The 69,199-nt window shown below is 49.1% G+C and overlaps 4 protein-coding genes across 8 annotated transcripts in view; 1 reads left to right on the plus strand and 3 right to left on the minus strand.

Annotated features, from left to right (window-relative positions):
• The window catches only part of LRWD1 (leucine rich repeats and WD repeat domain containing 1), a 12,056-nt gene extending 8,858 nt beyond the window's left edge, over nt 1-3,198 (minus strand). The window contains exons 1-3 of one of the 2 annotated variants that reach the window (XM_074264144.1): nt 3,092-3,198; nt 1,038-1,272; nt 116-232 (exon numbers count right to left, since the gene is read on the minus strand). In XM_074264144.1, coding sequence (XP_074120245.1) covers nt 116-232; nt 1,038-1,217 — 297 coding nt within the window. In that variant the 5' untranslated portion in view covers nt 1,218-1,272; nt 3,092-3,198. Of the gene's footprint in view, nt 1-115; nt 233-1,037; nt 1,273-2,228; nt 2,360-3,091 lie in introns of those variants that run through there. The other variant, XM_074264145.1, reaches the window with a different exon arrangement.
• On the plus strand, nt 2,209-5,116 carry ALKBH4 (alkB homolog 4, lysine demethylase). The gene is made up of 3 exons (XM_074264146.1): nt 2,209-2,759; nt 3,463-3,660; nt 4,013-5,116. Exons 1-3 carry the CDS (start codon nt 2,619-2,621, stop codon nt 4,622-4,624), a joined length of 951 nt encoding a protein of 316 aa, XP_074120247.1. The 5' UTR covers nt 2,209-2,618; the 3' UTR covers nt 4,625-5,116.
• A 5,792-nt stretch (nt 5,117-10,908) lies between these two features.
• On the minus strand, nt 10,909-18,924 carry ORAI2 (ORAI calcium release-activated calcium modulator 2). Of its 3 annotated transcripts, none has more exons than XM_074264149.1 (3): nt 18,855-18,924; nt 14,855-15,092; nt 10,909-11,537 (listed from the first exon to the last, which is right to left on the minus strand). In XM_074264149.1, the coding sequence occupies exons 2-3, from the start codon at nt 15,080-15,082 to the stop codon at nt 10,992-10,994; spliced, it is 774 nt and encodes a 257-aa protein (XP_074120250.1). In that variant the 5' UTR covers nt 15,083-15,092; nt 18,855-18,924; the 3' UTR covers nt 10,909-10,991. The 3 variants fall into 3 exon arrangements, with proteins under 3 accessions (XP_074120250.1, XP_074120248.1, XP_074120249.1); XM_074264147.1 differs by lacking the exon at nt 18,855-18,924 and adding an exon at nt 17,992-18,476; XM_074264148.1 differs by lacking the exon at nt 18,855-18,924 and adding an exon at nt 17,825-18,164.
• A 9,829-nt stretch (nt 18,925-28,753) lies between these two features.
• Nucleotides 28,754-55,491, minus strand: PRKRIP1 (PRKR interacting protein 1). Of its 2 annotated transcripts, none has more exons than XM_074264139.1 (6): nt 55,281-55,491; nt 54,325-54,403; nt 53,111-53,211; nt 50,349-50,434; nt 48,730-48,797; nt 28,754-29,260 (listed from the first exon to the last, which is right to left on the minus strand). In XM_074264139.1, the coding sequence occupies exons 1-6, from the start codon at nt 55,404-55,406 to the stop codon at nt 29,172-29,174; spliced, it is 549 nt and encodes a 182-aa protein (XP_074120240.1). In that variant the 5' UTR covers nt 55,407-55,491; the 3' UTR covers nt 28,754-29,171. The 2 variants fall into 2 exon arrangements, with proteins under 2 accessions (XP_074120240.1, XP_074120241.1); XM_074264140.1 differs by lacking the exon at nt 28,754-29,260 and adding an exon at nt 29,272-29,320 and having other exon boundaries at nt 55,281-55,483.
• Nucleotides 55,492-69,199: the final 13,708 nt, after the last annotated feature.

The raw sequence follows: 69,199 nt of genomic DNA on the forward strand, positions 1-69,199 counted from the left end.
AGTGTCTGTCAGAAATCATGTGGGCGAGGGGAGGCACTTGTGGACTCCCCCTTGAGTAGGGAATGCTATGAAGGACCCAGCAAGGCTCCCCACCCCCACCTCTTGCCATCCTTACTCGACTGGTCAGCTCCCGGTTCAGAATCTTCACATGATTCATCAGTGAGGAGGTTTCCTTCCCATTGATTTTTCGGATGTTGGGGAGCAGGGAGGAGATCTTGTAATTGTCATTGACCTGGGGGTGAATATGGACAAGCTCAGGACCCAGCGGTCTCTGCACCAGTGCAAACCCCAAGGTACCAAGTCCCAGTAGCAGAGGGCATGGGACCCATTCTCCCCCCTCCCGAGCCCCGTCCGATTCACGCTGGAGCAAACTGAGGCCTGGTGTCTTAAAGAGCTCCCCCAGGCCCCGCAGCCACTGCTCGGTTCTCCTTTCTACCAGACCGTGCCGCTCTGCTACGGGCACGGGCTGTGAGGGTAGAGATGAGGGTCTCCTCCTGGGAGCTCTCCTCCAGGGCTTGGCACAGGGGGCCACCTCTCGTGCCAGACCCTGCTTCTGAAAGATCAGCTGTGCCCATTTCTGGAACGTCTCCCTCTCTTCCTTGCCTGACCCCCATCCCAACCCCCAGCGCCCTCCTTCCGAGTCGCTGTACTTATTTATCCGGAATATTCCTTTTTCCACAGTGCCCCTTCTATAAACCGTAAGCTCCTTGAGGGCAGGGGCTGTTTGGTTCTCTGTGTGGCTCACAGTTCACAGGGCTGAGTAACCCAGAGCTAAAAGGGTCTCAAAGCAAACACGCATTAAGCCCCTTCTCCATGTCGGGTGTCACGCTAAGTGCTGGGGGTAGAAACAAAGGCAAAAGAGGCTTTTTGTCAAGTGTCGTGGGGGCGGCCCCGCTCAACTACACGCAACCCGCCTTGGCCCCCACACCCTGGATGAGTCCGATTAGGAGAGGGGAGTTTCCATATTTGTAAAATGAGCCAATCGGATCATTAAGAGCCAGAGGGGGGATCTGAATCCGGGTCCTCCTCCGGCTCACCGTCAGGTATAAGTTGTCCTCGAAGTCCACCTCCTCCAGCGCCGAGAACTGCTGCAGCGGCGTCACGTCCTCCAGCTGGTTGTTGGAGCACTTGAGCACCTGCAGGCAGGGCAGGTCCAGGCCCTCGGGCACCCTCTCCAGCAGGTTGTCCGACAGGTCCAGCTCCTTCAGCTGCTTCATGCGATTGAGGAGTTTGAGGTCCAGGTCTTTTGTCCGGAGCTGGAGGTTTGACAAACTGGAAGGGAAAGGGGGGCTCGAGGGAGGCGGGCTCCCGGATCCAGCACTTTCTGCCGCACGGCCAATGCGCTTCCCGCGGAGGGAGCCCCTTGCTAGGACGCCTCGTCCCGTCCTTGGGGCCCCGACTGCTCGCGTGGGGATGATGGGGAATGAGGGGGACAAATGTCAGGAGCACCTTGGAACGCTTCATGGGGGGGGGGGGGGGGCAGGGACAGGGAGGAGTGTGCCCTGGCCCTTCCCTGCAGCGGAGGCTCGAAGCCCGGGGACCCCTCTTCTGGCTCCCCGTGACCCGACGGGCAGCTGACCCCCGCTGAGGCAGCGGGCAGACGGAGCACGGGGCACAGCAAGGAGGGATGCGGGGCTCTGGGAGGCGGCACCAAAGGCCCAGAGAGGAGAGGAGGAGCAGCGGGCGGACCCGGCGCCAGTGGCAATAGCAGCACCCCTAGTGCCCAGGCTAAGGGCAGCGGGCAGCGGGCTCCAGCACCTCTAGTACCCATGTTAACAGCAGCAGGCAGAGGGCACCTTCCCAACCTTCCTGGCACCTGTGCCCAGAGCAGCCCCGGGGTCAGCGGCTTGAGCTGCGCAGGCGCAGGAGCAGGGCAGAGCTAGGGACAGCACAGCAGAGAGAGGAGTAGTAGCGTGAAGGGAAACCGGGGCAGGTGAGGGGGCGGGGCACAGACGCGCTGTCGCCGGGACAACGGAAGCAGCTGGAAGAGAGCAGGCACACAACACCTGGCAAAAGGCCGCGGGCACGCACGCGCACGCCGGCGCCACACTGACGCAAGCACAACGTGCACATTAAGGCACCAGGCAGACGAATGGGAGCACGCACGCGCACAAACTCCACACTAACACTCGTTAATGCGCACGCACACGCGCGCCCACCCCACCCCCGCACGCTCGCGTACACGCGTGTACACAGGGGCGCGCACGCGCGCCCTCGCCCCGTCTTACTCGAGCTTCTTGATCCTGCCGAGCCGGTCGGACTTGGGGTGCCCCCTCTGCAGCAGCAGCGGGGTTTTGAGTCTGCCCATGGCCGCCGGCCCGCGCGGGCGCACGCTGCTCCCCTGCCGCGAGGCCCGCTTTGCCCACGCCGGTTGCTGCCTGGGGCTGGCCGCGCGAGGTCCCCCGGAGCGGGGGCGACGCTGGGACTCGGAACAACGGCCTCGGTCTGGTGGTTCGCGCCGGAAAGGTTCGCGCGGCGTCGGCCGGAAGAGGGCCCGGCCGAGCAGGATCCCACGTGTCCTGACCCCGCGGGACTACCTCTCCCAGCGGCCTCCGCGGCCCGCGCCTGCGCACCCGCCCCGCTGAGGCTGCCCTCCCGGCGGCGCTCAGGACGTCTGCATGGCGGCGGCGGCGGCAGGTGAAGAGAGCCGAGGCGACCGCGGCGCGCGGCCCCGAGATTGCGGCTGCAAAGGGGTCCGGAGCTGCCTGCTGTGCGAGCGCGAGCGGGGCGGAGGCGTGTCTGGAGCTCTGCCCCCGCAGGTGGGAGCCGGGTCCGAGGGCGGCACAGGGCGGGCACCCCCTCGCCTTCGCGTGGCGCGGGCAGGACCTTCATGTTTAGGGCTCCTTCCGTCACACGGGAGCACTGACCGCGCCTTGGCCCGGGAAGTGCCTGCCTTCACGTCCATTTCTCAGACGGGCAAGGCGAGGCCGAGTCACGTGGCTCCCGGGAGGGCCTCCCCTAGCGGCCCCGGCTCCCGGGGTCCCTGCCCTTCCTCTCTCCGCCCCCCAGACTTCTCCCGGACACTGTGATCTGGTGTCCCCCCCCCCCCCGGGAAGTGGGACCATTGGGGGGTCCGGGTCCTGGCCCTTACCCTGCCTCGGTGTGCCGCTCTCCTGGTTCCTTGGGCCTCCTCCAGGAAGCCCCCGGGCCCGAGGAGGAGTCACTGGAGGTGGGGTCGGGATCTCCGATTGTGGAGCATCTCTCACCTGGTGGGGGCGGGGAGGCTTTAATTGGCTAGAATCCAGGAAGGGGAGAGAGGGAAATAGAGGAAACGGACCCTCGGAGCTTCCTGGGAAAGTGGGCGGGGTTGGGCGGGGCAGGTGCTCCTGGGGATGAGCCCCCTCCTCCCTGGGCTGGAGTGAGGATCGGTGAGGTAACTGAAGCCCTGAGCTCAGGCCTGGCGCACAGTAGGTGGTTCACGGAGGCCTCTCTCACCGCGGGCCCTTGTCTTTTCCCTTGCAGAAGCCGGCCCACTTCATCTACTGCCTGGACTCGGGGTTGGCCGTGGGGAAGGGGGAGTCGGAATTTGCGGGCTGGGCCTTTCCCTTCCCGGGAGTGACCCTGATAAAGGACTTCGTCAGCGCCCAGGAGGAGGCCGAGCTGGTGCGCCTCATGGACCAGGATGCCTGGAAACTCTCCCAGTCTGGAAGAAGGAAACAGGTACGGATGCGGGGCGTCTCTGTGAGGAGCGGAAGCGGCCACAGCTCCCGGGGCAGTCGCTCCCCCTTCCTTCTTTAGGGTCCGCTGGCTGGGATGGAGGCCTTGCCGGGTGTGCGGAGAGCGGCGCCCTCTCCTGAGGCGCCTTCAGGGGGATCCTCCCCGTCAGAAAGATTTCCAGCCTGAAACCCCCGATCTCATCTGCAGAGGCTCGTCCCCAACAAGCCAGGGCCGCGATGGCCGCAGTGACCGTCTCCTGAGCGGGCAGAGAACCCAAGCGCGGGGTTAAACATCCCTCTAATTAGGAAACGGCTGCCTGCTCAAGTGACCGTCCCCGTTCCTCTCCTCTCTACAGGACTACGGCCCCAGAGTCAATTTCAGGAAACAGAAGCTGAGGCCCGGCAGCTTCGATGGGCTGCCCAGCTTCAGCCGGGAGATCGTGCGGAGGATGGGGACCTACCCCGTGCTGGAGCGGTTCCTGCCGGTGGAACAGTGTAACCTGGACTACCACCCCGAACGGGGCTCCGCCATCGACCCCCACTTGGATGACTCGTGGCTCTGGGGAGAACGGCTAGTCAGCCTCAATCTGCTCTCCGCGACCGTGCTGTCCATGTCTCAGGACTCGGGGGAGACACTTCAGTTACTTTCTGTGGCCCAGCCGACAACAAGGAGCCCTGGGCCAGATGACCTCAAGGTGGGAGACCCCACGGATTCCCCGAGCACCAGATCTGTTCCCTGTGACCAGGTGGAAGTGGCCATTCACCTACCTGCCAGGTCCCTGCTCGTGTTGTCCGGAGCTGCCCGCTACCAGTGGAAACACGCCATCCACCGCCAGCACATCGAGAGCCACCGAATCTGCGCCACCTTTCGGGAGCTGTCAGCTGAGTTCTGTCCTGGAGGAAAGCAGGGAGAGCTGGGGCAGGAGCTCCTGGAAATAGCTCTCTCGTTCCAGGGAAAACCCGTGTGAGCAGCCCAGAGGAAGGGAGCCGGCCCGGAACTGTCAGGAAACGAATCCAGGACCTGTCGGTGCTGCTCTGCCTGGACGGGTGGGATTCCTAACAGGAGAACTCATCCAAATTGGGCTGCGAAATTTTAAGAAAAGTGCACCCGGAGCCCTGCTGTCAAAGGGGGCGTGGTCCGGCCTGCCCGGTTGTCCCGGCTCTTTGGGAATTCTCATCTTCCAAGGCCTGAGGGTCCTGAATGGTGGAGCTGGGGAGGGCAGCAAGGATGGTGATGAGGCAGCCTGGCTTCTGCAGGTCTACAGCCCACTCCCGACCTGGCTCAACTGAGAAGATTTGACCCTCAAATCTTTGCCTGTGAAAGTTTCCATGGGTGAAAAAGGCCCCATCTAATTATATCTACTTCACCCAAATCAACGTAAGACTAGTGGGGTCATTCTAAATATATGCAGCATTCCATGGGAAAATGATCTGTGTCATTAAACGTATATTTTCTTAAACTCTGAGGTGGTGATGGAAGGGAGGACTGTCTGGCCTCCGTTCTTTGAGTGGCAGACTTGCTGCTGGCGCAGGCACCCCGTTCTGAAACAGGGCAGGGTGGCCCACCTTGTACCACGATGCTTTTGTAAGAGGGTAGACCCAGCAGCCTGAGCTAGAGGCCCCCATTCCTGGCAGAGTAGGACGTCAATAATGATGTTCCCATGTGCTGGGCGGTACCACACACGCCCCTCTGCACACAGGACAGTGAGGGTGCCCATCCAGCAGAGAAAGTCTCGTAGAGACTTAAAAGATTCAGAACCGGCTGCTTCTGGGGACAAGCAGCTCCAAGGCCTGCTGAGCTCTTTCGTGCAGCCCAGTGTCCTGCAGAACACTGGGCTCTGGAAACCCCAAAGAGCCGAGGCGGCTGGGACGTCCCCATGCTGTCCACTTGGGTTTTACCTTAATTTGTGCCCCTGGGAATCTAGCCCACATTGCTATCAGCATGCTCTCATACCAAAAGGCTATTGTGTTTAATCCCATATCACGTTCCTACAGATCTATTTTAACATTTTAGAATTCCCATTTTCTAAGGTGGAAATTCTAATATTTTTTTATGAACTCAAAAGTATAATAAATCAGCAATACAAAATTCTGTATTAAGAATTGAGAGGCCGTAAAGGTCATTCACCCCAGTCCTCTCATTTGCCAGATTAGGGGGTAAATCTGAGGGCCCCCAGCTAGTCCTCAGTAGAGTTAGAATTAGGACCCCAAATTTGTAAAGTGCTCTCATTCACTTATCTTCACCACTTCCTCTTGGCCTTCTACAGAATGCCATTCTATTCTGACGTAAGGACATGATAATTCATTTTGTCCTGTGCCTTCTATTCCAGAAAACTAAAGAAAATAGTTTTGTTTATTTGCTTTGAATTCCAAATTTGGGCACAGGCTAACCAATGAGAATTGTTCAAAGTAAGTTGGGATTCTTTGGATCCCCTGCCGCAAGGGTACTTCTGTGCCTTTGCCCGGCGCTGTGAGGGTATTTCGGTTCCCATACAAGAACCCCCTAGGGGTTCTTCCAGACTGAAATAGTCACAGGAAATTAGCCCAATCCCGGCCTTCAAGACCCCAGGGGAACCAAAGTAGTTCTAGAGACAAACCTAAAGGTCATCATGTCAGCATTGGGTTTTAAGTGACTTGGGGGGATCCAGATTGAACTATGGAGTGTAATTTAAAATTGGGGTTCTTAATATAGGGCCTGGATTTGTTTAAAACTTTTTTTGGCTACTTTGTGTAGTCAACAAAGTTGGTTTCCTTTGTAACGTTCAATAGTTTATCTTAAGCATTTGTAAATGTAGTTCTAAGAAGGGGGCCGTGCCATTAACAAAATCAAGACCCCCTGTTCTCGAGCATCTGGGACCAACAGTTTGGCCCTACAGCCAATTCCCTGGGTCTCATTCTAATCCTGGCTAGATGGACATCATCCCAGACTCTAGTCTAGCCTAACCTATGCTAGAGTAACCTCAGGAGTTGCACTACTAAATGCAATATGCCCGTGTCCCCCTCTTCCTCATACTTGAGGTCCCCCTTCTATTCAGGTTGGGCTATTTTGGGGGTAGCATAACAAAACAAATAATTATCTGCCTCATAGCTTTCCCCTCTTCTCCCAAGGAGAAAAAGGCTAATTCAGCTCTTGTACAAAACACTAACCCTTTTCTCAAATGAGTTTATAAATGATATTGCCCACTATTTTCCTACATGCTAAATTTCCCCCAGTACAGGTTAGAATGTTAAAGAGAAGCCTTGGACTACCCACCCCACCCCAGAGATGGAACTGAGAGGGGAGGAGGAAGGACAATGATTTGCCCAGTGTCTTGGGGGTCCGAACTTGAGTCCGTGGCTCCTGACATCCTGTTCTAGCTGTCAGTGTCCCAAAAAGTAAAGCTTCAAACAACCTTCCCTATTATTAAAATTCTATCCATCACTGAGTTGATTATATGGTTCCCACTCAACTGGGTTAGAAGTGAGAGAAGCCCCCATCCCACACCACCCGGTTAGAGGTCGTGGTGCACCCATTCCATACCCACCAATGGTTGCCCACAGTCTCGGGAGCTGGAGTTTCCTTCCATAGGCTCTTCAGCTTTGCCTTTTGTTGAATGTCAATCCCTTCTGCAGTCCCGGATAATGGGGTGGAGACAGCCCGGGTTTAGGTCAATCACAGTCAGCATCACTTTGGTTTGGGGAAAGATGTCCCTCTTTGTACAATAGGAATGGAGCCATCTCTGAGGCGTGGAATTAAGAGTGTAAGACTTTTTAAGGCAGTCAGGCAAAAGATTTCCATTGAGGAGGATCCAGGGGTCCTTAAGAGACGGGTTAATAAACATGTTCTTGGGATGAATAGGCAGTCCTTGGCCCCAGGGGACGGGCCTCCAAAGGTCACAACCATCCCCACAATTCTGAGTCCGATTCTGAGTCCGGATCCTTAAAACTACACAAAAGGGGACAAGCTTTTTATAGCTTCAGTTATTTATTTGGCCCACATGGGAGAGGGATTGTGTACAATATATAAGCTTTACACGATTTCCATGCACTGAATAAGACTAAAGCCACCCAAAGGAGGTATAAGGATCTGTCCAAGTGCCAGCTTTAGGCCTCTGAGGCCGAACCATTATGGTATAAAAGAAGAATTCAAGAGATAATGTAATTATTGTTGGGATGCTTAAAAACATTTGGTCTTCTTGGGGCCTAAAATAGGAATGGGTGAATTTTGAAACTCTGAGGTGCTCAGATTCGGGGTCATCTCGAAATACTGGAGCATTAATGTTTGACAGGCACTGGGAAGGCCAGGACAGAGGAGGAGCTCTGGTGCCAGGATTTAATTAGAAAATAGTAGGCCAGGCTGCTCTCTGAGCCTCAGGGGAGCTGAGCCTGGATTTGAGTTTAGTACAAACAAGTACAGGGAGACACCTCCCCTCCCATGCTCCTCAGGGAGGAACCCAGCAGCAGCCCCGAGCCTCCAGAGCAGTCCAAGGACTGAAGGAGTAGGCACAATGCAAAGGGTCAATCAACTGATAAGCATTTATGAAGCCCCCTACTGTGCCCACAGTAATTCTTGTGACCTTCCTTAAACAACACCCAGCTTCTGAGAACTCAGAATTTCTCCCCCATTTTTTGTCAAGATTTTTTTTTTTTCCACTTTATTTAGAGATAGTCATAGCTGGTTCTCTAATCTCTTAAGACTTTTTCCACTCCTGATCCCTTTTTGCCTGAGAAATTTTATGCAACTCTGGGTACACAGGTGTATAAATCACACATTTACTTGTAATTTTGCAACCCCCACATTCAGTTGCAAGACCCCACATAGAGCAACCCAAGTTAAAGCAGCAGGACTAACCCCCATGTTGAGTTACAAGACCCCACATGGGGTCTCCAACCAGAGCTGAAGAAGTTGGGCTCCAGCCAGTGCGGTAGTCAGTTCTGTGCACATATCAGCTCTTCATCTCTTCTGCATAAAACCCTGAGAACCTTCAGGAGCAATATGAAGCACTTCTGAAGCTGGAAGGGGAGCCCTGTGGTGCCCCAACTCCTGGGCCCTCCATGGCGGAGGAGATGGCACCTCTTCAGGGGCATTGCTGCTACTCCATATTTATTACTAGCTGGATCCAAGTCAAAAATCTAGATGACAATAAATTTTAGAAGGGTCTTAAGGTCAACTTTGGCCAGAAAATGGACTTTTTTTTTTTTTTAAAGCCTGCAGCAGCTCAGAGCTGTCCAGCTTATGGTCCACTTGGTGCCTGTGGCCAGGCCACGGGCCATGGGTTTGGCCTTCCCTTTGGCTCCCAATGATCAGATCCCTTGTGGAGAGGAGCCAGAACTCTTCCCTCTCGATTCTCTTCAGGCATCGTTGTACAAAATGCAAAGCTGTCTTCGTGCATGGATCTCAGGTTACAGAGTCTTAGAAAGCTTACGAGAGTAAATCAAGCACGTTCGAGATGAAAGAGCACAGATTCAACTGAAACACAGAGAAAGTCTAAAGAGCATGCAGAGCAGTGTCCCCATCTCACGATCTGTCTTCAGCTCAATGGGATCGCTCAGGCCCTCGAGGACAGCCAGATGGTGACCAACGCTGGGCACCTTGGCTAGGCAGGCGGGCTGGGCCTGCCCTCGGACCTCAGCATGCCTGTTGCAGCCTTCAGAAAGGCCCAGGGCTCTGCCCGATGAGCCCTGACCTTCCATGGCCGCCACTGCTCCTCTTAGGAATTCCCCACTCACCTCACAGGAAAGCTCTCACGTTTACATGATTAGTGCTGTTGGCGAGAGGCCTCAAAGGACTTTATAAGCTCTGAAACCTTATCTGGCAAGTGGACATTAGAGATGAGAAAAGAGTCTGCTCTTGTCAGTGAGAACAAGCAGAAGGCTTTCCTGTGAGGTTAGGGCCTCTGTTGTGGAAATACGGCAAAGGCCAGAGCCAACCTGAGCATGTGAAGCTGGCAAATCCCGGGTCCAGGACCCAGATTAGATTTAATGCAGCCCACCCAGGGAGTGAGAACATGAGAGTGAGAAACTGTAAGCACAAGTCTGGGTGACCTCTGAGGGAGGCCCCTGGAGAGTGGTACGGGGACCCCGCCCCCTCAGGGCTGCCATCCTTCAACCTCAAATCCCCAGCTTCAGGACTGCCATGAACATGGCACCACCCATTTCTCCCACTGTGGGTACTAGAGTTTTCTTGTCAAACAAGATGCCCTCCCAGTGCTGGGGAAGAAGGCTTCGGGTGCAAGTCTGGGCAAGAGCAGGGAACACGGGGCAGGAGGAAAGACTCTTTGGCGCCTTTGATGAGTCCCGGGGAATGAGCCTCCCATCCCTCACCACCCCGATGGGTCAGCGGCACATGGGCAAGGGAGCAGAAGGCAGATGCTGCTCTTTAGGCAGCTCATGTGATTCACTCTTAGGGCATGTCTGTACGGCTCCTCCATGGGGCTCAGAACAAACAGAACCGCCAGACTCACATCCTCACTGCCTTCCCTGTAGTGTGGAGGCTACAAGAGGCAAGGAAGGAAGGCCCGGCTTCAGGATAGGGCCTGAATCGTTCCTTGTTAGCAATTCGCAGGAAAGGCGTCATCGTCCAGCCACTCAACAATGAGATGTTAGAAATAGGGCACCCCATGAAGGAAAGATCCCAACCTCCATGCTTCCCTGCCCAGGAGGCTCCACCACCCTGGCCTCCATGCTTCCCCTGCCCAAGGAGACCGCCACCACCCTGGCCTCCATGCTTCCCCTGCCCAAGGAGGCTGCCCCAACCCCAGCCTCCATGCTTCCTCTGCCCAAGGAGGCCGCCACCACCCCGACCTCTGTGCTTCCCTGCCCAAGGAGGCTGCCCCAACCCGGCATCCATGCTTCCCTGCTCAAGGAGGCCGCCACCACCCCGACCTCCATGCTTCCCTGCCCAAGAAGCTGCTCCAACCCTGGCCTTCATGCTTCCCCTACCCAAGGAGGCTGCCCCAACCCAGCATCCATGCTTCCCTGGCCTCCATGCTTCCCCTGCCCAAGGAAGCTGCCCAACGAGGCTGGTCTTTTAAGTTCCCAAAATTGTTTACTTTTGTTAGATGGAAAGGGAGGGGGAAACTTACTTTTGGCAACAGTATCTTATTTTAAAATACTTCCATAATCTCCAGGAAAATTTCTCACAGATTTATAGGCTTGAGACCGAATACAATTTTGGTCTTGAACTCTCTGGAAGTGTCTCAGCAGCCTCACAGAAACAGGAATTACCAATTTGGCTTTTTAATATTCCAAAAAACTCAAGCAACTATCGTGCTCCTGTGACCAAAATACTTGTTTTATTTCCAGCTTCTTTGCCTTTGACAAAGACACCCCCCGCCCCCTTGTGTGTCCAGCTACTCACACGACCTGCAAGCTCCTCTCGTGACCGTCCAACTGGACTTTGAGTTTGTGGAGCTCCTCTATCTCCCGATTGTGGCGCTCCGTTTTGTGACGGACCAGGGAACGGTAAAAGTGAATGGTGAACACGACAAAGATGAGACCCACGGGCACCATGATGATGGTGGACACGAGGGCAGCTTGCCAACCCGTGTGGCTGCTCGGGCCCGGCTTGGAACTGGGCCCGTCTTTCACGCTCGAGTCCACAGGAAGGAATTTGATCCAGCACAGGAGCACCACCTCTGCCAGGAAGAGAAGGATCCCCAGGACAGTGGAGAAGCCCCAAGCCAACTCGATGTAGGGGTGCATGCGCTCGTGAGGGGACTCACTGATGGAGTTCAAGTTGTGAATGTTGCTCACAGCTTCCACATTGGGCAGGATACAGGTGCTGATGAGGAGGGCAAAGAGGTGGACTGCCACCAGCACCGTGGTGCAGGCACTGAAGGCTATCAGGAGCATCTGGGGGTACTGGTACTGCATCTCCAACTGCACCTCCACCATGGCGACCTGCAAAACAAAGGGGGCGCCTTGGAGGGGGCCTACGCCGGCCAACGGGCGTGGAGGGGAAAGGGGGCAGCCACCGCACTCCCGTCTAGCTGGTTTATACCAAAGCTTCTCAAACTGTGGCCGAGACCCCATTTGGAGCTGAATGTGGCAAGGGCGGGGTCACAAAGATTGCAATCTATTATCAGTAAATGTTTGATTTGTATCCCTAGTTTACACATACCTGTGTATGGGGGTTGTATAAAGATTTCTTGGGCAGAAAGGGGTCACAAGTGCAAAAAGTTTAAGTCCTGGTTTAGACAATTTTTTTGGTTTGTTTTTGCAGAGGCAATTAGGGTTAAGTGACTCGTCCAGGGTCACACAACCTGGAAGAGTTAAGTGTCTGAGGATGGATTTGAACTCCTGACTTCAGGGCTTTAACCACTGTACCACCCAGCTGCCTCTGGCTTAGACAATCTTAGACAAGTGGTGAGCAGTATTGCTTTCGACTAGCACTCCTGAGTAATGATTTTAATCCTTCACTAATGGTCTTAGTCACCACTACAAACTTCCCCAGGCCGCTGGTGATGTTTCTTCGAGACCGCGCTGGCTGCTCACACAGACGGGCTCAGAGCACCATCTGGGCTGCTGGGTGCTTGGCAGAAATTTGAGGATGCCGAGTTTCCGCCATCGGGCGAGCTCCGAATCACTCGCATTAAGCCAGGGCTCTTACTTCACCGGGCTGCTGGCATGCAAATGAGCAGCTCAGGGAGTTCCGTGCCCTGGACGGTCCATCTGAGGAAGGCTGGGAAAGGAGAGTGGGCATCCCAAGGAGGTACCCCCTCTTCCCAGACAGGTTAAAGGTGACTTGGGGACAGTCAGTAGGGCCAAATGGCCCAGCACAGACCTGGGATCCATGGCTCCCAGCGTAGATGTCTGTTTGTGTTTATCCTCCTAACAACCGCCCTCCCCACGTGGTACAGAAGAGGCAGACAGTGCACAGTGCTGATTGCAGCTCTGGTCAGGGGCTTGCGCTCTGCTAACAAAACTTCTCCCAGCCCTCCTGGGGTGCACGGACCCCAGAAGCCTGATTACCTTAAAGCAAAGGGATCCAAGTAGTTCCCAGAGGAGGGGGAGGGAGAGGGGAAGCGCCCCACCTCCCCAACCACAGAGGGATGGACTCCGCCAAGGCTTGCACAAGACAGGAAGCGCCCAAAGCTGCCCTGAATGATTTCAGACAGAGGAACGACAGAAGATGCCGCTATCTCCCTGTACATCTAACTACTCAGACTGAAGGTGAAGCTGCTTCCCTTTTCCATCCTCCACAGACCAAGAAAATCCCGGGGTCACAGTGGCCAACAAGCTGAAGACCAGCAGCAGAACTCCCCAAATTGCTTAGGAGATGGGCTTCCAAGCAGCAAGGCCTTAAGTCATCCCTTCTCTATCACCTTCATGACTCAATCACTCTTATTACAAGTTATGCTTGGGTAAAAGGACGTGGAGCTGTGGGAAAGATGCAGGGACTATTAACAGTGGTTAACAGAAAATAAGAGAGATGGACAATGGGGCCTGGAAGGAAAGGGCAGCCGGAGGAGGGCTGCTCAGCCTTGGAAAGAGAAGATCAAGGGCTGTCTTTAAAGAAATGTTGGGGTTACCACAGGACCACAGGCGTTTGTCTTCTGCAGCAGCAGAAGCCCAAAGGGGGAGAAAGCGCCTTCAGAGATCTTAGGGGGGATGAGAGATGTCTCGGCCTTTGGGAAGAATAACGGCCGAAGAGTCAGGCCGGGGAGTCTTGATCCCCAAATCTTCGAAACAAACATCAGCCACCTTTGGGATTATCAACGATCAACTAAAGGGAACTGGTCGTTTTCTGGGCCTTCGTCATTTCTACAGAGATCAATCAACAAGCATTTACTGAGCACCTACTATGCGCCAAGCGTTGTGCTAGGTTAGGGATGCAGGCACAACGATGAGACGATCTCTATCCACAGTGAGCTCATCTTCTAGTCAGGGCGCCCAGTATGTAGCAAATACAGGCAGAGAATATAGAGCGTATGTGTACACACTCACACGTAATCTCTCTGCGGAGAGAGCCCGTCTGTAACATCTACGTAGACATAACTGTGGTATATCCATGGACATTGACAAGTTGTTTGGGAGGGCTGGGGATCAGGAGTTGTAGGGATGATGGTGTGGGACAAGGGAGGGGAGAGCAAGGGAGGAGGCAGGGAGGATCAGGAAAGGCTCAGAGCAACAGAAGGGCTTGAGCCTCCTTCAAAGACGTGGATGTTGGGAGGCCAGACCTTCCAGCCTTGAGGGAAGCCCAGTCCAGGGACACAAAGATGGGAGGTGGGATGTCATGTGTGAGGCAGAGAAGGAAGGCTGGCTTGGCAGCTTGAGTGGTGCAGGAGGAACAGAGTCCACTGAGGTCAGAAAGATGGGGTTGGGGCCAGGTTGTAATTGATCCTGGAGGTAATAGGGAGCCATGGGAGCCTCTGAGTAGGAAAAGCACAGCCCTGACATTTCCATCCATCGTGGGTCAAGTCACATCCGGGGAGTCAGGCCTCTTCCAAACCAGCAGCAAAGCTGACCCCGGGTCCTATTTTGGTCTTTCACACAACAAAGCCAAGTACAGGAGGTCACTCACATGGCCCCGGACCAAGGCTGGCCTTGCAGGAGCAAGCAGTCTGGGAGAGCTACCTTCTGTGAACATGCTTATGGAGCCCCATGTCTCCTCTCCCGGGAAGTACAGATAGAGACTGGTTCTTAGGGCTGGGAGGATGAGAACAAGGGCCCTTGGGAGTGAGGTGCAAACCTGAGCGGGGAAAACAAAGGCTGCTATGGCTCCAACTTCCTGCCTGGGTGACCTTAACCTGATCCTCAGTTTCTCCCTCTGTAAAATAGGGATAACTCTCGACTCACTACCTCATTGGATTGCTATGAGAAGGGAGTATGTGAAGCTACTTAGTAAGACATCAAATCACCAGAACCGTGTTGTTCTCTTAGCGCAAAGTATTAAACTCATGTCTGCGAAGTCTCATGACCTGGTGTTCCTGAATCCTTACCAACTAACTTGCGTGTGTGGTCCAGAAAGACCGATTTCTTTAAAAACAGTTCCTGTAAACTGCTGGCGGCCACAGAGTGACTTCAACCCCTCCCTCCCCTCCCCGCCCTAGAACTCTGATGCTGGCAAAAAAATCTCCTAATCTCAAAAATCTCCCTTGGTTGCCAGAGCAGGCCTAGGGGCAGCCACTTACTTTGGGAAGCCCCAAAGAACCCCAGTAAATGCCACATCTTGCTGACAGCATCTCCCCATCCCAAGGGATCCTTGAAAAACTCACCATGGCAAATCCAGACAACAGGGCAGAAGTCCGGCTGGAAGCTTTGAGCTTGGCCCTGCTCAGGTAGAGCTTTCTCCAAGAAAGGGCTTGAACTGAATGATGATTAGAAGTGACCAATTCCAGGTAGCTTCGACGAACCCAGTCCCGATAATCCATCCCTTTATTACCTGGTTCAGAGCAAGTAGGTGGGGAAGGGTCCACGGGGACATTGAGCTCTGCACTCATCATGGAAGCAAAGCTTGGGAGAAAGAAAAAAAAAAAAAAGAGAAAACCTATGTTCTGAATGGAGCCGAGGACACTGGACGAGATGATGAGATCATTTTGTAAGACATAGCAACTCATTCTGTAATTCTATGGTTCCCATCCCTAAGTGACCCGATGAGCAAACAGCCACCCCAAAAAGCAAAGAACCAACTCTTTCCTAATAGCAACTCACATTTACAGAGTTCACTGAGAGACTGGAAGACAACTAGGATTATTCCCATTTTAGAGATGAAGAAACTGAGATGCAAATTAAGCGATTTCTCTCAAGATTATCCACAATCTGGATTTGAATCCTGAGGACCCTCTCTCCTGTGCCCTTTCTGTCACATCAAAGTGCCCTGTTGCTACCAGGTTTCATGTTAAGATATGGGAGATCTGCCCAAACTTAGATCACTGAGCACTAGATGAAGTTGGAGTCTACACGGTAGGGACTGTCCCAGGGAATTAAACCTCTTGGCAGAATCCTGACTTCCTGAACCTGCCAGATTAGAATACCTGTAGAGCTTCCAGACAGAGGTATGAATACATAGATGGAACAGAAAGATTAGCTACAAATTCCTAGAACTCTCCCAACACCCGCCATTTTGCACCTGTCTACATGAGAATTTCAAGTAGAAATTACACCACCTGATGCTTCCTAGTTAACATTTGAAAAGATTTCTCCAAGTATTTCTCAGAGCTGAAGAATCTAGACTACTCATCTTTAATCTTTTAAAAATATCTGGACCAAAAAAATAACAATAAATAAATAAATAAATGAAATATCTTGATCAACCATCTTAAGGAAGACACTCAAAGCAGAAAACAGTATTTCCAAGAAGTGGTTTGTTCCTCAATAGGACAGGGGTTCTCAAACTAGGGCCCATGGGCCAGACTCGGCCCACTGAGGACGTTTATGTGGCCCACCGGGTAATGGCAAATGGGCTGAGGGGCAGAGACAGAGTGTGAGCTTTTGTTTTTACTATAGTCCGGCCTCCCACAGTCTGGGGGACAGTGAACTGGCCCCTATTTAAAAAGTTTGGGGACCACTGCTCAATAGACTTTAAAATTCCTCCCATAATATGTTATAATGAAATTTTCAGTATATTTTACACATTAAAAAATTAACTAGAAACTATTAGGAGTCTTAACAGAAACAATTAAAAACATTTTTTTTTTTTTTTGGTGAAAAATCTAATTGAAGACTGGGTGGGGAGATTGCTGTTATTCTGGGGGGATTGGTCAGTTATATGACCCTATTTGGGGTTTTCTCAGCAAAGATACTGGAGTAGTTGGCTATTTCCTTCTTCAGCTCATTTGACAGATGAAGAAACTGAGGCAGAGAGGAATAAGTGATTTGTTCAGGGTCACATCTACCAAATCCAGATCTGAATTCATGAGGACATCTTTCTGATTTCAAGCCCAGCCCTCTACCCACTGCACCACCTACACGGAAGGGTACTCATTTCAAATTTGGTTTGGAAGGTTGGAACTAAATGGAAGAGGGACTGATCTGTGGGAGTCTTGTCAAGTACAGCCTTAATTTTTTGCGGACTTCTGGAATTCTAAGGATCAGACTATGTTCTCATTGTTATTCTTTAGTCTAAATCATGTCTGGCTCCTCGTGACCCCATCTGGGGTTTTCTTGGCAAAGCTACTGATTAGAATGATTTGCCATTTCCTTTTCCAGTATATTTTACAGATGGGGAAACTGAGGCACATAGGGTTAATGACTTGCCCAGAATCATCAGCTAATGAGTGCTGAGGATGAGTTTGAACTCAGGTTTTCCTAACTCCAGGTAAGTGCCCTATTTACTGCCTGCCCTAGGATGTATATCAATATACCAAAAGAGACCAAGTCTACACAGACAACTATACATGATCAGTGCCAATTCATCATGGAATCAGCCTCAAGGTCAGAGGCACCTTGTGGTTAGTTCACTTGGCACAGGATCCTAACCCATCAAGTCTGCGGGAACAGGCTGCTTAGGCTTTTACAAACAAATCAGTGTTTCTGGACCCTGGTGCACTGAGCAGGGGAAGGGGAATCTTATAGGTGCCAGCAGCAGGAGCAAACCAGAGGCTTGTGGGGTTTTGCCCCCCTTTTTTGGCCTATAACTTGAAAAGTACACTCACCCCCCCCCCTTTTAATCCACACTTGTATTTTAAAATTGCTTCTCAGGAGAGACTCAGTAGTTTCAGGAAGAATTCTTTTTGAGGGAGAAAGGAGCAATCTTAACAGAATTTAATGGCTTATATAATTCTCAGTGGGAAACCGTGAGCTCTTTTCAGCCAGGTTTGAGCTACTCTCTCTTTACCGCCCCCCCCCTCCCCAAGTTTCATCAATTACAGGTAACTGACACTCCTGAGAGAGCCCTGGAGAAGAGCATTCTCGACTTTCTTAGGGAGGGTTCAGGGAAACTAATTCCCACTAACCACCGGTTCGCTCTAAATGATCTAGACTCTTCCTAATTAGGAAGTTCTCTTCTTTGAGTAGCTCTCCTACCTAAATGTTGCCACTCTAGCCTCGTTTTATCCTATGGACGTTAAAAGTGGGAGGAAAGCGCTAGGGAGCCCCTTCCCCCATCCGGCTGCAGATTCAGAACGGGGAGAGCTTCAGGGAGGCGGCGGGCGGCCAGATTCAACTTCGTGAGGGCCAATTTTGGCGGGTTCCGAAGGTCCAGAGACAGCAAACAGGATTAACTACAGAGCCCATCCCCCACCTACCTTTCCCTCTTCCACACTGAGTAACAGGGAGCACGCAATCATGCTCCCTCCTCCCCGGCTCCTGTTCCTGCCAAGGGCCCCCTTCTCGAGCCCACCACCGCAGGGACGCGCCCCCCTTCGCCACGACCGACCGCGAATCCTCTCCGGGGAGCGATCCAAGGGATTACCTTTGGCCAGCGCGCATTCCCAGCGGGGAAGCCCGCCGTACTGCAGCGCCGTAAAGCTGGCAGCATTACCACAGCCGCAGTGGCAGATGCCCCGGAGCCGCCCTCAGCGCCCGTGGGTGGGCAGCAGCAGCAAGGGTGTCCGGGAAAATCGTGAGCTGGCCCCCTCCCCCACAGAGAGCCGCAGGGGTCCTCCGGGGCGCGCACCCACGAGATGATGATGTGACCGCACACACACACACTTAGATACACACACACACAGCCCTTTGTGCGCGGGAACGGACACCCACGCCCCCCCCAGACGCACACACAGACCCACGCCGAGACACACGTCTTTCTCCACGCCAAGTGTGAAGTAGACCACAAACACGGTGTTTCTCCACGAGAACGTGCATACATGGACAGCTGGCGGCGAGCGCGCGCGGACACCACACACACACACACACACACACACACACACACACACACACACACACACAGCCCACTCCTCGATGCAGACCTCCACGTGGACTCCTTGCGGGGCCCCGGCCCCCCCGCCCAAGGCTCCCAGAGCAGCTCTGCGCACCGAACGCTCCGCGGCTGCCCGTCCAGGTGACGGGTTCTGGCGGCCGCCCCCAGGATCCCACGATTCTCGCAATGTGGACCGTCCCCCGCCCGCCCAGGTCCCCCTCCTCCCGCCGGCCCTCTGGGGCTGCTCCTCATCCTTCGTGCCCCCCCATCCCAGCGGGGTCCGTCCTAGTCTAGGGGAGGTTTCCACCGGTGGCCGGGGTGACGCGCCGTGTCTCCGCGGGGTTCCCCAGCCCCTCCTCCTCCCCACCCTGCGTGGGGCACGTGACAGCCCCCAGCCCCGCGCCCCCCGTACTCACCGAGCGGCCGCCCCGCCCTCGGCTCCGGCTCGCTGCAGGCGGCGGCGGCGGCGGCAGCGGCCGGGGCGCGGCTCTGCTCTCCCCCCTCCCGCTCCCTGCCTCCTCTCCTCCTCCTCCTCCTCCTCCTCCTCCTCCTCCTCCTCCTCCTCCTCCCCTCTCCCTCTCTCTCTCTCTCTCTCCCTCCCGCTCCCGCCGCCTCCGCCGCCTCCCCCGCCCCCGACGCAGCCGCTACCAGGACAACGACGGCCGCGGTCACGTGGGGTGGTAGGCGGGGGGGGGGCGCCCCGGGAGTGAAAAGTGGTCACGTGGGGCCCGGGGCGGGGGCGGAGCCGCAGCCTGCAGGGGTAGCGCTGGAAGGGACTCGAAGCGCTCTGGGCGGACATCTGCGTGCGTGGGTGTGCTCGCGTGGGGTAATAAAGCCCTGGCTGCATTTGGGAGCTTTCTACGACCCCAGTTTGTCCCGTCCCTACTGTGTGCCAGGCCCTGCCTGGGGCAAGCGCTTCGCAGAGCTCCCCCTTGGTCCTGGCCTCTGCCCCAGAGACCCGAGCAGGAGGCCGGGTTCGAATACCCCTAGTTATGGGAATTACAGCGGGACCCACGTGCCTCGGTTTCCTCGCCTGTAAAATAAGAGTTCTGAGCTGCGGTCGATCTTCGGTGTCTGATCTCCCCACCCCCGCCCACTGATCGTGCCCCTCCCCCCCTTGCCCGGGATAAGCAATCGACGAACGACTTTTGCTGCCCAAGTCTTCTCCCACCCGGGCACCGCCCCCACCCCCCAAGCCCAAGCGGCCAGCCCGCAGAACGGACCCCACGCCGCGGGGACCGACCTGGGCCCTCCGAGCGGGCTCGCTTCCCGAAGCCCCGCGACCTGGCCCTGAACGCCGCCCCAGGCTCCGCCCCCGGCTCCCCGGGGACACGACCCCAAGGATTTCCGCCGAGGGCAGATAGCCGAGATACAAAGTAGCCCTCGGGACCTAGTTTGGTAACGAGCTGCTCAACTGGTTACTGTCTCCGCTTCCTTCCCGGGCTCTGGGCTCCGGAGCTGATGGGCAGATAAGGCGGCGCGAATCGCGTGTCCGGCCAGGGCTCCCCAAGGAAAAAAAAACCCTCTCCATAGCCTGACAGTCCCCCTCCCCCTAAATCTCCCCTCCCCCGGCCTGGCTGTAAAACGCTTCAAAACCCGTCACTACAAACACGGGGTGCAAGAAGGAAGCCCGATTTCTCCGATGGCCACAGAGCCGGGCCCACAGTCAGAAACCCCCCGGCTCAAAAACGGCCCCACCCCTGGACGAGTCGTCGCCGAGGATTCCTCCTCCGTAAAATGGGTTAATAATACCACATTCCTGAAAGGGCCGTGGGCGGGACCAAAGGAGGGAATATTCGCACCGAACCCAGCACATTTAAGTGCTTTTCCTCCTCCTCCCCCATTTCATATATTTAGTTTTTTAAATGATCAATAAAAACCATATTGACCGTACATCTGCTGCTGAAATGCACTTCTCAACCTGCAAAACCACGTGTCTCCACAATGCAGATCCAATAAAAGCCGCGTGCCTGATATTCTCTTCCCCCCTCCTTCCTCTTCCTCTCTTAATGTCTACACTGCAGACACCAGCTTATTATTAGCTTTCCCAAACCAAGAAGAAAGTCGCTATTCCTGTGTATTTTAAAATTTCTTAGTATACAATTTCCATTTAACAAGCAATTAATTAAGCGATCACAGTACGGGTCAAGTTTTGTGCTAGTGTTGGGGAGATTAAACTAATCCTGCTCTCCACGAGCTCCTATTTCGTAGGAAAGTAACGATAAAAAAAAAGGTAGCTAGGTGTCGCTGTAGCGGACAGACCGGAGCTCGGAGGACGAGTTCCGATTCAGTCTCAGACTCTAACGGTGTGACTCTGGTCGAGTCATTTCACCCGGTCTGCCCATTTCCTCACCTGTCAAATGAGCTGGAGAAGGAAATGGCTAACTATTCCGGTATCGTTGCCAAGAAAACTCCCAATGGAGGTCACCCAGTCAAGACCCAACTAAAATGATTCCACGCCAAAATTGGAGAAAAGCAACAAGAAGAAATCATTTATCTGGGTTTGGATTTTCAGACATGCACACCCCACCTTTCTCAATGCAAGTTGCTTCGGCTCCTCTTGCTTCCTTCTTTTAATAAATATTCTTCAATTTTACACTGTGGTGTAAAATTCTTTTCAGGAAGGACGTGTGAATAATTCACTATTATTCACAGTGATGAATGTACAAGACCAGTCGACTAAAAAAAATGTATTTCTCCACCACCGACAGGGCTGGGCTGCCTGCCCTACATAAGTTGTCTTCCCTCCTTGCAAGAGCACTGCAATGTGACACATTTGTGGGAATTAAAGGAAATTTCCATTGGAGTGGATATCCGGCTGCACCACAGTTGGTTGGGGAGATGGCTCGATTTCATTTCCACGGCCATCAGCACTCCTCCGGGAGCCTGACGGGGGTCACCCAAGCAGCACCAGGTCCTGCCTTCAAAAGCTGCGCCACTGGTTTCTCACCCAGCCTGAATGGCTTTGCTGTCTCCTCGGACAAAGGATCTGAGCCTACTAAAGGCAGAATTCCCTTCTCCCCTAACTGAAGGTGGGGTGTGGAAGCCAGAGAAAAGGGGGGCACCTAGAGTTCACATTGATGCTTTCATTTCAGGTCCTTTTCATATAGAAAAAGGAAAATAATATGAGCTCACTGAAGGCAATTCCCCTCTTCCCTAACTGAAGGTGGGGTATGGAAGCCAGAGAAAGGAGGAAAAAAAACCCAGAATTCACATTGATGCTTTAACTTCAGGTCCTTTTCACATATAAAAAGGAAAATAATATGAGCTCACTGAAGGCAATTCCCCTCTTCCCTAACTGAAGGTGGGGTATGGAAGCCAGAGAAAGGAGGAAAAGAAACCCAGAATTCACATTGATGCTTTAACTTCAGGTCCTTTTCATATATAAAAAGGAAAATAATATTTATGAGCTCACTGAAGGCAATTCCCTTCTCCTCTAACTGAAGGAGTATGGAAGCCAGAGAAAGGGGGGAAAAAAAAACCCAGAATTCACATTGATGCTTTAACTTCAGGTCCTTTTCACATATAAAAAGGAAAATAATATGAGCTCACTGAAGGCAATTCCCCTCTTCCCTAACTGAAGGTGGGGTATGGAAGCCAGAGAAAGGGAAAAAAAAAACCCCAGAATTCACATTGATGCTTTCACTTCAGGTCCTTTTCATATAGAAAAAGGAAAATAATATGAGCTCACTGAAGGCAATTCCCCTCTTCCCTAACTGAAGGTGGGGTATGGAAGCCAGAGAAAGGAGGAAAAAAAACCCAGAATTCACATTGATGCTTTAACTTCAGGTCCTTTTCATATATAAAAAGGAAAATAATATTTATGAGCTCACTGAAGGCAATTCCCTTCTCCTCTAACTGAAGGAGTATGGAAGCCAGAGAAAGGGGGGAAAAAAAAACCCAGAATTCACATTGATGCTTTAACTTCAGGTCCTTTTCACATATAAAAAGGAAAATAATATGAGCTCACTGAAGGCAATTCCCCTCTTCCCTAACTGAAGGTGGGGTATGGAAGCCAGAGAAAGGCAAAAAAAAAAAAAAAAAACCCAGAGTTCACATTGATGCTTTCACTTCAGGTCCTTTTCATATAGAAAAAGGAAAATATTTATGAGCTCACTGAAGGCAATTCCCCTCTCCTCTAACTGAAGGTGGGGCATAGAAGCCAGAGAAAGGAGGAAAAGAAACCCAGAATTCACATTGATGCTTTAACTTCAGGTCCTTTTCATATATAAAAAGGAAAATAATATTTATGAGCTCACTGAAGGCAATTCCCTTCTCCTCTAACTGAAGGAGTATGGAAGCCAGAGAAAGGGGGGAAAAAAAAACCCAGAATTCACATTGATGCTTTAACTTCAGGTCCTTTTCACATATAAAAAGGAAAATAATATGAGCTCACTGAAGGCAATTCCCCTCTTCCCTAACTGAAGGTGGGGTATGGAAGCCAGAGAAAGGGAAAAAAAAAACCCCAGAATTCACATTGATGCTTTCACTTCAGGTCCTTTTCATATAGAAAAAGGAAAATATTTATGAGCTCACTGAAGGCAATTCCCCTCTCCTCTAACTGAAGGTGGGGCATAGAAGCCAGAGAAAGGAGGAAAAGAAACCCAGAATTCACATTGATGCTTTAACTTCAGGTCCTTTTCATATATAAAAAGGAAAATAATATTTATGAGCTCACTGAAGGCAATTCCCCTCTTCCCTAACTGAAGGTGGGGTATGGAAGCCAGAGAAAGGGGGAAAAAAAACCCAGAATTCACATTGATGCTTTAACTTCAGGTCCTTTTCACATATAAAAAGGAAAATAATATGAGCTCACTGAAGGCAATTCCCCTCTTCCCTAACTGAAGGTGGGGTATGGAAGCCAGAGAAAGGGAAAAAAAAAAACCCCAGAATTCACATTGATGCTTTCACTTCAGGTCCTTTTCATATAGAAAAAGGAAAATATTTATGAGCTCACTGAAGGCAATTCCCCTCTCCTCTAACTGAAGGTGGGGCATAGAAGCCAGAGAAAGGGGGAAAAAAAACCCAGAATTCACATTGATGCTTTAACTTCAGGTCCTCTTCATATATAAAAAGGAAAATAATATTTATGAGCTCACTGAAGGCAATTCCCCTCTTCCCTAACTGAAGGTGGGGTATGGAAGCCAGAGAAAGGGGGAAAAAAAAACCCAGAGTTCACATTGATGCTTTAACTTCAGGTCCTCTTCATATATAATAAGGAAAATAATATTTATGAGCTCACTGAAGGCAATTCCCCTCTTCCCTAACTGAAGGTGGGGTATGGAAGCCAGAGAAAGGGGGAAAAAAAACCCAGAATTCACATTGATGCTTTAACTTTAGCTCCTTTTCATATATAAAAAGGAAAATAATATTTATGAGCTCACTGAAGGCAATTCCCCTCTCCTCTAACTGAAGGTGGGGCATAGAAGCCAGAGAAAGGGGAAAAAAACCCCAGGGTTCACATTGATGCATTAGCTTCAGGTCCTCTTCATATATAAAAAGGAAAAAGTAATATTTATATAGTAAGTAGTCCTATAAAGTCACTGAATAGCAGGAAAACACTCGAATCACTGCCCTAGATTCATCTTGGCCTTAAAGTCACTTTAGCAAACATACACAATTTCATTTAAATGAAAACAGTCAGGGGAAATTAAAGCTGTATGATTAAGATGACTAATCTTGGCCTTAGAGGAACTTGGAGAAATTGATCTCCTTTATTTCTTTTAGAGGTAGAAGACTACAGATATGGCACGTTACGTACATTGTCAGACTTGGGGCTGTTCTGAGATTGGAAGGAGGGCATATCTGTAAATCACTGACGTAAAAACAAAAGGTATCCTTAAGAATAAAAAACTATGGGGTACTCGGATTCCTACTGCTGAAAATCTGAACTACTTCTGCCATTTAAACCTCTTTTCCCAGTGCAATCGAAAAGCTTTTTCATACTGTGCTCCCCTTATTTGATTTGCTTGAGGAAAATGAACTCCCAGATTAGTAGAGTCCAACTGCCTCCGTTGACATTTAAAACATTCATAACCTTTCTAGACAATTAAACTTTATTCCTCCCCCGTGAACGCTTCCTGCCAACCTGGCCAGCTGGTTGTCCTCCCACAGGCCCAGCTCTCTACTTTTAAGGGCCCCTAGTTCCCTCCATCCCCCAAGCCTTTGCAGATGCTGTTGGTGACTCTTCCCCACCCCCACCAAATTTTCTGACATTTATCTCTATTTTTGCCTGGGAACTCCCAGTACTTATAAATATTTGTAGATTTAGATAAAGTTAAAAGTATGAATTGGAGACAATAATGGGGAGAAGACTGGGTGGCCAAGGTGGGGGTCCATCCCAACCCTAAGATTCTGGGATTTTGTGAGTGTGGGCAGTCCCTCCACTTATTCAGATTGCACTCCTCCTAACAAGAGTTGTTTTGGCTGAAAAATTAATCACTTTGCAGATAAACTTATGAGCCTCTTAGAATGGAGCTAGGCTGGCCCTCAGATGACAGACAGTCTATTAATGGGCCTAACCCCAGCATTTCCAGCTTTCCTGGACCTGAAGGCGTAGCTTTCGAGAACCTGGAGTCTTTAGGGTCATCCTCCCCTAAAAATCTGCCCTGCCAGGTGCCCAGTGTTGATGTTTCCACTCGATATGTGTAAAGGGCTAGAACTGAGCAATGCACTTGGATAATGGAGCACGTGAGACTAATTGCCAATTGGATGGTTCCCTATTAACTTGTTTGAAGGTTGACCCTCCCCAGCTGTTCTGGGCTGACTTGACTGGTGGGACAAAGAGGGGGAAGTGACTTGTGTGGGAGGAGTAAGAGAAACTTGGGTGGTGGAACTCACGCTCACTCGCACTCGTGACCTGGCATTGGAGGCGACGGTAAAGATCTAGAATAAAGACATTTAGTGATCCTGACTCCTGCTGATTTCTGGGAAGATAGAGTTCCAGCAGATATGACTGGTGAGGTCTCCAGTTTCTGGGAAGCACAATAGCTGAGGGGGATGGGGACAGGGTGGTATTAGAACTTCTGATTTAAAGCTATGGGGAAAGTTCAGAAATTGGACCCGGGGAAGCAGGCAATTTCTGGGCCCTGTATCTTGTCACCTCCTCCACTGGAGGTCCACAAGGAAGAGAGATGATTCTTTGGCAGAAAGAAAGAGGCCATGAAACAGGGGCTATATTAAAACTGTGGCTGAGCTCAAGGCAGCACCCTAACGTCCTGATCCCTAGTCAAGAACACTCCCCTCTGGACAGCCTTTTAACTCATTTCTGAGCCGTCAGACTTTTGGGGCAGCTGGGGGAGGGGAGAGGGCAAGATTTCAGCCCCTCCCGATCTAAGCTGTGTGGGAAGAGGAGGAGTTGATAGTGGTTTCCTCGAGTTAATAGTTAAGTAACATCGGAACAGATGGAGCCAATCTAAACGCCGCCTGGCCACATGTACACACTTTTCTAAACATCCATATTGAGCAAGGGATGGAAAAACAAATAGGGACTTCCTGTCCTAATGTAAAAAGGAACAATTGCTGTGCAAGTAAATGAGAAGTGGCGATCAGAGCATCGCAGAAGGCGGCGAGCACGTGAAGTCAGCTCCACTTCCTTCTATCAAGTTTCTCTGAACACATTTAACCATATACGGGTACAAAGCAGCAGATCCCAGAGCCCCTCAATAAACTTCAAAATTGAGGACTCCAATGAGCTCTAGTTTATGCCAGTCTGAGCATTAGAACTTAATATTTTAGAGTAATTAGAACGACAGCGTTGGGGGGCAGCTAGGCGTGCAGTAGAGCACCTGAAGTCAGGAGGACCTGAGTTCAAATCTGACCACAGACCATTGCCTCAGCCAAAAAAAAAAAAAAAAAAAAGAAGGAAAGAAAAGAAAGACAGTGTTGACCTCATGGATCCCCCAGAAGTCTCAAGCATCTTGGATATCCGCTGAGAATGGTCTGAAGGAAATGGCCCAATGAGGGGCATGAAAGAAATGGCCGTTGGCTCTGGATAGGTGGTTTCAGACTGGTCCTCCAGGCCTGGAGCAGAGGCCTTGTGGAAACTGAGCACAGTCGCCTTAGTGGGAAGAGACAGGATAGCTGCCCCCTTCTCCCCCTGACCTCCCCCCCCCCCCAAGCCAGAACACAATGTCAGAATCCTTAACCTCAGAACCAGGAAAGCAGCTGGGCCAAAGTAAAGCATAAAGAAACTCAAGCCTGGATGTTGTTTCTTCTTTTCTTTTTTTTTTTTTTGAGGCTGGGGTTAAGTGACTTGCCCAGGGTCACACAGCTAGGAAGTGTTAAGTGTCTGAGATCAGATTTGAACTCGGGTCCTCCTGAATTCAAGGCTGGTGCTCTATCCACTGCACCACCTAGCATGCCCTTGTTTCTTATTTTCAGTCTTAATTGTTTTAAATATCCGCTAAACTGCCAGTCGGCCAGTAGCAGCACACTGGGGTGCCAGCCTGGACCAAAAGAACCTTTGATGCTGGGGAAAAGCAGCAATAAATGGGGGGGGGCGATCTTTGCCCAGTGATCCCTTCTGCAAAAAGATCAGACTTTTGTGAACTGTTTTAGTTTAGAGGCAATTGTTTTAGTTTAGATGTTTAGTTTAGAATCACAAACAGGACTGGAGAGGGATGGGCCTGGCCCCGGGCCAGGTCCTTTCTGGGTGCAGACAGGCCATAACCCAGACCTAATCACACCCAGAGTCTCCCAGCTGACACTATTCTAACTATTCTGGGGCAGAACTTCCTGATTAGGGCTCCTCCCTAGAGAGCAGGACCTCATTCGACAGCAATTCCCTTCAAGAGGCTGCGGACTTGAGCTTCCTTCAAAGGCAGAGTCCTTGGGTAACATTTTCCTGTCTGGCAAGGTCCTCTTTGGACAGGGAGCTTGTATTTGCATGACAGGTTCTTAAAGCAAAGTACTCAGGGCAACTGGAGTCCCACGACCAACTTCTTCTATGTAAAGCAGGTCTAAGATGATAATTTCTTGTTATTAGGCTAAGCAACAGAGCCCTGAATGTCATTCCAATACATACAGGTGATGCTTACTAAATGTTTGTTGACTGAGTGATGCTGGTTGGAAGAGTCTCTCAGAGGAGCACATAATGACCTTAGGTCAGTAAGGTCTGCAGCAGATGCACGAAAAACACTTTTTCATTCATTTTAAAGGGGAAAAACTCATGGAGAAGCAGAAGAAAGGAAACCGATCCCAAAATAGTCATGATAAGAGAAAGAGGAGTTTTAAAACTCGGGCCAGGGCATTTTGTAAAGTCCCAGAGTCAGCTGTTTTGGTTTCTTGGAAAAAGAACCAAAGCCAGGGATGCAAAAATAGGGGCAACATGGCGGGCATTGGTGGGGCCTGCCCACAAGTCCGCCCTTTTCTCCCACAGGCTGCTCCCTGGCCCAGCAGTTTCCAAATGGACTCTCTGGTTGCTCCCCTGGGCTGCTCTCTCCCTCTAGTCCTACTCTCTGGGTCCTTTACTCTTTGGGCTCCAGTCTCAAAAAAAAAAAAAAAAAAAAAAAAAAAAAAGATTCCCCTTGGGCCCAGCCAAAACTGTTGGGACTTGGTCCTTGCCTGCTAAGACAGGTGACCATCACACTGATCCAGATCTTTGTATGAATCCATTCTTTTCCTTCTACTCTCTTCTTTTTCCACTGGAAATCATTTTCTAAAAAGTTACCACAGCCCAACAGCCCTGGGATCTCCCATCCCCCAAGTTAGTCCTCCTGGATCTCTCTCTCTCTCTTTCTCTGTAAGTCCATCTCTCTCTCTCTCTCTTTCTCTCTGTCCCTCTACTCCTCCGTCCTTCCCCCATTTTTTCCTCTTCTCTTCCTCCCTCTCTCTCTCTCTCTCCCCCTTTCTCTTTCTCTCTCTGTCTCTCTCTGTCTCTCTCTCTCTCTCCTCCTCCCACCCCCACGAAGCATTTAGCTGTGCCCTATTTTCATATCCTCAATTAGGGATCCACAATTCACACTTGAATTATTAAAGGCTATCCTATCTGGGCTTATTGCCAATTAAAAGGCAAAATATTTGAGATGAAAGAAAAAAACATTTTAGCCCCAAACCTTCTATCCAGCATGGTCACCACGCCCTAATAACAAATATCGTGATTACACGCCAGTCCTCAATAACCTGGGTGAACAGTGGAGGACACAGAGGGTGTGAAAAAAAAAAAAAGGATTCTTTGCTAAAAACTCATCTGCCCCATGTCTCGCCCGGCTAAAAGAGCCCTGGACATCAGCTGGCTTCAATCACAGAGCTCAGAAAGCTCATTTCCTGGCCTTTCCTAGGCACGGTCCAGAAGCACATCACCCAAGGCACAGACTACTTTTGTCTTCATCTGTTTATTATGTCCAAACAAAACCCCTGGCCTTTCTGCCCTTTACCAAATGAAAGCTTCTCCGGAGAAGAGAAAGTGACCTCCACCGTTGTTAAGAAGCCTGGAAACCTGCCCCCCAGTGGGGAGCCAGTTAACACTGTTCCATGTAGCCGCCCTGGGGGAGGCCCCACGTTTGTAAGCAATCCTCTTAGTTGAGTAAGAAACACTAGTCCAGTGTGTGCTTGGTCAGACTGTGTGGCCACGCCAGGCCCATTTTGGAATGAGGTCCCATGAGATGTGTTTCTTCCAAGCCCCGGGACCTCAGGACACGACGCTCGGCCCTTTGTACCCAAGGCTGCTCCAGATTTCCTGGGCTCTGGATCATGGCACGCACATCTGGCCACCGTTAGCAGCTCCACCATCGCTATCTCCCCACCACAAAGCTGGGCTGCTCCTCTTCTTCCTCCTCTTCTTCGCTGTCACTGGACAGATGCTCCTGAGAATGGTCAGAGCCTGCCAACAGGAAAGAAGGATGCTGTAAGAACGCCAGTGCTAGGGTGACATCTCAAGCACCTTGGGAAAAAAGGGAAAGAGCACAAGTTCAAATTCAAAAATGTCCATGACCGGCAAAACGAGGAAGCTGAAGAAAGCCAGAGCAATGTGACCTTGATGAAATGTCCGTTACATGCAAAACACTGTGGCCGGTGCTTGAGACACAGTTGGGGAAAGAACAGCCCCTGCTTAAAGTGTACACAATACATGGTGAAAGAAGCCTCAGAGGGCATGGGGGGGCACAGGGCCTGGCAGAGCAAGACCCCAGTCAATATCTGCTGATGGACGGACAGACTGACTGAAAGAAGAGGTCCAGGTCCCATCTGAGGAGTGGACAGTAGATACCCTGCAAGGACTCAGGAAGGAAATGGCCAACCTGAGCTGGGCCTTCACTCTAAGAAGGGGGGGGAAGGGGGGTGGGTGGGAGGGGGGACAGTATAAATCCACTGAGGGTACAAGATAAGGAACGTAAAATACTCTGCCGCTCAATGTTGCAAGAACATAACGGAGAAGGGCATAACAAAGAGCCTCTGGAGCTGCTCCTTAGAACTGGCATCCTCCAGTTGGGCCTCCTCTGGATGCTTCCATTAAATAGAACACTAGCTGTCTACCATGACTTTATCACTGAAGAGTCTGGAGGAAATAAACGCTTTACAAAGCGGAAAGGACAAAATCTGAAGGAAAAAGCAATGAAGAAAACTGGGTGCCCAAAGCTCAGGATACTGAGTGACAAAAGCACGTACGACAGAGCCTGTGGTCTCCCCCCTCACTGCTCAAATACGCCCCTTCCCCCCCAAGGTCCTAGAATACAGAATCCAGCACGATTCTGGTTAGAATGCACATTTCAAACTGCATTAATCGAGTCACAGAATTAGAAGGGACTGAAAGAGCCTCTCCTCCAGGCCATCCTGAAGCAGACACCATTTCTGGAGGCTGCCAACAAAGGGTTCTTTGGCCTCAGCTCACTAGGGAGTGTGCCCCGCAGCCCCCACGGCAGCCTCGAATGGGAAGCATCTCCTCATCTCAAACCCTCTTTGTTCTCGTCCATCCACGGTTTCTAACTCTACTTCGGGGTCTGGGGAATCTTCCAGGTGAAGGCCTTTTGCCTCCTCTCTGGAATCCGGCCCTCCCGCTTCTTGGAGCCTTCTCTGCTCTACCCCGGTGTGTGTCTGTACAGTGTCATTTCAGCTGGCTGCCCTTTTCTGGAACTGACAGTTCTGGGCAGTGGAGCCTGCGTGGTGCAATGGAAAGAGCACCAGGATTCCGGGGTCCGGGTCCCACCTGACTGAACGCCGGCCCTGCCGGCTGAGGGGCCAGGGATGAGCCTGTGAGGCAAAAAGGAAAATGGGCAGGGACCAACAAAGGAATCTGTTCTGCTTGACTGCACATGGCTACAATAAGGCATTTGTTTTTCTTTTTTTCCCAAAAGGGGAATGGAGGGGAGAGCTGGGAGGGAGACTTGATGTTTGTAAACGCAAACAGTCACTAGAGGATTGAAGAATTTGACACTGTGGTGTTCTAATCCAAGACTTCAGGTCTTTCGGAGTTTCCCAGTTTCCAGAGGGGCATGAAGCAATTTTCAGAAGGACTGACATCTTTCAAATCAGGACACGCTGCCTTTAGAAATGGGGCTCCCCACCTGCACAGGGCGCCACGCTGATTTTCAGTAATCTTGGGAAGCATAATTTAAAACCAGCCCGGGGTCATTTGTGATTGGCTTGATAATGCTGAAGATTAAGCATAACTGATGCATGAAATGCCAGCTATTCCAACTTCCCTTATCAGCTGCCAAACTGAACTGGCAATGCCCAACAAAGCTGGTAGGGGCCTTCTTCTTCCCAATCTTGGAACCTTGGGCAGGGGCAACATATGGAGAGGGAGGGAGGGAGGGAGAGAGAAGCACCAGCAGACAAAGACGCAGCACTAAAATTTCTAACTCTTTACCGTCTTCACTCTGAGCAAGAGGTCAGTGAACCAAAAGAACTGAACAAAGAGATAACTTGTACCCTCCTCCTCTATCTTCAAAGGAAATGGTTCCGTTAATGGCCTCAGAGAAAGAAGTAAACCTTCCAGTGTGCAACTCTGCTCCAGGGGAAGCAAATTTTCTCTAGATAACCAATCTGTACCTCGGAACCTCACTAGATAAGGACGAGGAAGTGGACGGGCTCAGGGGGACACAGCCTGCCGAGCCAGGGCTCCAGGGGGCATGGCCAGCAGCCATAGCGATTAACTGAAGAATTTCAAAATGAAGGAAGAAGAGTATTTGCGGCACAATACAGATTGAAATGTACCTTCAAGAAGTACTAGCTTTGGGGCAGCTAGGTAGCAGTGGAGAGCACCAGCCCTGAATTCAGGAGGACCCAAGTTCAAATCTGGTCTCAGACACTTAAACTTCCTAGCTGTGTGACCCTGGCCAAGTCACTTAACCCCAGCCTAAAAAAAAAAAAAAAAAAAAAGTACTAGCTTCAAGAAATCAGCAGATTAAGGATAGCAGTGGAAGATTACTTACAGAGCCTTGGAAAATGGAGGCATTTTCCTTTGACTGAGTCTTCCCACTTAAGCGAACGCCTGGGTTACAAACCACACTGAACATCCCACAACTCGGACAGCAGGCGAGCAAGAGAAGTTGTCCCTGAGATTCCTTTTTCTATCCTAAGCATACTGGAGTGGAGCAAGCTTGGGGAACCGGGCTCAACTTTGGCTTTGGCTGATGGTGGAAATCAGGAAATCTCCTCAAGTCCCTCAATTCCTGTTGCTGAACACGGATACCTCTGAGGCAGTGTTCTAGAAGGAGGGATCACTGGGAGGCTTTGAGAAAGCCATTGGCTTTAAGTTGTGCTGGAGGTAAGAGGAAGATAAAGGGAGAGATGGAACCACTGCACAGGCAGGGGACCAGAGGCAACAGCATTCCCCTGTTGTTTCTGCTCAAGAAAATTTCTGGAAGGACAGAACAGGGTAAACAAGGAGGTAAAACTCAGGAAAAGTGAGGCACTGAGAGGAGAGGACCCTGGGTCCTGTGCTTCAGGGAGAGCTGACTCTCAGCAAATTCCCAGAAAGACTGTGGGAAACCAAAGACGCTGCACCGGGCCAGAACATGCGAAACAGATAGGATTTCTAAGGTCACTATGCTTACAGCTCTAGATCTCACTGTGAAGAGGCTGGCTGGTGGTGAACATGAGAAGTAGAAAGTCTCAGCTAAATGTCAGTGGTCACATCCACAAGCGGCCGCGCTATTCTGGCTTCAGCTCCAGGAGGAACGGACCAGGGGGCCACGGCAGCCCAAGAAACAGGGAGTCCCTCCAAGCTCTCAACGAGATCTCTCACGCCGCCCTTGGGCACTGCTGGGGACAGTGTGATTGAAGGACCAGAACCAACAAGTCAGTGTCAATTTGAAAGGAAGCTTTTGAATCGATGAGTAGAATTACAAAACATGAAAGATGAAAATCCCTTCTGAACCCAGCCAGCCTCTGCACAAAGGCTTCAGAGAAGCCCCTGCTACTTCCTCCCTTTTGGACGGTCCTAATGTCTGGCCATTCAGTTGTTAAAATATTTCCATAATCATAACTTCCATCTAGAACAGTTCTAGTCCTTGGTGCACTTGTCAGCCCCACAAACGCCTGCGGCCTCCATCATGCTCCTGTTGAGGCTTCTCTTCACCTGGCAATGTGGGCCTCGTTCATTCAACCAATCCTGCCAGCAAATGAATTCAAACGTCCTTCTGCGTCCTCACTGTCCTCCTCCGCACGCGCCCCAAACTGAAAACAATGGTTCCGCTAAAGTTTGGGATCGCTGTTTCTCTGGTGCTACGCTAGGAATCATCGATAACCTGCACAAATGGCATTTAGTCAAGGAATTTTTGAGTTGGAAGCAGCCTCAGCAGCCTGCTAGTCCAAGTCATACCCAAAAGTAAGGCCCACCATCACGTGCCCGATTCCCCTAAGAAGGCCCGTTCCATCACTGGACCAATGGAATCGTCTCGAGTTTCTCACTTTCACCCACTGCCGGTCTTCCCCGGATCCCCAACACAAACTGAATGGCCCCTCACATGACAGGAGCCACGGCCTTTCTGGGTCAAGGTCTCTCAGAGCCTTTGATCTCACTTGTGAACTCAGCATGCTTCACCCTCCTGTATGTCGGCCTCGAATATTCTTCAATAAGCCAAGTTACAGCCCAAAAGGAACTGAGCAGTTACCAGGGGGCAATTGGGTCCTGACCCACCAGCTCCTGAAAGGCTAAAACAACAAGTATGTCCTCTCCTCTGTCTCATGATGCAAATCATAAGCCACGAGGGCTTGTGCATTCCACAGAGGGCCCCCTACAGGCTTGGGCACTTTACATTTTCCCTTCTCCATAGCCCAAGGACTCCCAACGTGTCCCCAGGACCCAGTCCAGCTTCTTTTCTGATCAAGCAGTCTGCTGTATAATCTCCTGAATGAGTAAGCATTGATTAAGCACCTACTATGTTCCAGGCACTGCCCTGCTATATTGGTGTGAGAGCCAAAAAAGAAAACATATGTCAAGGGCAAGCAATCAGAATGACAACGCACCAGATAATGTACAGGGTGGGCAGAGCTGGCTGCCAGGGGTGCCAGTCCCGTCCCTGATACCTTGCAAAGTCACTCAGTGCCCGGCACAAGAACTGCACGGCAGGGGAGGTTCCTCACTGGGCATTCTCTGACTACAAAATCTCAAGTCCAGTTAAAAACAATGTACAATGATGTATAATAATACATTATTAGCCTTTATACATAGCTTTTATAAGTAAACTTCAATGAACAGAACTGAAATTTTCTGTTGATCAAAGCTCTGAAGAGATCTCAAGGTCTGTAGCAAATCAGTCTTTATCAATCTCCACAGAGAGGACACAGAAATTCAACAGGATGGACACTGACTCCCAGGCACTCAGCTACATCCAACAGCTACTGAGCTTCCATGGCGGCTCCCTTCTTTCTCCCACTGCTGATGTGGTTTTGCTTTCTTGAGTTTTATCATTCTTTTGATTTAAAGCAGAGAATAGAATTCCAGGATTCGAACCCTGATCCACAGCTCAGGGCACCCACAGAGAAACACTCCCCACGGCTGAGGGCGCCCACAGAGGCACGCTCCCTCCCTGGTGGAGAATACAAACCATCCAGGCCTCCTTATCCTGTGCTATTCACAACAAGGCCCTTTCATAAAGCCTCCAAAAAAGGTCTCCTGAAAATGTTGGAGGCATTCATTCCTCTGTGTTTGTTTTTCTTTGTGTTTTGAAAAGATTTCATGTATATGCTGGCCTTTATTAAGTCCTCTTTTATTGCCTCCACAGGGGAGTAAAAATCAGATAGATGGAACAAATACAAATAAATAGAAAACCAGAACCCCATTCTCCAATGGCTGAGTGGCCAAAGCACATGAAGAAATGCCTCTAAAGAACAACTTGACATTTTAATAATGTGAAAAACTGCTCCAGATCAGTAAGAAAAGAAATGAAAATCGAAATAAGGCTGAGGTTTCACCTACTACCCAACTGGCAAAGACAACAAAAGGTGATGATGATTAACGCTGGAGGAGCTGTAGAAAGATGGGCATGTTAATAAACTGCTGGTAGAGTTGCTAACTGGTCCGATCATTCCGGAGAGCAATTTGGAATTATGCTAAGAAAAGACAAAAAGCCCCTACTCTAGCGATCCCACTGCTAGGCGTATGTCCCAAGGAGGTCAAAGACTGAAAGATCTCAAGCACTTGCAAATATTTACAGCAATAATTCTAGCAACAGGGGGCAGCTAGGTGGTGCAGTGGATGGAGCACCAGCCTTGAATTCAGGAGGACCTGAGTTCAAATTTGGTCTCAGACACTTAACACTTCCTAGCTGTGTGACCCTGGGCAAGTCACATAACCCTAGCCTCAAAAAGAAAAAAAAGAAAAAAATAATAATTCTAGCAACAGCAAATAACTGGAAGTAAAGTCAACGTCCATCTAGTGGGCTTGGATGAAGTGATTCAAATCAAAGAAAACAATATATACAATGACCAAAACAATGAAGGTGGAAAGAACAATAGTAACCAAAAATCAAAATTGGACATTGTGAAATACTAATGTTTGCTGTGGTGGTTTATTTTCCTGAACTCTGGTTTTGATTGTTTGCTACAAGGCTCTCTGAATGGAGAGAATAATTATATTAGATATTATAAAGAATATATTTTTGTAAAGGTATTTATAAGGAATATTAGATAATAACAAAACTATCAAAACAATTTTCAAAAAATATTTTTTTTTTTGAGGCTGGGGTTAAGTGACTTGCTCAGGGTCACACAGCTAGGAAGTATTAAGTGTCTGAGACCAGATTTGAACTCGGGTCCTCCTGAATTCAAGACTGGTGCTCTATCCACTGCGCCACCTAGCTGCCCCCAAAAAAGATTTTTAAAAGGACAAAAGGAGAGTGAAAAGAGAAGGGATTAAGCATTTCATATTAGAACATACTATTTGGGTTTTTTTTATGATCTTAAGATATTTTATTGCTGAGAATAGCTAAGTCAGTCACAGCCGATCATCTTACAATATTTTGTTACTGTGTACAAGTTCTGGTTCTGCTCATTAGTTCATGTAAACCTTTTCAAATTTAGAACATACAATTTGTGCCAGAAACTGTGCTAAGCACTTTAAGTTTACTGTCTCATTTGATCCTCAGAAAAAAAAAAAAAAAACTTTGGGAGGGAGATGCTATTATTTCCATTTTAAAGATGGGAAAACTGAGGCAAATAGAATGAAGTGACCTGCACAAAGTCACATAGCTAGGGAGTGTCTGAGACCAGATTTGAACTCGATTTTATAAGCCCATCCATATAAAGTCATTTGAGAATCATTTCCACATAAACTAGGAGCATCCTTGAGTGTAACTTGACGACAAACCACATGCTGACCATCACTGGTATGAAGTCCTGAATGATGGGGTGTTGGACAGAGAGAAAAGAACTGCTCCCTGAGACAGGGAGAAGGGTCTGATAGAGATCAGTTAGTTCTAAGGTCCGATCCTCTAGCAAGGTCATCCAGCCTGAAATCCAAATTATGTCAAACCCCTGAGAACTACCCTCTCTAGAAGTCTCCAGCAGTCTCACCTTGCCATGCCCTGTCTGAAATCCCAATCATGTCCCTGAGGTTAGATTTTTCTTATAAAGCCTACTTATGGGCCATCTCATGGCTGCTGCCCTCCTTTGAGTCAGTCCGCCATGGCGCTCAAAAGCGTCTTTCTCCTTCCCTTTCCTCCTCCCCCATGCCATGTGGTATCTCTCCTAACTCCACTATGCTTCCCAATCCCCTTCTCCTCCTTACAGCTACCTAACTCTTTTAGGGTGCTAAGTCCCTTTTAGGATTTAGCCTGCCAGCTAAACACAATGGGACATGCCCCATTGTGAGTTTTGCTGAGGAACTTGTCTTTCATCTGCTCTCCCAACTCTATTTTACCATTCCAGGTCTATTGTATCCCTTCCTTTTGTCTGAAAGGTCTTCCCTAAATAATTCTACCTTTTTTGCCAAAGAGATTGGCCACTGGGAATTTTTCACATGACCAAACCCCAACTTTTGGGGCCTGCCATCATCTGGTGTCTACATCACGCACATCATTTTGGTGCAAAAACCCTCCATCAGTATGAAAAGTATAGAGAGCTCACAAAAAAGTATTTGGTTTGGTAGAACCCAGCACTTCCTCAACATGACACTCTCCAAATACATGAAAAAATTAGCCAGTTCCTTGAAGTCTGCAGCAAACATCACATTGTTGCAACGACAGAGATCCTTTGTGGACAGTGAGGACCTCCAAATGTCCTGCTGCTGGAGGGGGAAATTGGTCAAGCCATTCTAAAAAATTAGTTTGGAACTGGGCCCTTTCAAGTTAGTCAGCTGTGTCCACTTTTTGACCCAGGGGTATTATATGAATACCAACCAACTCAAGGCTTATCTTCCAGAGAGAACAAAGAGGAAAATAATCCACCAAAACACATATATTTATAGCAGCTTTTTTTTTGTGGTGGCAAAGAACTGCAAACCAAAGGGACGGTGTGTCTCTCAATTGGCATTTATGCATACGAATGTGATGAAATAGCATGTGGCTGAAAGAAATGATGAAGAAAATGTTTTTTAAAGAAGCTGAGAAGACTAGAAAGAATTGCTGCAGAATGAAGTGAGCAGAAGCACAACTTATGGGATAACAATTGTCATAAAGACTTAAGAATTCTCTAACCAACAACTGATGAAAGATGCTACTCCCTTCCTATCAAGGAGATGAATGGACTCAAGGTGCTAGTTGAGACAATCTCTTTGGACAGATTTTTGTTTGACTTTACATACTAGTTAAAAGATTTTGGTTTTCCTGGAACCTGAGTGGATGCCCATCAATTGGAGAATGGCTGAATAAATTGTGGTATATGAATATTATAGAATATTATTGTTCTGTAAGAAATGACCAACAGGATGATTTCAGAAAGGCCTGGAGAGACTTACATCAACTGATGCTGAGTGAAATGAGCAGGACCAAGAGATCATCATATACTTCAACAACAATATTATATGATGATCAATTCTGATGGATGAGGCCCTTTTTCAACAATGAGATGAACCAAATCAGCTCCAATAGAGCAGTAATGAACTGAAGCAGCTACACCCAGCGAAAGAACTCTGGGAGATGACGATGAGCCACTACATAGAATTCCCAATCCCTCGATTTTTGTCCACCTGCATTTTGGATTTCCTTCACAGGCTAATTGTACGCTATTTCAAAGTCCGATTCTTTTTGTGCAGCAAAATAACTGTTTGGACATGTATACATATATTGTATTTAATTTATACTCTAACATATCTAACATGTATTGGTCAACCTGCCAACTGGGGGAAGGGGTCGGGGGAAGGAGGGGAAAAATTGGAACAAAAGGTTTACCAATTGTCAATGCTGTAAAATTACCCATGCATATATCTGGTAAATAACAAAATATAATAAAAAAAATTTAAATTAAAAAATAAAAATTAAAAAAAAAAAATTTTGGCTTTCTTTTCTTTCCCCTCCTCCCCCAGTTTTGCAGGGGAAGAAGGGGAGGATTTGGGTGAGAATACATTGTTGTTCATTGGAAATACAATGTAAAACAATGTAAAAAGATGTTTCTGTTTCAGGATGATATGATATTTATTGATTGCACGAAGCTCTGAAACACCACAATGCCTCCACAATGAGCTCCATAATTACTCAAAAGTTTGGCCTAAATATCCCCAAAGGAAAAAAAACCAAGAGGATGATGAACGCCTGTAGTTCAGGCTCTAATCTGAAGCCGGACAGTGCTGACCCTGCAGAGCTGGCCTCCCAAGAGTAGGAACTCGATCGAGATACTGCCCATAGACATGGAACTAAGCCCAGAATTATACAGAAGAGGGTGGATTACTTTGAGGAAAATCAATGTTTCTAACCTCACTCACATGAGCAAATCAAATATTTAAAGCTGGAAGAGCCCCACAAACTGTCGAGTCCAATCATTTTACAGATGAGGAACTGAGGCCTTGAGAGGAATGCCCACAGTCCCACAGGGAGTCCAGGGTAGAAATGACCCCAAAGTCACTAAGAGACCAAGGGTTAGTATGCTCATGTCAACATTCTTACAGCGAGATTATCTGGCCAAATTATGGAATACTAGTCTCGAAAGAATTATCAGATTAACACGGAAAAATGTTTTACGTTATGGTACGCACATAATCCAATTTAGAGAGGGGGTGCTGAGGGATGAAGAAAGGTAATTTGGAACTCAAAAAATTTAAGAATGTTATATATTTTAACATGCTTGCCCATCTAGGGGAGGGAGTGGGAGGTAAGGAAGAGAAAATCTGAAACACCAGGCTATGCAAGGGTCAATGTTGTCAAATTATCCGTGCATATCTTTGGAAAATAAAAAGCTTTATTAATTTAAAAAAACCAAAAAAACAACAACCTGTAAATCAAGTCTGACATTGTAACAGCTGCTTATTTCTAAAGTGTAAATGCTTACACGGACAATTGGCTCTTGTGAAATAGCAGGAAGTGCCTCCAGCATACCACTGTCTATAGCTATAGCACACTGAATCATAAAGTTGATCGCAAAAGTCAAAATAAGGCACTGGCTAACGAATAACCTCCATCCAGTATATATCACTTTTTATCATGACCTATGTCTCCTCCTCCGTTTGGAGTTGGTTTTCCTGACTCCAGATAACTGAGAGTTTATTTATTTCTATTAATAATTCTCTACAAGTCCCTTTCTAGTAGAGTTGTTTAATTCTTTGCATCCATATTGCCAGCACTTGAAAAATGTCTGGCACCTAAAAGATCCTTAATAATTATTTTATTTGTTGAACGATTGTTTCTGTCTCCAGGGTTAGGCAACTCCTACATGTCAAAATCCTGCATTCATCTTTGTGTATTACCTATATTTCAATTATAATATTTCATATTTAAAAAAAAAAAAAAGAATGCTGGGGGCAGCTAGGTGGTACAGTGGATAGAGCCCCAGCCCTGAATTTGGGAGGACCTGAGTTCAAATTTGACCTCAGACACTTAACACTTCCTAGCTGTGTGCCCCTGGGCAAGTCACTTAACCCCAATTGCCTCAGCAAAAAAAAAAAAAAAAAGCTAAAAACTGTCTTTTCATGTGAAAAAAAAAATACCATTAAAAGAAGATGAAAAGAATAATCAGAGAGGCTCATAATGGGCAGGAACAGCCTGTAACATGTGACCTCTACGGCACCATGCAGAGCAAACAGGAGGGACGTCCTCAGTAGAGGACCAGAAAAGGTGGTTCACAAAAGTTCGGTGTGCAAGGTCACATGAGTGCTGATCCTTTTATGCGCTACAAATAATCTAAATGCAGTTACTGAACAACTTTAGTTGTTTAGGCTGATGTTCAGGGTTAAGCTGCTAATACCATATTTACTTTCAGAAGCGTTCAGAGGACCCTCAGCAGGCGCAGCCCCTCTAAGATGGGCAGGAGCCCACAGGCTGAGGAAGGGGCAGGGCACAGTCCGCACTAACATGGCAAACACCAGTACTGATGAGTTTACAGATGGCCCGAGAATCATCTCTCACATTCACTATATGAACACCACGGTCTTTCTGGTCACACATATTCTCCCTGATCACATTTATCAAAATCTGTACCACTCTCCCGATGATTGCCTCTGTCCCCATGCCCCCACCGGAGCTTCTCTGGTAATAAACAAATACAGCAAAGCAAAACAGGCCAACCCACTGGCCACGGCTGACAGGGCAGCTGGGCTATTTCTCCGGTAGTGCTTGGAGAGGTTGAGCCAAGTTTGCTTCACGCTATGCTCCCCACAGACTGGAACGGCTGAGAAGCTTGCATCGGAGAGGAACTTCTCTTCTAGGGGTCCTTTTTACAAAATACCACCCAGTACAAGCACTGAAGACATTTCCCCCCATTTCATGCCTTTCTTAACACTAATAATCAAATATTTGCTGCACAAAGATCTCAGTACCTGCAGATACACACAGATCATCGCTCTAAGATTTCACGGAAATGAAGAAGCAGAGCAATTGTTGGTAGTTATGGACGTCTTCCCAGTTGCCTTTTAAAAAGTAATCCTCACACTGTTCAAACATTCATTTGGAATCTTTCCCTGTTTTGTGATAGCCTGAAAACAGATCCCCACAGAGCCTTCCAAAACACATCACTCCCGCCCAGGTTTCCTCTCAACGTGGTGTTCTCCCCAACTTGCGTGGCTTCATTTCTATGCATCATATGCTGAGGTGCTGGAGCCCAAATGGGCCTGCTTCTAGGGCAATGGGTTACGAAAACAGATCCCCAGAGAAAGCCTAGCAGATCTGGTCTTTGTGAGCATCTCTTGGGGGTCTCCTATTTCACCTATCGATGCGCCCGGGATGATCCATTTTACCTGGCTCACCTGCCCAGCTTCCTACAGGCTCAATCCTCTCCAGGGCTGCCTGCCCTTTTGTGAGACAACAGGACTCATATTTTTCCATTGTCCTTCTTTGGGATGCTTGGAAATGAACTTGGATTCTGAATAGCGTCCCCAGAGGCCTTGATTTTTCTTGGCAAGGAAGTGAGTGTTTTTTGGCTAGTTGTTTCTGGCTTTCTTGGCCTCCTCCTTGTGGCAATTATTTTATGTCCATTATATTTCTCTAACAAACAATGATTCATCAGTCAGCAGTTTGCCTAGCACATAGTCTGGCATGTAATAGGCGCTTAATAAGTACTAAAAACATAGATTAAAAAAGAAATGGATGAGATTAGCGCTCCTGTAATTATAGACATACATTTTCTTATCTTGATCCTTCTGGAAATGAGTCCCATGTGTGCACGCCTTTGGGTGTATGTGCTTGCATGTACGGGCGAGATGTCTCTGAGCTCCCCAGCCCCTACCTCCCAATGCCCTGCTCAAAGAATGTGGCCTTGGCATAAAGGCACAAGGTTTCTGACTCATCTCCAATCCCTCAGCCTCTCCCATTGCTTAATCCAGACTCAGTTTTCCTGACACGTGTTTTATGATTTATTTCTTGCTCTAATGAGTACTGAAGTCTACGCTGCCTTTGATGGAAGGACCACGTCAAGTTCCCCACTGAATCTCGCCATATCCAAGGCCAGGCCCAAATAACAATGCATCTAACTGCTATCACGTCACACGAGATGTGCCCGGGAGGCAATAAAACTCAGGTCAGACTCAAAACCGCTGACGCCATATTCTGAAAGGTAAAATTGCCCTTCTTGTTAACAGTAATGTATCCTGGTAGGGAATAAGGCACTCTGCCCTGTGCTAAGTCATTTGGCTTTGTCGTTTCTAAGAAATACAGTACATAGGGAGGAATAGAAGGTGCTCATTCAGAAGAGTGTCATAAAAACTTAAAACTACATGGGAAAAACATTTCTACTTCTAAAAAAGCTGGCAATGAGTCACAATTATTTTCTAGGACACAGAATTAGAGCTGGAAAGGACCCCAGGCAGCCAAGTTTATTCCCTTTCACTTCACAGATGAGGGAACAGTTAGGGCTAGGGTTTTGTCCTCGTTCACTCTTGAAGGATAGGGGCAAGCCCTACTTACTCCTCCAGGTGAGGGCTAAGACGAGGGACAAATGTATTTTCTGATTTTATTTACAGGAAGACGGCTGTTCAGTGCCTCCAATAGCACATCAATTTCCGGGCCAGTGCCAAGGACTCCTTGTTGGGTTAGTGCATTAAAGACCAGCTTATAACTCCCTAGCACCCCCTGCCTTTGAAAAAAGAGAAGTGGCCTCCTAGGCCAGGGAGCCAACTACAGTGTTTGTATCTGGATGGGCCCGAACAGCTGAGCACCGGCAGCCACTCTGCTGGGCCTGAGCTTGGCAGAAGCTCCCAGAGCTGGTGATTCAACCCACTGAGAACTGGAATTACCGTTGAGCCACGATGAAGGATTTAAGTTACACACTGAGGGAGGGGAATCTAGGGGGGAAAGGAGCAAGAAGAAAATGTATCAAAGGCCAGTGAGAAGACATAAAGTTGCCAAGAGGTGACTTTTTCTGTTGAACTAAAAGCTGGCTTTTACCTACCTCAATGCAAGAGAATCAAGTACGTGAAAGAACTTTCAGAGATGGCAGGGATGGCGGGGAGCAGAATGGCCACTTTTTAATCCTGATGTGCCTAGCAACAAACACTTGTCCGGCTTCAATGGGAGCTGAGGGGTGTTAGTCAGAGAAGGCTGAGAAAATGGTGTTTTGGAGCCGGTCACCCCAAAAGGGAACCGGCTGCCCTGCTCATGCAGCCAAATGAAGGAAGGCCTCGGAAATTCAGAGAGAAGAGAACAGAGAGGAGAAATCACCTCCTAGCAGTTCAGTTCATTCCAGCTTTTAGGTCCTTGATTCATTTCTACTAAATGGAATAGACCAGTATGAGCCAACTGTGGGAGGGCCTGGGGGGAAAGGCCCTAGGTGCCGGCTCTCTGTCCTCTTTTCCTGTCTGGAGAGAAAAACTAGGTTATGCCGCCAAGTGCTGCCTGGGTCTACCCAGGCCTCTGCTGGCACACCATGGTGCAGCTTCAGGGCCTGGCAGGGGAGAAATCACTGCAGGGAAGCACACGGGGGCCCCCAAGTGGTCACAGCGTGGGCTCCTGAGCTAACCACAAGTCCAGGGAGGCAGCCCTTCAAGACAACAGAAATACTGCCATTATTTCAGCAGCAGGACCTGAAATCAAGGTTTCTAGAAGACAAGAAGAGGCCAAAGCCACAGTCCTTACTGCCACCAAAAAAGCAACTGAGAATTCATCAATAATTGTCCACCAATCTGTCTGTATTCTCACCCACTTAGTATCTGTAGGAGAATAACTGATTTTCATGAATAACATTACCCAGCTGATCATATTTTTGGTTACATAACTAACTGGAAGGCACAAGAACACAAGATCTCACTGTGCTCATTATCTGTCAACTCTAGAAATGCATTTCATTAGATAAACATCACCCCAGAGGCTCTCCACCATTGTGCAATCCCTGGCTCTGAAGCCACATAAAACTCCCTGAAAGGTGCAACAAGAAAGCGAACCCTTGGATTATTACTAACACAAGGAGAGGCACAAAATGGAGACCTAAGTTCTCCGGCGGGGTGTGTCATTCGCAGGGAAGAGTGAAGCCCTAGGAATGGTGACATCAGTCGGATGCTCTTGCTGACGCTACACTAATAGCATTAGGCTCCGAAATATCATAGGATTTCCTAAATAAGGCCCACAATCACTCAAAAGAACGTGTCTTAACTATTGCTATTGGAAGTAAATAAAATGATGAACAATTTTGATTACAAAAATTTAAAAAGTGTTTACATAAACCAAATCAAAGCATCAAAAATCAGAAGAAAAGCTGGGAATTGAGGGGAGAGGGAAGGAGGAAACTTCTCTGAAAGGAGGGGATGTCGTCTAGTGCCGGGGAACGAACGGCGGTACATGACGGTGACAGAATTCTCTTGTGCTGGAAGAAAGAACAAAGGGAAGGCCTTGTTGGAAGCAGCACAGAGTGTGGCGAGCGTACTCGTCTATGAAAGACTCAGGACCTGAGCCGCGATTCCTGAGAACCTGCAGCTGCCCACCTCCTGAGAGAGAAATGATGGATTCAGGACAGACCCAAGTGAGCGAGTGCACCTGCGGGCACATACCTGTTACACGGCCAGCGAGGGACTCGGTTTTGTCGGCCTTCTCAAAGGTGGGGAAGGCAAAGAACTGAGAACCGGCTTCTTCAGACAGAGAAGTGGATGGAGATTGGCTCCTGTACTGTCTGGGACGTGTGGCTGTGCCCAGCAGTCCCGAGGTGCTTTATCACCACATATGCTGGTCCACGGCCACACAACGCCCCCGGTCCCTTACGCTTCTCCCCAAATTTTGAACGCCTGCATCCTTCAGCTAAGACTCTCTGGCTCCAGTCCCGGAGTAACCAGAGCCTCTGAAGAATGGAAGCTGAGGATCCCCAAAAGGGAGAAGCCCATGGTGGGAGTGAGTGGGCTGCAATTATCTCAAAAGGGATGAGACTGAAGAAGGGAAGTGGGAGCCATCACCAGAGGAGCAGAAGGAGATGGGACAGGGACACAGTGTGAGCACGGGACAATGGAGGCAGCGGCTTTCACACAAGGTATCAAGAGGACCAGAGTGGTTTGAAGAAATGAGAATGGCTTTGTGGGCCAAGACCTGCCTGGGGAAGATACGACACAAACACACAAACACATTCTCTCCATCTCTCTCTCTCTCACACACACACACACACACACGCACACACACACGCACACACTCTCTCACACACATACTCTCTCTCATACATACACTCTCTCTCTCACACACACACTCTCACACATACACTCTCTCTCACACACACACACTCTCTTTCACACACACACACACGCACGCACACACTCTCACACACATACTCTCTCTCACACATACAGACACTCTCACACACACACTCTCTCACACACACATTCTCTCTCACACACACTCTCTCACATACACACACACACTCTCTCTCTCTCTTTCACACACACACACACACACACACACACACACACACACACATACACTCTCTCCCTCACACACACTCTCTCACACACACATACACACACTCACACTCTCTCTCTCTCTCTCTCTCTCACACACACACACACACTCTCTCACACATTCTCTCTCTCTCTCGCGCACACACACACACACACACACACACACACACACACACACACACTCACACTCTCTCTCACACGACTCTTCACTGTGATGAACTCACCAACCCCTGGAGAGCAAGTTCAAATTTCCTTAAGCAAATATCCTCCAGTGTCCTGAAAGACCTGGAAAATGGGACCATCACAGAAGCGTCTTTCTAATGTTTGTGAATTTCTAGGGACTTGTAAAATTTTCAGAAAATGGCAGATAGTTAAATGTACTTATTTTCAAAAGGGGGGAAAGTCAATGTGAGCAGAAGTGCAATTCCAAATGGAATATTAAATAAGTATTAAATATATGAGCATTTGAGGGAAAAAAGAAAAGATCCCAAACCTTTGATTTGTAGAAGCCAGCGTGGATTCATTAACTCCTACTCTGACCTCCCTTAAAACAGCAGGGCCACTAGACTTAGGGATGAGAAGACTCAAACCAAAAAGGAATCTTTCCCTCAGCAGTCACCATGGTGGCGCTGAAACGACCTCCGGCTTTCTTGAAAGCTGTGCCAATGGGCACACTGTGGGGAGTTCTGGCAGCTTCTACTGCCAGTGTTTCTAGCTGGAAAGGCTCTGAGGTTAGCTCTGTGAAGAGCTTGACTTTGGCCCCGATCAGAAACAAGAAAGTCAGTGGACTGGTCACATGGTAATAAACGCTTTTTGTCCACAGTTACTCATGAAACAGAAAAATTGTAACACGGCTTTCAGTCCTTTACATCCCTGATTCACTTTGCCAATGACAGTTAGGAGATCTGGAGAAAGGGGACTCAGGGAGCTACAAATTGCAGTTCTTAGACATTCGCCAAACTTTCACTTGACTGTTAGTTGTCTTAATGTGGGATCCTTGCCCAACAGCCAATGAGTCATCTCAGGACTGCTGAAGGAGCTGACGTAAACCAATGTGGCACTCTTGCCATCAACCGGATCGAAGATGGAAGTCCCAGTGAAATAAAAGGTTGCCTCACAGCTGTTCTTGAAAAGGTGAAGGAGTTGGCTGACGTGCACCAATGTGGCACTCTTGCCATCAACCGGATCAGAAGATGGCAGTCCCAGTCTCACAGCTATTCTTGAAAAGGTGAAGGAGTTGGCGGAATGAGTCTTATTCTATGCCCCCAAATTGTAAGAAATATTTCAGAGGACATTTGCTTATTATATACTACAGTATGAATGGAAAATATTTGTGAAAAAGACTCGATAAAAATAATTGTACCAACATTGACTGTTAAAAAATTAAGTGTTAAATTCTAAGGAAAATTTGATGGTGGGTGTTTGGCTATTTTACAGTCGGGTCTGACTCTCCATAATCTCATTTGGGGTTTTTTTGGCAGAGATATTAGAGTGGTTTTCCATTTCTTTCTCCAGCGCATTTTGTGGATGAGAAAACTGAGGCAGACAGGGTCAAATGACTTGCCCAGAGTCACACAGCTAGGAAGTATCTGAGACTGGATTTGAACTCAGGAAGATGAATCCAGGCCTGGCTCTCTGTGTGGTGTATTACCAAAATGCCCAGAAAACTTGGTGAGAGCCTTCAAATCAAATCAAATGGTGACTTAAAGGGAAAAGTGGGAAGAAACATGGGCAAAGTGCAGCTCTAGAGAAAGAAATCGAGCTGGCTAAAGATTTATATTCTATATAAAAGCTTCACATTGCTATATCATGAACACTTTCTTCAAAAAGAGACTCGGCAGGTCCCAGACACGTCGGACACTAAAACCCACCATCAACGATGAAATTGATTGCATTTTAAAAGACAGAACAAGCCTTGAGGCTGTCCCAGAGATCCCTGAGCCAACCATTGGTGCACAGTCACACCATCAATTTGAAAATTAGAGCTAAGATTAGAATTTATAACAAACAGGAAAGGATGGTCATTTTATAATCTGTAAAACTCTATGTGCTGTTTATATAAAATGCAATTAGACTATCACCCTAAGTTATTTACACAAGCTATTGAGAAAACGGACGCCAGAGATGACCTTAACACTGACTATAATAACGCCAATGCAAATCCATTGTTACAAGAGGCCCAAAGAACCAGGCAGACTCCTTAGTCAGCAAACACCGACTCGCCTGCCAAACACAACAATGCATCAGGCAATAAACTCCTCTGTAAAATCTTACGTGGAAGCACACCGGACATTTATGAGCAGCAGACTCTCAAAAAGCACAAGTGGGGAAACAGGAAGCCCGACGTGGCTGAAGCACAATTGAGCAGGGTCAAGTTCGCCAAAAATCCAACAGATGCTTGTGAACCAGAAAATCCAATTAAAATCTACTTTTAAGCATCAAAAGCATCCAAACCAAGGACAAATAGAATACAAAACACAATTCCCCTCCTCAATTTCTAGATGAGGAACTAAGAGAGCACCAGAGCTCAGCACAAAGTGTGGTGATCTTTTCCCTCCTCCAAGTAAAACCATGCACAAGTTCCCAGATGCATAAAGGGGTTAGAGCAGCTGGGGCGGCAGCCGGCTCTTACGCTCTGGGAACGCCGAGCCGGTCCCACAATGCACGACCAGCATGAGCCATGACACCCGCCCCAGCCCTGGGGTGAGCAAGGGTGACAACTGAAAGAGGAAGAATAGACAGAAAAGGAGAACGAGAATCAGTCCCAGGCTATGCAGAAGGGGTCAGTGCTGAGGGGACATGAGAGAGAGGACACCCAGGGACCAAAGCCATCTAAGGGCAGCAATGTCCAATGGCAGCCCAGAACCGCCATGCCCCATGGCCACATACACCTCCCAGGCTGGCCAGGGGTCTCCCCCAGAGGCAGAGCCAGCAGTGGTCCCAATTCTTGTGACTCTAATGCTATAGAAGAAGACTTGTCTTTCCTAGGAGTGGGGAAGGGAGGGGGGAAGATTTTGCATAAAATCAGCAAAATTCTTGGGTCTGAGATGAATACTGGGTCACTAAGGGGTAAAAGAATACAGAGGGGGCTGGGGCTGAGAGTCAGGAAGACCCATAGTCCCGTGTTCGAACCCACCTAGGAGGTGAGGGATCTTGGGCAAGTCCCTTCACCCTGTCTACCTAAGTTTCCTCATCTGTCAACTGGGCTGGAGAAGGACATGGCCCACAGCTCTAGGATCTCTGATCAGAAAACCCCAGACTGGGTCCCGGAGAGTCTGAGAGGAACGGAGTGACTGACCCACCCTGAGAGGGCAGGAACTAGAGCCTGCTTAGAAGAGAAAGGGGCAGGAACCAAAGTGCCCCAGGGAGCAGCCCCCCACCCCCACAGCACCACGGCCTACCTTCCTTCAGCTTCTGCTGCTCCTGCTTTGCCTTCTTGGCCAGCAACTTCTTCTCTTTAAACTTCTGGCTGCAAAGGAAAGGAGACAAGCTCACTAGGTCCCTGGCGTCCTCAAAACAGAAGCCTTCCAGAGCGGCTGCACTCTCCCATGGGGAACATCAAGACATCCCGTGTGGAAACGAGACCGCTGTGGGAGCTGCTTCCCAAGACATCACGAGCCTCAGGCTCTGTGGCCAAGGGGAGTCGTGTGCAGGCTGCCCCTCTTCTCGCCCCCCCTGCCAACCACAGCGTGGCACCAAGAAGTTTCCTTCTTCTCAGGTAAGACCCAGAGGGGAAATCTGGGATCCCTGAGTGATTTCTTGGGGTCAAGAGTCTTTTAGTTCTGAAACACCTAGTTCTTTCCTCTTATTAGCTGGAGTGTGCGCTTTAAAAACACAACAATGAGAGGTTTGGGGACATAGAATTATAATCAGCCAATGCTTGACGCACAGTAGGTGCTTAGTAACAGTAACAGCTGTCATTGACATCAATCAATCAACATTTATTCAGCTTCTACCATGGACCAGACACTGTGCTTCGTGGTGGGGATAAGACAGCCCCTGCCCTTGGGGGAGCTGAGACTCTGGCGGCAGAGACAACATGCAAACAATCAACTCTCTACAAAGGAGGACATGATTAACAGAGAAGGCACTCGAAGGGGGAGGAATGGGAAGGCTTCCTGTGGAAGGTGGGTCTTCAGTTGAGACCTAAAGGAAGCCAGGGGAGGGTCAGTGTTTGGAGTAGAGGAGGGAGAGTGTCCCAAGTTTGGGACAGAGTCAGCGTTTGGGGCCAAGGGGAAAGGGTCTTGTTTGTGGCACAGGCAAGGAGCTGGAGATCCTCGATCCAAGAATGACCGAAGCCTGGGAAGGTTATGAGGGGCTTTGAGTGCCAAACAGAGGATTTTATATTTGATCCTGGAGGTCACCGGGAGCCAGGGCCGTTTACTGGCTAGGGGAGGGACACAAAGGGCCTTGTCTTAGGGACGACCTGGAGTGGGCAGAGTGGAGGCAGGTCTGCGCTTTAGGGTACAAAGCACACCGCTTCGCTTGGTCCTCATAATCACTCCCAGGAGTGAAGTACCAGCCTCATTTAATGGAGGTCACACAAACATCAGGGGGCAGACCAGCCCCACACATTCTAGGGAGGTCAGTTTAGAAAATTGTCGGGGGGAAATTTAGCTCATTTTCATACTAAAAATTTGCTGTGTGTATTAAAGAGTTTTTATTCATTCTACAACTTACTATTCAATATTTTAGGGAAACCTCTCCAGCATGAAGATTTTTCTCCAAGAATCCCATTCACCTCAATAAGCAGCATGCTGGGAGTTCCATGGAAAAGTTTGGAAAATGCTAAACCAGAGTAATCAGCTTTTTTCTGACTCCACAGTCTTGTCTGGATTCCACTCACTCCCCAGATCTCCCAGCCCTGACTCTGGTCACCAGAAAAGATGCATCCCTTCCCAGAATTACCGCCGCAGTGACCTTGGACTAGCTCCTCACCCCCCACCAGGGGCCTCTGGGAGTCAGCTCCACAGTTCCCCGTGCCCCAGTGCTCAGCGCCGCTCTGAGGGAAGTCTCTTACCGCTTCTTCCTTCGTTTCGCGGTTTGCTCCTCTGCCGTCACTCTGTTCCTCTGCAGTCTCTCCTGGAACTCGGCATCCATTTTTTGCTGCAAAGAAAACGTCACTTTAGAAAGACCTTTGCCTGGCAGAACTGACCGGTTTCTCACGGGGGCAGCAGCAGGGGTGCTGTGCTGATAGACACGGGCCCCTCCTCGTCACTGCCCTGGGATAAGGGTTGCCTTTTATTATCGCCTCCATTGTACAGATTTGGAAACTGAAGCTCGGGAGGAAGGGCTGCCCGGCTCTAACATGATGCCTTTTCAAGTGGTACCACTATAGTAATTTAAGGGGGGGAGGGGGCGGGGAGACACTAAAAAAAAAAGATAGCTTTGGGGGCCAAGGTCTTTTTCTTAAGGTGAACTAATTACTTCATGTCACCAAGTCACTCCTTGGCAGAGGGTTATTTCCCGGTAGCAAGGTGATGTGGTGGATAGAGCACTGGAGTCAGAAAAGATTGAGTTCAAATCCTGCCTCAGATATTTATGGTAAATCAATTTTTACTTCAATTTCTTTTAAAATTTGTAAAATGGGAATAATAGCATCTACTTCACAGAGTGGTTCTGGGAACCAAATGAGGTAATATATGAGTGCTATGGAAACACTTGCTATTAATAACAAATGTATAAGAAAAAACACAAAGGAAAAAATGAACCAGAGGAACCAAGGATGGGGACTGGGGGAGCCCTCAAGCTCTGCTTCTGTCTCTAGGCTGACTCAGAGGGAATCAAGAGGAAGATTCAGGCTTGGATTTCATCTTATGTTTTTATTTTTTAATAGTATTTTATTTCTCCAAATACATGCAAAGTTTTTAACATTCATCTTTGCAAAAACTTGTGTTCCAAATTTTTTCCCCCTCCCCCTCCTTCCTTCCTCTCTTAGACAGCAAGTAATCCGATGTGGGTTAAACATGAGCAATTCTTGTAAATCTATTTTGGATTCCGTTAGATCACTGCAATGATCACCTTGCTTCCACAAGAGCTCCACGTGACAATGGCTGAGAATCACTAACCCAAAGGCCAGTGGATGAGCGAAGGCTAAGGGTGCCTGCCAAGGGGATGTCACCTAGGACTTGTATGGAAGCAGACACTCCTGGAGAGCCCAAGGGGGTACACTGGACTGATATCCCCGGCAAATGGCCATTTCAACCTTACACACACGACCCCCCTCTCCCACGCTGCAGTGCAGTGCGGCCCATGGCCTCCTCTCCCATCCTCCATGATTCCCGGCAGAGCCTCTGCCCTGGCCCCAGCCCAGGAAGGCTTGTCCTTCTGACTGCTGCCGCCTCTTGGAAGCCCTCATTTCCTTCAAGGTTCAGCCACATCTGAATGAAGTTTTTTTCTAATGGCCCCCCACTGCTAACAGCCCCTCAAAATCATTCTGTCATCTCCCTACATATGTGCTGCTTGTGTTCCCAAATACCTAGGCACACAGTAAACATGGAATAGATGCTTTTTCACTCATTCACTAAAAAAAGGAAGGAAGGAAAGGAAGGGAGGAAGGAAGGGAGGGGAGGGAGGAAGGGAGGGAGGGAGGGAGGGAAGGGGAAGGAAGGAAGGGAGGGAGGAAGGAAGGAGGGAAGGGAGGGAGGGAGGGAGGGAGGAAGGAAGGAGGGAAGGGAGGGAGGGAGGGGGGAGGGAAGGAGAGAAGAGAGGGAGGGAGGAAGGAAGGAGGGAAGAGAGGGAGGGAGGAAGGAAGGAGGGAAAGGAGGGAGGGAGGGAGGGAAGGAGGGAAAGGAGGGAGGGAGGGAGGGAGGAAGGAAGGAAGGAAGGGAGGGAGGAAGGAAGGAAGGGAGGAAGGGAAGGAGGGAAGGGAGGAAGGAAGGAAGGAAGAGAGGGAGGAAGGAAGGAAGGAAGGAAGGAAGGAAGGAAGGAAGGAAGGAAGGAAGGAAGGAAGGAAGGAAGGAAGGAAGGAAGGAAGGAAGGAAGGAAGGAAGGAAGGAAGGAAGAAAAAAGAAAAAAAGAAATGCTTTTACTGATTCCTCCTCCTCCTCCTCCTCCTCCTCCTCCTCCTCCTCCTCCTCCTCCTCCTCCCAGTTTCCGGGGCCTTCCCATCCTGGACAGCCTGCCAGTGCTGGAACATTCCTTCTGAAGGCCCGGCCGGGCCCAGAGCCCGCTGATGTTGGGTGGTCCCAGGGCCAGATGGCCTTCATTCCCCTCCTGCACCTGCTTCTCTCTGTACTTCCCATCAATGACTTTCACCCCTCCCCCCCTTCTGCCTATCAGCTCTTCTTCCTTGAGAGCAGAAGTCCCTAGGTGAGGGGGATGGGTTATGTCTTTCTCCTGGTAGCTGTATCCCCAGCACGGTACCTGCCAGAGTAAGGGCTCCACACTTAGCTTCCTCCTGAAGGAGTAATTTACCCAGAGTCAGCGTCACTCAGAGCCTGCTTCTTTCCACAGCTGGTTCCGGTTATCTCTCAATCACAGGCAGAGAATGCTCTCAGCGGACACCGGGCGCCCCCCTCAGGCAGGCACGCCGAACCCTGCCCCTCCCTTACTTTTATAGAGCTCCTACGTATGCTCTCTAGAGCCAAGCAAACAAGGCCAATTCCTCTTTCTTCAGATGCCCCCTCGGACACTGGCATGATCCCCTCCCACCCCGCACTGGTCAGTCTTTCCCAAAATGTGATGCCTGTACACAGAACCCAGCAGGGACACCCTGGCCTCCCTGGGGGGGATCCCGGGCCAGACGCCGCACGCCTCAGCCCTGAGAGCGCCCTGACCAACCTTCTCAGCCATGGCGTCCATGAAGTCCTGTCTCTGATACTCCCGGCGGCGGAGATGTCGGTAGACGTGGAATTCTCCGCTGCCGGCCCCCGCGCTCGAACCTAGGGCAAGATGGAGACACTCAGGGACTTACTGAGACCGAGTGCCGGCCCCAACCCCACGTGTGGGGAGCGTAGAGCCAACAAACCGAAGAGATTAAGGGGGACAGTCATGGACACCTCGAGACTGCCGAGAGGCTCTGAAGGCTCTAGAGCACCCAGAAAGGAGAGTGTCTGTGATGTGAGCGGCACCTCGGGGTCAAGAAGCATCTCCACAACCTCATGCTCGGGGTCATGGGCCCCGCCTTCGAGAAATGCACGGATTTTAGGGCGCACTCTCAACAATCCTGCAGGGCTTTAACCTTACAAAGAGCTTGGACCTCATGTGGTTCCCCCTCCCCCCACTCTGGGCCGCTGTTATCTGGCAGCTGTTCTTGGCCCACTTTGCCCCCACAGAGGCTGACAATGTGCAGGGCCTCGGCGCTCACGGAGCAGGAAAACGCCTGGGGAAGAAGGTGAGGGCGCTTCTGCCCGGCCCCGGGCTCACTATGTGGCCCACACGTCATAGGGACACTAAACCGTCCCTAAAGACCCCCGTGGGCTGCCGCATGGCTTAGGAAGCCACGCTCTAACCGCACTTCTGTGGCCTACTGGAGTTTTACTTCGTTCCCCCTTCCCCGAGGACTCGTTACTCTGGGCACACTCGTTACTCTGGGCACACACGTTACTCTGGGCACACGCGTTACTCTGGGCACACGCGTTACTCTGGGCACACTCGTTACTCTGGGCACACGCGTTACTCTGGGCACACGCGTTACTCTGGGCACACGCGTTACTCTGGGCACACGCGTTACTCTGGGCACACGCGTTACTCTGGGCACACGCGTTACTCTGGGCACACGCGTTACTCTGGGCACACGCGTTACTCTGGGCACACGCGTTACTCTGGGCACACGCGTTACTCTGGGCACATGCGTTACTCTGGGCACACGCGTTACTCTGGGCACACTCGTTACTCTGGGCACACTCGTTACTCTGGGCACACGCGTTACTCTGGGCACACGCGTTACTCTGGGCACACGCGTTACTCTGGGCACATGCGTTACTCTGGGCACACTCGTTACTGCGTGGCCACCACCGGCACAGATGCCCCCCCCACACACACACACACATTACCCATAACGTCCCGGACAAATTCAGGAGGCGGCCTGGGCGCCCACTCGTTGATCTTCTCTGGGATGGGCACCGTCTTGTCCTGCAATGGGGAACCCCAGCCGGATTAGCCGGGCCCGGCCTGAGGGGCCTCCCGCCTCTTCCAGCTCCTGGCCTCTGGCCTCCTGGACGGCCCCTGAAGCTACAGCTACCAGGAGGGGTCTCCTAATGCCATGGCCCCGGCCCCGGCCCCAGCTCCTGAACTCCTGGGACCCCCCTTCTGCCCTAATTTTTAGGTGACGAACCAAACGTTTAGCTGTAGTCATTCAGGATGACATTTGGTTTCCAGACCCCACGCATTTTTTTTTTTTTTTTTGCTGAGGCAGCTGGGATGACGTGACTTGCCCAGGGTCACACAGCCAGGAAGCGTTAAGTGTCTGAGACCAGATTTGAACCCAGGCCCTCCTGACTTCGGGGCTGGTGCTCTCTCCACTGCGCCCCCTAGCTGCCCCAGACCCCACACTCTTAGGAAACTTTGGTTTAGGAGACCCCGGAAATCACAAGCTTTTCTGAGAAAAGACTCCACAGTTTGCTGGAGTCAGCCCTGCCCATTGCTCGGGTGGGAACACGGAGGCTGGGCACGGGGGTTAAAGGTCAGCGCCCGGACTCTGGAGCCCGAACATGATTCCCCCCTCCCGCCCCGCCCCCAGTCTCCCAGGGCTCAGTGACTCTCTCCGGCCCTTCCCACACGGATGGCCGGAGCTGTGGACCGTCCCCACCCCCGCCTCCGGGCCCTGTCACAGGAAAACAGCGGGTGCAAACAGCCCCAAGAACCCCCCGAGTCCCGGGTCCGCTGGAGCTCCGTTCGCTGCTGCAGAGCTTTAGCGAGGGCAGCCTCAGGACCCGGCGCTCCCCGGGACTCAGTTTCCCGCTGTCAGGACGGACCAGCCCGGCCCCCGGCCCGCCTCCCCTCTGCCCACCGGGTTCTTCATGAGCCGCTCCAGCTTGAGCCTCTGCTCCTCCGCCGCGTTCTTGGGAATGATGAGCGGCTGCGGCTCCTTCTTGGGCCGCGGTGCCCGCACGGAAGACGAAGCCGAGCTCGCCATGGTGCTGCAGCCCCTCTTTTGCCCTCACAGACCGCGGCGGCGGCGGCCCGCGCGTAGTGATGACGCCAGTCGGCGCGCCACCGCCCCTTCCTTCCGCTTTTCCTTTTGTACGTGCCCCCCGACGCGTTCACGTGTCCTAGCAACCAGGAAGAAAGGCCCGAACTCGGAGCCTGCCCACCTCCAGACGGAATTTCATTGGCTAGGCTCCTCCAACCAGATTGACGGTTACGGAGCCCGCCCCCTCCTGTCTTTGTGGTTGGTCAATACCTCTGTCTGTCCCCGGGCTCTAGCCGAGCCTAAGATGCGGCGAGGGAATCAGAAACCGGAGAAACTAGACCACGTGGGTGTAACCTCCAATAGGGTGTAACCTCGCCGTTTCTTTTCTTTTTTCTTTTTCAAATGTTTAAAGGAAAGCCGCTAGGTGGCGCTGAGATCTGGAACCTGGAAGTTTCAATCTCAGGCACTTGTAACTGACCCCGGCAAGTCACTTAAGTCAGTCAATGTTTAGAGAGAGAGACAGAGACACAGAGAAAGAGACAGAAAGAGAGAGGGAGGGAGACAGAGAGAGACAGAGAGACAGAGGCACACAGAAGAGAGAGAAACAGCCTTGGAGCCGGGAGACCCGGTCCCACACAGACATGAGTCCCTAGCCGCCCTTCAGAGCCCCGACAACAGTGTGGGTGTAGCTTACACTTGGGGCTCTCTATTTGAGGACTGAAGAACCCAAAATGAAATAAATCAGCTCTGCCCAACAGGGCTCTGAGGACTCCTGAGAAATTGTTAGAGAGCATCTTTGTACCCTTTTTTTTCTTTTCTTTCTTTCTTTCTTTCTTTCTTTCTTTCTTTCTTTCTTTCTTTCTTTCTTTCTTTCTTTCTTTCTTTCTTTCTTTCTTTCTTTCTTTCTTTCTTTCTTTCTTTCTTTCTTTCTTTCTTTCTTTCTTTTTTTTTAGCACAGTGACACTCTTCTCAGCTCCTGTACTTTCCCTCTTTGCTTGTTCTCTCTATCTTCTGCCATGTCTTCTTCACCCCACACTGCACCCATCCCATAAATGGCACCTCAACGCACCTCCCCCCACCAAGGATGATCCCAGTGGGTGCCTATATCTTGTTTGGCAGCTAGGCGTTCGGTGGACAGAAGGTAGTCTGATGAAGCTCTTGTATTCTCTCTCAGAATAATGTTTTAAATTAATAAAATACAAAATACAGCATTACACGGGAAACCAGTCATGGGAAAATACAACTGCCAATTTTTTTTAAAGGTCCATAGACACCAGGTTCTAGATCGTCTCATGCTAAGAGAACAGGGCTGCTGTCTCTATGGGAGGATAACAGGCTCCTCAGGCTCAGAAGGGCGGTGGAGGAGCAGCCTTGAGGGAACTCCTGGAGCACATCAAAGGACTAAGGGAGAGCACACCAAGAAACAGAAAAGTCTAGTCACTGACCGAGGACTTCTTTGCAAAGCGGATGGTACTAAGGAATAAAACCGCCCTTAACTCAGAGCCTGGGTTTGCTGGGGTTGATCGTCTTCCCCACTGGCAGAAAGCCATAAGCAATTGTGGTCATTTGTGTAAGGGGCTGAGGGTTGGGAAAGGGGGATCCTGAGGGAATGGGCACCAGATAGGTGACCTGGAGAGTAAGGGAGGAGTCAAGAGTACAAGGAGAAGAAACTAAAACAGAGAGTGTCGTTTTTGAATTTCTTTTTCTCCATCCCTTCCCCTCCTTCATCACCCCCTGAGGAAACTTCCTCCCCAGGAAGGAGGCTGTTCCTGTGTCAGTTTCACTTCCCCATGTCAATATCAGGGCATCCCCAGGTTGGCTAGCAGATTGTAAAGTAACACCTTAGCATAACCAGAGAGAGTCAGAACAATAAACATTTTTTAAGCATTTCTGTGTGCCAGCCACTGTGCTCAGCATGGGAATACAAAGGAAGATGTACATCAGTCCTTGCCTTCAAGGAGCTTCCGAGCTAACTGGAGAAGACCCATAAAAACAAGCTGAAAGGGGGAGGAGTACGATGAAGCCACAGTGGAAAATAATCCTAGGTATAGAGCTGCAAAGGACTTCAGGGGCCACAAAGCCCAATCCCCCTGGTTACAGAGGGGGAAACTGAGACCAAGGAGGCGGGATATGTGAACACAGACCTTGTCCCTCTAGGGCCTGTGGGGTTTTCTACAGCACTCTATCGCCCCCAGCTGGAGAACAGGACACAGGCCAGGGACCAGCCCGTGGGTGTATAGGGAGGTGGAGGACAGGAAAGGAAACACTTTTGGTGAGCGTCTGTTCCGGGGGGCCCGGTGGGGGTGGGGCAGCACTTCTGACCCTGGGTCCGGGCTACGCTGGCCCTCTCGGCTGGCAGGAAGGTCCTTTTGCCCTCTGACGCTCTCTCCTGAATGAGAACTCTGCCGTCTGCGCCCTTCATCTCCACTTCCCCAAGAAGCATCAAGCTCTTGAGGAACACAAGATGGAAAGAGCATCAGACTGGGTTTGAATTCTGGCTTTGCCCCTTGCTAGCTATATAACTTTCAGCTGAGTCTCTAAGGCCCCTGCCAGCTCTGACAGTGAGATTTCACGAGGCCCCGCCATGCTGGGTAGAAGGAGACAGATGAGAATGCACAGGGGAGGTGTCCTGCAGGCTTGGAATCGGCTCTGACAAAATCACACATCTGTAAAAGCATCAGATGAGACCTGGCTTCCCATCATCACCCTCTTCCAGCTCGCAGCCTCTGGGCACTGACAGTGATGAATTGGAGGCAAAGAGTTTCTCGTCTTCCTTTTTCTGCATCATCTCCATCAGACCTGAGGCGGGGTGGGGGTGGGGGTGGAGAGGGGGCAGGGGAGGGAGGCTCTCCCCCTCATCAGGCTGGATCAATCATTCCGAAACAGCCCAAGCAGAGATAGCCCGGGCTGGCAGAGGGATGCCCTGATATTGACATGGGGAAGTGAAACTGACACAGAAACAGCCTCCTTCCTGAGAAGGAAGTTTTCCCAGGGTGTGATGAAGGAGGGGAAGGGATGAAGAAAAAGAAATTCAAAACCGACACTCTCTGTTTTAGTTTCTTCTCCTTGTACTCTTGACTCTTCCCTTACTCCCCAGGTCACCTATCTGGTGCCCATTCCCTCAGGATCCCCCTTTCCCAAGCTGTTTTCTAAGTTTTGGAAGTGTTCCCCCTCTCAGGGGGATTTCGGGAAAGATGGAGCTCTGGTCGTGTCAGAGAAGGCCAGGATGACCTTGGGGAGGGGATGATTTTGGTCTGCCCTCTCAAGATTTTTTCCATCCCAGCATCCAAGCAGGATCTCCACAAGCATCTTGGTCTTGGACCAAATTCCCCCCAGAGCCTCCTTCCGAGGAAGCTGGGCTCTGCTGACCATCCTGTGACCACGTGCCCAGCAGCTACAAGCAGCCGGACTAGAGAAAGACCCAGAGCCCTAAATTAACCCCACCCCAGGGGGCCTGTTAATCCCGAGTCCGTCTGGATTCTGCCAGCAGAGGGTAGCAAAACCTCACTCTGTGCCATTCTCTGGAAGCTTGTTCCAAGCATGTCCCACCTAACTGCCCCATGGCCCCCAGACCCCTATTTTGGCAGAGATGTGGGTCTTGGCCCTGAAGCCACAGTAGCTGGACACTCGTCATCCCATGGCCCCTTCATTAAGATTACACAACACATTCACCAGCTGGCTCTCAGCTTGCAGCCTCCCCAGCTTCTTCTAATCAATATGTGTTGAATGAATGAATATGCAGGAATTTCATTCAGTATGGTCTCCTTGAAAAGTTACTTGGACAGCAAACAGGAATGAAGAGATGTTAGCAGTCACTGAGTCCAATTCCCTCATTGTACAGGTGAGGAAACTAAGGCTCAGGAGACAGCCAGAATTTATCTGGCTTAGAATTTAAAAGCTCTTTTACCCATTGATTCATTTTACTCTTACAACAATCTTGTGAGGAAGGTGTGATTATTACCCCCATTTTATAGATGGGGAAAACTGATCTTGAGATAAGTCAAAAGACTTGCCCAAGACCACATAGGGAATTCCAGAGATAGGATTTGAGTCTAGATTTTCTTGCTTCCAGGTCCTTTACCTGATATACCATACTGCCTAATCAATCCCTTACAGAAGATGGACTTGAGACTCTGCACTATTCTAGGGGCTTGCCCTTGATAGCATCTAGTCCCAAAAGCTTATGGGCTAGGGGCACCCAAGCACTAGCTGAGAGTTGCATGCACAGGATTTTCTCGTCCTCCCTCAAGCCCAGCCCTGAATGCTCTCATTTCTAGGAATCATAGAATTCAAAGATCACAGAATATCAGAGCTAGAAGGACCCTTAAAGACCATGTAGGCCAACTCCCAGCCCTCATGGGTTCCAGAAAGACCCAAGGTCACCCAAGGAGTTAACAGCTGAGCTGGAACTCAAACCTTAGTCTCCTGAGTATTAGGCTGCTAGCCCTTTCCTCCACATTGTACTGACTCTCAGCCTCTAGCAAGATTTGGAAGCTGTTGGAGTTTATTTCTGGCCCCTCCTTCCCTTCTTGGCCTCTTTCACCCGGAGATCAGTGACTTTTCTCTGCCTTCTCTGGGAAAGGTTCCCAATCCCCTCATGTTGCCCATATGTCTCACCTATCAGAAAATATGCAATAAACTGGATCTCTGCTACTGTTAAGATCAGGGACAGAACGTACCTTTTCTCAGAGAGTCATGGGTCACGTTTCAAGAGAGAGGCTTGAGGAGGGAAATGCTGAACTCTAGCGAGCTCCAACTGCCAAGTCTTGATCTGCCTTTGCATCCCCTGTCTCGTAGCCCTTCTCTCTAAATTCACAAAGCACTTTCTACCTGCCCAGGCCCTCTTTTCCATAACTGTGGAGGGGCTCTTTATTTATGTGGAGAATCCTCTGCGCAGTCTGGGGGCCTCTTCTCAGTATTATGTTTTTATTTATCTGTTATTTTAATTTTTTTTTGGTAAGAAAATGCTAAACTGCAGCTAGAGGTTAGTCTTTTTTTTCTATTCAAGTTTGCAGACCCCTGATATATCTATCCCAGAACCCTTCAGACAGCAGAGGATCTGGGTTAAGGAGCCTTTCCTCTCATGATATGTCTTTGCTGACCTTTTCATCTTCCCTTCCTTCTCCTTCCAATCCATTGAACTGCCAGAATGATCTTACCTGTGTAGGGAAACTCTACTTGCTGCTCCTGTTCTAGTGTCAGTGGATCTCTATTACTTGTCAAATTCAGGCTCTTCTGTTTTGTAGTTAAGGCCTTCCATATGGGCTACTTACTTTCCCATATATCCTTTATATTTTGGGACAGAGACAAGATAGATTTCTGGACTTGGAGGCAAGAAGGCCTTGATTTCAAATTTAAATTCACCTCTTTTTACTTGCTGTGTGACCCTGGACAAGTCATTTAACTTTGCCTCAGTTTCCTCATCTGTAAAATGAAAATGATAATAGCACCTACTTGCAGTGTTGTTGTGAGGATGTTTGAAATAAACAAATAATTACTTACCACCTGAAAGGGTACAAAGAAGGCACTAGATAAATGTTTACTCCTTTTGACCCAACTATTCTCTGACCATTAATATAAAATATTCATATTTATTCATTTCATAACTATAAATAAATAAAATAAACAACGTGTTCTTTTCCTAAAATGTCCTGACTCTTCTCCTTTGTAAACTGACTTTGTCGTTGTTGTTGAACCTATAATTTTCTTGGTATAAGAATGATCCCTCAGGGAAACTCCCTCTCCCGAAGCAGATCAGTACCTGCTCTGAAGTTCTGCCTCTTCAAGTTACCCTGAGAGAGTAAATAAATTGGTCAGGTTTACCCAGCCTATCCACATCAGGGGCTAGACCTGGATTTTCCTGGCACTAAGGCCAGAATAACTTCCAAACCCTCTCTCACTGCTTCTCATTTAATTTTTGCCCCTCTGTTAAAGCTCACTTTGAAGAGTACCTTCTGCAGGAAGCTTTCTTTGATGCGTCCAACCCCTAATCTTCTTCCTACAGAGCATCTCACTTCCTCAGAGAACTCAGTTTTCCAAATCTCAGATGCACTCACGTAATCAGGCATCGGATTATAGCTCTCTTTGTTGGTATATGCTCAAACTAGCCACCAAACTCATCTCTCTGTGGGGAGGGACTAGCTATCTCTTTTCTTAATTTCACATTTCCCCCAGTGTCTAACATAATGCTTTGCACACAGTAGGGACTTAATAAATACCTGTGATAGTTGCTTTTTCTGTCTTTTTTTTTTTTTTTTCTGTTTCTATTCACCCTACGCTATGGACCTCTTCCAATAGAATATGAGCTTACTGAGAGCATGGGGTGTTTCCTTTTTGTCCACCAGTGTGTTTAGCATTGTGCCTGGTATATATGAGATATTTAATATACTTGTATTTATGATCAGTGTTTAGATCATTTAAATACTTGATAAATACTTTAAAAATCACTTTGTACAGTGGATAGAGCTCCAGGCCTGAAGTCAGGAGGACCTGAGTTCAAATCTGACCTCATACACTTTAACACTTCCTAGCTGTGTGACCCTGGGCAAGTCACTTAACCCCAGCAAAAAAAAAAAAATCACTTTGTAAATATAAATATGATATGGGGGAAGTACAGCTATTTAGCATTTTGGATGAATGTCTGGAGTGGACTGCAAGCTCCAAATGGGTCAGCTGTATGACACGGCATCCAAAAAACCATATGGGACTTTAGACTACACAGAGGGGCATGGGATCCCAATCAAAGTATCCTGTGCCCAGGGCTGGCAGCACCTAATCGACAAGTACTTATTAAGCACTTACTTAATGCCATTCTAACACACGAGACTTGACCCATCACTAAACAAATACCCTCCATAAAGAGCTGTTTTCCAACATCAGAGTATGCACATTAATCAAAAGTAGCATGGAAAGGGTCACTTGTTGCACCCAATGTGTTACATCTGGAGCAGTTCCCCACGTGTTCTGCCCCTAGTTCTGGTTCTGATAGAACGGTAGGCTTTTTGGAGTATCTTGTTGAGTGTAGCGATGGTAATGAAGACTGAGAAACACAAGGATTGGACAAAATCTCCAAGATGAGGAGGGAGAAGTCGGGCCCTTCCATGATGTATGTGTGTGTGGCCAGGGGGGGGGTACGGGGATAATGAGGGGGTGGGGATAATGGGGGGAGCTTCTTTCCACAAAATATCAAGATGAAGCATCTTCCCTGGGGAACACTCCTTTCAGTAGAGCAGGGGTTGGTCCTTTTTGCTTTTGTCTTGCTCTGTGTCCCCAAGGCATCCCCAGTACTTGGCACACAGTAGGTTCTTAATAAATGTTGACTGGGGAGGCAAACCAAGTACAGCTGGTGGCAAAATTATACCTCCCCCTCCCCCAATTTTGTCTGTTCTTCTCCATGGATTCCAGACATGGGAGGGGTCCTCCCTGGATGTGTCATAAAGATTTCAAAAATAACCTTGGGGCTGTTGAGTCCTGGTGGCAAGCTAATGAAAACCTGACTTCCCTCCTCTTGTTAAGAAGTCTTTCAGGTTTCTCATCACCTGTTATCCACAGGGACTGCATAAAGTCACCCTTCCCCTCACTCCTTTTGAGACCCCCTTCTTCCTTTCCTCCTCTCCTCACCCCCAAACTGTGTGGCCATTTTCTGTGTATTCTCTCACAAGCAAACTTTATGTAAAATATATGATATATTATAGATATATGTCATATATAAAATCACTTATTCCATCTTCTTACTTTAACCTGAAGGGATTGATCCTGAATAAAGCCACTTCTTTTTTCTAAAGGCTATCCTTTCCCATCCACCAAAGGTTGAGGAAGAAGAGTCCCGCTCCTCTTGTTTCCCATCTTCCCACTGGCCAATTTGGAGGACTGACCTCCATGCAACTAGCTTTAATCAAAACTATATCTCTTCTTTTTACAGTGATAGAATGTAAGCTCATGGAGGGGAGGGACGTTCCGGTATATCTTTGTGCCCCAAACACTTAGCACAATTTTTGGCACTTGGTAGGTAATGTAGAAATGTTCATTGAGGGACAACTAGGTTATTCAGTGGTTAGAGCACAGGCCCTGGAGTTAGGGACCTGAATTCAGATCCGACCCTAGACCTTTGACACTTAATATCCATGTGATCTTGATTAACTTAATCCAGATTGCTTCACCAAAACCCCAACCCCCCCAAAAAAACCAACAACAATAGAAGAAATCCTTGTTGAATGATTAATTTTGAAATCCAGGAAACCAGATTATTCTACTCACTGCTCATCCATTCCACCAATGGAAGGGAAAACCCAAGATTACCTTGTCCTTAAAGAACTTGATACCCGGCTTCGTTTTCCCTCTTAATATTTCCTAAAAATGAGGAACCTCCCTTTCCAAAAACCTCCTGTGGGCTGTACAGCTCAATAATTACCATACGTAGAATGTACTAGTATCATTTTGAAAATAGTTTTGACCTTACAGATCCCCTGAAAGGGTCTCAAGAAACCCTAGGTTTTCTTAGACCATATTTTGGGAACTGTTCTAGAGTATGCAACCTCTCCCTGGCTTTCTAGGCCTTCTGCCAACGTCAGGCTTTGCTAACCTCCCTCCTCAGGATGGACTCCATCATTCTCTTGACCTTTCCCTCCCTCCATCCTGTTACTCTCCTACCCTCCCTCATGACCCATTCAGTTACTCTGTTCCTGCCTGTCAAGTCTGGAAGAAATTTCCCTGACTGTGCTCACCACAAATTCACGTTATGTAATTGTAGCTAGTCCTCCCCGATGCACGGAAATCTGATTTCTCTTGGTGGCCTCCCAGTCTCCCAAGCAGTTACTCCAAAACTTTTTTGGTTTTTGCTACTTTTTCTTTTTCTTTTCTTTTCTTTTCTTTCTTTTTTTTTTTTTTTGCTACTTCAACCCCACTCCGCACTCATTTTCAGCAGATGACTGAGATCCTGATTTTACCAAGACAAAAAGATCATCTGTTGTAATTACTCAACCCATCACCATTTTACCTTGACATTTCCCCCAAAGTCTCCCCATCCTTTCTTCTCAGAAGAAGGAGTCTGCTTCCCAAGACTTCTCCATGCTCCCACTACTGCTTTTGACTTAATGTCTTCCATCTCTTCTTTGACCTTACTCCATTTCCTCCTCCCCCCACCCATTAGATGTTTCCACTAGGAAGTTCCAAAGGCATGTCAGACTCCACATGTGCAAACCAGAACTCGGTCTGCTTTCTTCCTAAATATATCCCCCTTCCATATTTCTTCCACATTTCTGTCAGGGCCACCATCTTCTTCCAGTCATCCAGAGTCATGACCTCAGAGTAATTTTCAACTCCTTGGTCTCCAACCAAACATATGACAAGTCTCGTTAATGCTACCTATGCAATATTTTGCACGTGTCCCCTTTTCTCTACTCACATGGCCAACATCCAGTTCGAGCCCTCGACTTTTCTCACCTAGACTATTGCCAAAGTCTCCCGAGTTTCAAGGATTTCCCCATTCTAATCCATTGTCCATACTCCTATCAAAGGTGGCACAAGGGATAGTCATGAGTTCAAATCCTGATTTGGAAACTTAACTTGCTATGGGACTTTGAGCAAGCACTTAGCATCTCTTACCCTCAGTTTCTCCATCTGTAAAATAGGAGAATTGGACTCTAAGGTTCCTCCCAGCTCTAAATTTATGATCCTTAAAAAAAAATTCCTAAAACAGTCTCTGTAGGGTCATTCCCACCCTCAAGAAGCCCCAGTACCTCCTTGGGATCAAATACAAACTCTTCTGTTTGGTATTTAAAGATGTGCACAATTTGGTACCTATCAACTTTCCAGGCTCATGACATTCAGATCTTTAACTGCTCATCTATTATTGTTTCCAAGCTCAACATTCGGTTTTCTGTCTCCCAGGCCATGGAATTCACTCGCTCTCTTCTCACCTTAGAAATTCTAGCTTCCTCTAGAGCTTTCCTTAAATGCCATCTCCTACATCTTCCCTAATCGTCCGTCCCCAACTGCTGGTCACTCCTGAAATGACTTCATATTTCTTTTCTTTTTTCTTTTTTTTGGAGGCTGGGGTTAAGTGACTTGCCCAGGGTCACACAGCTAGGAAGTATTAAGTGTCTGAGACCAGATTTGAACTCAGGTCCTCCTGAATTCAGGGCTGGTGCTCTATCCACTGCGCCACCTGGCTGCCCCCATATTTATTTTCTATGTACAAATCAATTTGTCACACGAGTGGGCAAATCACTTAACCTGTCCCTAGATATTCCCATAGTCTAAATCAGTGGTCCTCAAACTTTTTAAATAGGGGCCAGTTCACTGTCCCTCAGGCTGTGGGAGGGCCGGACTATAGTAAAAACAAAAGCTCACACTCTGTCTGCACCCCTTAGCCCATTTGCCATAACCCAGAGGGCCTCAGCGGGCCACATCTGGCTCACGGGCCTTAGTTTGAGAACCCCTGGTCTAAATCAAAGAGAAGATGCTGATTTGATTGGTTGAGTTCCTCACCCAGGAGTATGAAGATCAATGAAATCCCAGGTTGGGTTCCTAGCCCCTATATTTGACATTTACCTAGTACAAGTACATGTTACATTTACTACTAGAACATAAGCTCCCAGAAGGCAGGAAATTTCGCTTTTGACTTTCTGGCCCAGTATTTGGCCCAGAGCAGGTGCTTAATAAACTCCTGTCGATCAATAAACTTCTGTTGATCACTTATCCTGTTGATCATTCCTCCAATGTGTGTTGTCTGTCGAGTGAGAACATAAGCTCCCCGAGGGCAGGGGATGTCTCAATTTTGTATTTGTAATCTCAGAGCTGAACAGCACTGTCTAGCACCTAGCAGGCTCCTAAAAACTTGGCTAATTCTCCAAGCCCTGAACAGACTTTCCTCTCCCTTCTGCCCTCCTCAAGCCACCATTTCTTATTTCCCTTTCTTTGCCAAGTATATAAACATTTCTGGCTGGAAATGGTAGCAAGGCCACTTGTAAAACCAAATCCCCCAGCTTTCCCTCCCCTTCCCGACGCCACTATTTTTATCATCTTAAATCATTCTCCCAGTCACCCAGGTTCAAAAATTCTGAGTCATCTTCATTTCCTTCCTTCCCCTCCCCCCCCAACCAATTAGTGTCCACCGCCTGTTAATTCTACCTACAAAGCATAATTCAATTCTCCTTCGCTCTCCGCTCCTCCTGCCTCCACTCTGGTTCAAGTGCCCATTACCTCTGACCTAAGACTGTTGCAATAGCTTCCTAATTGGTCTCCCTTCTTTCAGTCTTTTCCTCCCTGCAAGCCATCCTGAATTCCACTGTCAATTAATCTTTTCTAATTATAGCTCGGATCACAACCCCTTCCATGGCTTCCCATCGCTCCCCAAGAAACTGGAAACTTCTGAACCTGGTTTTAAAGACCCTCGTGAGCTGAGCCAGACTTCTGCTTATCTCACGCTATTTATTCCCTGCATCCACACAATTATCAAAACTATCTCCCCAAAGCCCAGGTTCGACCAGCCGTCTGCCAAGCTCGGGGATCTTTGGTACGTCTTTGTTTCTCATCTCTGGAGAAATCGCAAAGTCCTCAGTGTGATGGTTAAAGCTCCACAACTGACCTTTGCAGACATCTTACACAGTTTCCTTCAAAGCAAGCTTTGTTTTAGAACCCAGATGGCCTCCTGGAGGTTCCCTGAGTGGTATGTTCTGGGTCCCACCTCCATGACTTTGCCACCTAGAACACCCTTCCCAGCATCTTAGAATCTTTAGCTCCCCATTTCTTCTACGAAGCTTCTCTTGGGGCTTCCAGTTTTTACTTTTGCCTTCTCAAATCCTCTCTTATTCACTCATCTCGAATCCTTCCCGTTCTTTAGGAGAGCGAAATATCCCCAAGGACAGAACTTGTTTCTCTTTTGCAGCCTCAGTGTCTTGCCTTTAATAGGGGCCTACTAAATGCTGGTTGATCTGAAGTCCATGTAATAAGATCAGTCTGTCGGATTGGCAGATTTGGCAAAGTGGTTCGATAGCTGGTTTCAGCTAGGAAAACCTGAGTTCAAATCTTGCTTCTGATAGAAACTGATTGAACCAACCTGTGGCCGGGCAATTTTCTCTGACTAAAAGCTGTAAACCAGGAGCTCCTGTGTATTAGTAGAGGGCATTTCCTCACCTGGAAGTACACCAAATCACTGAGATCCCGGCTGCAGGCTGTATTATCAATTAAGGATGGAGACTACTTGCTGCTTCACAGCACAGTCCATCAGGACCATGGCCACACACAGAAAGGGGCAGACTAGTGGCTACTCTCCATTTGGTCCCCGGATGCTGGGCGGGCATCGCATCCTTTGGGTCATTAAAAACCCAGGTGTTTGAATGTAACCTAAATGACAATTGCCTCCCTCTCAGTCCAAAGTTTGTTGGCCCAAGAGATCTGTTGGGAATGACTTAGACCAGTGGTCCTCAAACTTTTAAAATAGGGGGCCAGTTCCCTGTCCCTCAGACTGTGGGAGGGCCGGACTATAGTAAAAGCAAAAGCTCACACTCTGTCTCCGCCCCTCAGCCCATTTGCCATAACCCGGCGGCCTCAGTGGGCTGTATCTGGCCCGCGGGCTGTAGTTTGAGAAAAGCTGCTCGTCTTGGAGTCAGAATTGGGGAGACTTTGAACCCCCACTTAGGTTTTTGAGCGGGTCACTTAGTAGGGATGTTAATGCCCCTACAACCTTCCTGACTTGCTTTCCTGTGTCAGCTAGCATTAATGGAGAAAACAAAATGGGCTCAAAGAGTCAAAGGTGAAAACTCTGGCCAGCATTTGCTGGGCCAGCTCTGGGGATTTAAGGAGGGGGGGGCATGACCTTTTCCAAAGCTCCATTCTCTCTAGATGTTGTGGGGGAGCTCATTCTAAAGGACTATTTCCAGGAGCTGACCTCCCTAGGGACACAGCCCCTCCACAGTCTCCATGGCTGCTGGAGGGGAGCAGCTGGCTCCAATCAAGCCCCTCCCCACCCCACCCTTCTCTCTCCATCCAGAGGCAAAGTCTCATTCAGCTCCTCCCTGTTCCCAGACCCTCTTCTCAGGCTGAAGCTGTTGGGGACTTTTCTCCAGAAGGCCTGCCCTGGATTCCTCTGGACACAAACGGAGCTGGGGGAGAGGCTTGGGAACACACACAGTTACTTGCCTTGGAGCAGCCAGCCAACCCCACAAGTTGACTCCCTTCTCATGGGTGTCCATGAGTGCCCATGGCAGTGGAAGGAGCTCAGGGGAGTCAGAGGACCCGGCTTCGAATATCTGCTCTGGGAGGCAGCTAGGTGGCGCAGTAGATAGAGCACCAGCACTGAATTCAGGAGGACCTGAGTTCAAATCTGGTCTCAGACACTTAACACTTCCTAGCTGTGTGACCCTGGGCAAGTCACTTAACCCCAGCCTCAGGGGAAAAAAAAAAAAAAAGAATATCAGCTCTGCTGCTTCTGGTTGCATGTCACTTACCTGTCTGCATCTCAGCTTCCTCTTCCTCAAGGGGGCCTTTCCACTTGGACACCTGGGGGGGGGGTCTCTGGTTTTGGATTTTCACCTACTTCTATCTGATGCCATATCCCATACCTGAATTAAGACACACAGAGGCGAAGGGGAGCCACAGCTGGTTTCTACTCTATTTTTTCCATTCTCCTCTCAAACTGCTCTTTGTAACTTCTCCTGCCAATCTAACCCAAAAGGCATTGAATTTTGGGAGCGAAACCTCCCCCAGACTTCAGCAAATAAAATAAATCCAAACCCCAAAATCACCCTTCTGCCTTTCTTGTCTAAGATCACTCCTCCAAAGCAAACTAGGGCCTC

The sequence above is a fragment of the Sminthopsis crassicaudata genome, chromosome 4, assembly GCF_048593235.1.
Source record: "Sminthopsis crassicaudata isolate SCR6 chromosome 4, ASM4859323v1, whole genome shotgun sequence".
Classification (NCBI taxonomy): Eukaryota; Metazoa; Chordata; class Mammalia; order Dasyuromorphia; family Dasyuridae; genus Sminthopsis; species Sminthopsis crassicaudata.

What these genes read in the sequence shown, in the direction of transcription:
- ALKBH4 (XM_074264146.1), top strand. Translation starts at nt 2,619, where the DNA reads ATGGCGGCGGCGGCGGCAGGTGAAGAGAGCCGAGGCGACCGCGGCGCG. An exon ending in CTGGAGCTCTGCCCCCGCAG is followed by an intron (nt 2,760 to 3,462) that starts GTGGGAGCCGGG and finishes TTTCCCTTGCAG; the next exon opens with AAGCCGGCCCACTTCATCTA. An exon ending in AGTCTGGAAGAAGGAAACAG is followed by an intron (nt 3,661 to 4,012) that starts GTACGGATGCGG and finishes TCCTCTCTACAG; the next exon opens with GACTACGGCCCCAGAGTCAA.
- ORAI2 (XM_074264147.1), bottom strand. An exon ending in TGTTGTCTGGATTTGCCATG is followed by an intron (nt 11,538 to 14,854) that starts GTGAGTTTTTCA and finishes TTTGTTTTGCAG; the next exon opens with GTCGCCATGGTGGAGGTGCA.
- PRKRIP1 (XM_074264139.1), bottom strand. Translation starts at nt 55,406, where the DNA reads ATGGCGAGCTCGGCTTCGTCTTCCGTGCGGGCACCGCGGCCCAAGAAG. An exon ending in ATTTGTCCGGGACGTTATGG is followed by an intron (nt 53,212 to 54,324) that starts GTAATGTGTGTG and finishes ATCTTGCCCTAG; the next exon opens with GTTCGAGCGCGGGGGCCGGC. An exon ending in GCAGCAGAAGCTGAAGGAAG is followed by an intron (nt 29,261 to 48,729) that starts GTAGGCCGTGGT and finishes TCCTGTTGGCAG; the next exon opens with GCTCTGACCATTCTCAGGAG.